Below are 72,089 nucleotides of genomic sequence, written 5' to 3' on the forward strand. Positions count from 1 at the left end.
CTATCATGTAATTCAGTCACTCTTCCCCTGCTAAACAATTAGTCCTCAGCCATCTTGAGGTTTCTCCCTTTACACTGCCCCCTAACTCTGGCCTCTGCTTCATGGATTTGGTTCATTGTTTCAGGTATTACCCAGTGCCATGTTTGGGACCTAAGGAGATCTTGGGACCCTAAGGGATCTTTGGGACCTAAGGAGATCTTGCTGATGGGACATCTGTCTCTAAGCCGAGACATCCTATGCCTTTGTCCTCATGATTCTTTCAAGTGTTGGGACACTGTTGCTTCCTGAATATGCTGGGACTGTGAAAAGCTTTGTGAGTCCAGGGTAGGGCATCCTGCACCCACAGCGCTTTTAAGCATGTTGCTTCCACCTGGGCTATAATGCCAGGAGGTGGAAGTCTGGGTCCCTGCTGCATTAGCACACAGCTCTCTCTTTCACTCATCTTGAATTTTAGAGAGTCCTTTTCCAGTCTGGGGAGAGTCTCCCTCCATGTTTTTTTTGGGGGGGGGTTGTTGTTTTATTCTTTTATGTTTTTGCTACATATTTCTGACACCTCGTCTCTACTCTTCTACTTTCCTTCCTACTTCTTCTGGGAACTTGTGGAATTCTCCAAGGATAATGTATTTTTTGAACCACATACCTTCGTTGGGCTGTTGAGCAGAGCTCTGCTACTAGCTTGAATAAAGGGAAGAGGGACTATGTTAGGAATTCTCTATACTCATTGATTAATATATCTAAAGATTTTCTAATAGTATGAACAAAATTAAATGCAACACACTGCAACTTAATGTGAATCAGTTCTATCACTGCCAGTCAGTTTCTGGACAAGTCAGTTTGCTATTCTGTGCCTTAGTTTCCTCATTTGCAAATAGTACTCCAGCACCCTAAGCTCAAGGCACTGTTATGAGGATGAATGGATTAAGAGATATAAAATGTTTTGAGGAAAAAAATGCTACTACAGATATCTGAAATTAGTAAATGAAACCCTCAGGACTGAGATGAATGCTGGAATATTTTGCATTGGCTGTAGTATTTTGATGTTGAATTTGTGAAAAATATAATCACTGAGGAAAGGACAAGGAAAGTGAAGAATGAAAACAAAACCTTATACGAAAAGATAATAATGATGTTTCTCATCTCCGTATCATCTCCAAATTGCCCGTTTTCCTCCCATCAAACAATTGATGGGCAATGAGTTTGTGCTTATTTGCAGTTAAAGCTATTGCAATGTTGACAATTAAATGTACATGCGGAACAGAATAACGGAGCAGTCCCATTTTATCACCAGTGTTAACCATTTTCTCCACAGGGCACAAAGAGCATGTGGGAGAGCACTGAGCTCTGCATGATTTGCATATAAAATGTGTCCTCTTTGTAGCCTGGATGTGCTTCAGTGGGGTCAGAAGTTTGTGTTGGGTCACAGTGGGTCTCCTGGTCATTACAGTCACTCACTGATAATTGCTCTGGCCTTGCTTCACTCCTCTCCTCCTCATTTCTTTGATTCGATGAAGAAATTACTGACCTGGAAGAGTCCTTCATGACTGCCATCAGCCTCAGGGTGAGGGAGTTTTCCACCTTTATAGCCACTGGATTCAGACATTTTTCCACCAATGACCTTGAGACTATAGCCTTTCGGTTTGGAGACTAATAATGGCCACAAACACAGGAACAATAATGAAGAGAAAGTATAGCAGACACTATTGGTGCCCTGCCCCAAGCCCTCAGCTTACCTGGGTTCATCAGCTGCTGTGGGACGCAGTGGCTTCTTACTTATAGCACCTGTTTCTCTTTTGCTGTGCCTGCAAACTTGCTTTGGTGCTGCTTAAATTTGCTTCACCTCTGTAGGTGAACCTGGAAATATGTGTGTGATAGTTTCATTCTCAAACAATGGGGCATCTTAATCAATAGGGGACAAGTCAGTGGCTTGATGCCCCCCACTTCTAGCATCCCATCTTTTAGTGCAGTGGTTCTCAGAGTGTGGCTCCTGGACCAGCAATATCAGTATCATCTGGGAACTTGTTCGAAATACAAGTTCTAAACCTACTCAATGGGAAAATCTGAGAATGGAGCTCAGCAATCTGTGTTAACAAGCCCTCCAGGAGATTTTTATGTGTCCTCAAGTCTGAGAACTGCAGCTTTAATGGGATGATTCTGAGGTGGCTTTCACACATTTTCTCAGTCTATGTTTTTTTAAAGAAAGATTTTATTTATTTGAGAGAAAGAGAATGAGAATGAGTTGGGGGAGAGGCAGAGGGAGAAGTGGACTCTCCGCTGAGCAGGGAGCTCTATGTGGGCCTTGATCCCAAGACGTTGGGATCATGACCTGAGCCAAAGGCAGAGGCTTAACCATCTGAGCCACCCAGGCACCCTTCTCAGATATTCTAGATGGGCTTGAGCCACTAATCCATCCTTTATTGACCCTCTCTTTTCTCTGTCTTGCTTTGCCCACCTCCTTATTTGTACTTATGAGGATCACCTCTGAAATAAAATCCTGCATCCAAACCCTGTTCTCAGAGTTTGTTTTAGGGACTTACAAATTCAGGATAAAAACCACCATCTGTTAAACATCTACCATGTTACAAAGCACCATGTGTTACCTGCTTTATATGTATGTATGTGTGTGTGTGTATACACACAAAAATGTGAGTATATATGCATATATATGTATATAAAAAATCTCTATTAATCCTCACAGATGAGGAAGCCAAGACCCAGCAAAACGAGTTCAGTTGTCTAGAGTCATTGCTTGTGTGTGCTAGTCATCGACTTGTTTACATCTCTGTCAGTCTGACTGCAAAGCACACACACACACTGAGGACGGCAAAGCCAAACAAGTCATATATATACTGAACTGAAAGCACGAGATTTGGAGTCAAATTTTTGTGTGTTTAAAAGCCAGTGTACCAAAATAAAAGTCAATCTACCATATCATAGTTATGTGGCCTTAGTGACTTTTCTCCTGTGCAGAGGCAGTCATGGCCACCTCATGATAGTGCTCACCATAGCATTCATAGCATTGTGTACACAGGACACAGTGCTGGCTGAATCTGGTTTCATTTAATCCATACCCCATCTTGAGATAGGTGTCCTTTTCCTCTTCTATTTTATTTTATTATTTTTTTGGAAGATTTTATGTATTTCAGAGAGAGAGAGAGAGAGAGAGTTGGGAGTGGGGAGAGGTGGAGTGAGAGTGAGAAGCAGACTTCCCACTGAGCAGGGAGCTTCACCCTAACACGGGGCTGGATCCCAGGACGCTGAGATCATGACTTGAGCCTAAGGCAGATGCTTAACTGACTGAGGCACTCAGGTGCTCCTTTGTTTTATTTTATTTTACTTATTCTTTTTTTTTTTTTTAAAGATTTTATTTATTTATTTGACAGACAGAGACCACAAGTAGGCAGAGAGGCAGGCAGAGAGAGAGAGAGAGGAGGAAGCAGGCTGTCCGCAGAGCAGAGAGCCCGATGCGGGGCTCGATCCCAGAACCCTGGGATCATGACCTGAGCCGAAGGCAGAGGCTTTAACCCACTGAGCCACCCAGGCGCCCCTTTATTTTACTTATTCTTAAAAAAATTTTATTTTTTTAATTTTGAGAATGAGAATGAGCATCATGTAAAATAAAAAATTTTATTCATTTTTTTTTAAAGATTTTATTTATTCATTTGACAGAGACAGAGATCACAAGTAGGCAGAGAGGCAGGCAGAGAGAGAGGAAGAGAAGCAGGCTCCCTGCAGAGCAGAGAGCCCGATGCGGGGCTCGATCCCAGGACCCTGAGATCATGACCTGAGCCGAAGGCAGCGGCTTAATCCACTGAGCCACCCAGGCGCCCCTATTCATTTTTTTATTTTGAGAATGAGCGAGTGAGGGGAGGAGCAGAGGGAGGGGACAAGCAGAATCTCTGCTGAGCACAGAGCCTGATATGGGGCTAACTCCATCTCACCACCCTGAGATCATGACCTGAGCTGAAACCAAGAGTCAGATGCTTAACTGACGGAGCCTCCTAGGCACCCCTCATCATTTTAAAGAGAAGGAAAGTGAGTAAGCCTACATTTGCTTTCCCAGCTCTCTTCTAGTGGATCCCTAAAAACCTCAAACAGTTCTTGCTCAGTACAAATGTTATTGTGTAGAAACTTATTTTTACATTTCTTCAAGAATATTCTGGTGAGATGAGCATTGCTTTCTTGCCACCAAGAGAAAGATCAGTACTTAGGAGCATCATGTAAATTTAACAGGCAGTAGGCAGGAGCACCCTTAGCACTGTTGTTTATATCAGCAGAACCATGAGCCCAGACCAGAGAGACAGGAGCTTGGAGCTGGATGGAACCTTTAAGATAACCTAGTCTAACTGCCTGATTTTACTGATGAGGAAGATGTAGACAAATTAAGGAATTTGTCCAAGGTGATGTTCCAGTTTATTCTGGCTCAGAGCAAGTCCCAGCCAAACTAATGGGAAGGTACACCAGGACCTCTTTTTCTGACCTCTTTTTCCTGGCTGGTATCTAGGTCCTGAGACCTATCTCTGCCGTGTTAGTGACAGCTGCAGAAAATACCAACACATCAAAAAAGTGTATCTTTGTGCTGCAAAACCATTTACTACACTCATTCCCACCTCCAAAAATCATCCCATTCGGAAGGGCCAAAGAACCTCATCTCTGTGAGCCTCAGTCCCTCCTGATATAAATAACATACCCTGATATGGATTCCTTCCCTGGGTGCCCAGAAGTCCTTTCCCTCAAAAACCCATGAGGATTTGGCTTCCAGTTGCCTTTTCCCAGCTTACTCAAGGACTTGGTTAGTTCTCTAGGATGTTCCCAAATTGAAGAGAAGAAAGTGACCTCAAGTACAGCAGAATCCTTTCTCCCATCGTTCTGCTCAGAGACTTTGGAACCGATATCCGATGTCCAGGTCTGGCTGAAGAGTGCTGGTTCCCATAAGTGCCACACTGCACATTGACGGTGATCCCTGGAGTGGTAAGAGCAGACCTGTGCTGGTTTCCTGCCAAGACTGGCCACATATGTCCCCTCTTTCAGGCTGGCTGGATCATAGAATAGAGAGGCACCCACGGCTACAGGAGACACATGAGACTTAACCTATTCGGCCATGCAAAGTGTCAGTCCAGCTTAATCCAACTCTAATTACCTTCCTTACTCCCTTTTGGGCCTTGAACAATCAGAAAGTTTCCAAAATGTTCCTGAGGCCACATTTACTTCAGTTGCTGGGTTGTCAAAGCATAATTAATTTGTTCTAAAGCAGGGTATTCATTGGACTACAGTGTTGTAATTATTAATTTAGTTACGTGTTGTGAGTGTTACAAAATATGCTGAAAATGTGAAGGCTATTAAAACATCTACATTTGAGCAACATTACTGAAATCTGAAATGTATTTCTACCAACAAAGAGTAAACATAGAGTATTTCTGTATATAGATCAATATATATCATATTATGTCTAACATCAGAAATCTCACTGGAGAGAGAGGCAAGGAGCTGTAAGGATGCACTTTAGGATAGCAGGTAAGGAGTGGGGTTGATCACAGGATAAAATATTATTAAACGCAAACAAAATAAGAGCCATTGATGGCTTCACCACTTATAAATTTGACCGATTCTTTTAAAATCCATTTCTACTTCCTGCCTGCACCTCCTCCTGGGGGTAATGAATTCTGCAAATTTATTACCTGCTGTGTGAAGCAATACTTCCATCAAGCACACTGGGAACCCGGCTCTTCCAGCCAAGGAAGGTGAGTGAACTCTCTGCCAGTTATTTCAGCTTATTAAGTGTGGCAGGGCCATTTGTGAGGCAGAGGGATTTTCTGACAAATTGTGTCATTGAGATGCATCATTTTCTTAAATTATGTTACTATGCAGATTTAGGAAGCCCAAGCAATTGGCATAGTTTTATCTTACGGACACCAATTGTATTTCCATCTCTGAAGTGACTGCTGGAGGGCGCGGGTAAAATCGATGGCACCACTGGTGCTGGTGGGTAGGCCTTCCTAGTATGCATTTTGGTTTCTTTACATTTAAGACCCGAGTTTGTGTCTTTCTTTCCTTTGTCTTTTCCTTTCTGATCTGCATTGAATCATGTTATCTTGCTATTTGTGAGATAAACCCTTTTTGAACAGGAGGTCAATTGACAAGGCAGAGCCAGGCAGAAGTAGACAGACATACACAGACAGAAGGAAGCAGGGACATGGAGAAGAGACCAGGAAAAGACACTGAGACAGGGTCAGAGAGGAATGCAGGGCACGAGGCTTGAGTAATACAGGGACTCACACAGTTCCTGTCAGTACTCACCTCATAAATGCAGCGTTCTTTGTTGACCATTCCAAAGTTTCGTGTTTCAGGAAATCGATCTCTGAATAATGGCTAGCAAGCGATAAAATACATCAATTACTCAACCAAATGACAAAGCCCATCGATAGTCCTGTAGAAGCAGAATACATGCCCCATATTCTGCTGCATTTTTCCCCCTTAAGTCAGACTTACCTAGGTAGTGATTAAAAAGAGATTTTTAAAATTTTAAATTAAAATTTTTTTTTTAGTTTAGCTGTTAGCAAATGACACCTCACCCAAAAACTTTGGAGCTGTTGACTTTCAATGAGCAGTTCCAGGAAGAAAAGGAACTATGGACACATAAGATACAAGGTAGGAGATGGGATTCTAAAGAGTGAGCCTGTTTATTTTTTTATTTATTATTTTAAAAAATATTTTATTTATTTGACATGGTGGGGGCCAAGCAGAGGGAGAGGGAGAAGCAGGCTCCCAACTGAGCAGGGAGCCCGATGTGAAACTTGATCCCAGGACCCTGAGATGCTTAAATGACTGAGCCACCCGGGAGCCTCAAGAGTAAGGCTGTTTCAAATAAGCTTTTACCATTTCATTCTCCTTTGCCTTTCCTCCTGTTGGTCACTGGAGCAACAATTTTTTCAGTTTTTTCCCTGATCTCTTCCTTTCATGGGTTCCTCAGCCCTACTACTCAGACCCCTCTCTCCTTCAAGATTACATCCCAGGCCACCTCTCCTTGGGTGCCCCAAGAAACTCAATTCTTTCCACTTTATTCAGAGCCAGCTGGCTCTCAGCATGCCCTACTAGACTTTAGTCTTTCTCGTCTGTATTCAAAGATTCATTGATGTGCAACAAAGCTCATTTTACCTGTCATGAGTCTTGGGTTTAAACAACAGAAAACAACTCTGGCTAATCTGAGCAGAAAAGGAATTTATTAGAAGGTCATAACAACTCTCAGAATCAGAGAAGAGGTCATAGAACCAGCCTCAGAAAATGGGTAGGAGCCAAAGAAAGCTCAGCAGGCAGGAATGCACCAGGGTTACAAGCAAGAGCAGTCTGGTTGGGTTGCTACTATGGCATCCCTGAAGATGGACAGCTTGCCCTTGGTGGGGATGCTGCCACCATATATAATGTGACAGCCGCAGCATCCTTGATTCCATCATTGCAGATCATTTCCATAATAAAAAAATGCAGACCAGAATGGCCTAGCCTGGGTCATGTAATTGTTCTGCTAGTTAGAGATTGGGGACAGGGAACAGTCCCTCTTTCACTGCCATAGGCCCTACCTCCTCTGAGAACCGTACTGTGCAGAGGATTTCCCCTAGCTGGGAAGGCTGTACAGATACTGGGGAGCCAAAAGAGGAAGAAATGTCTTGTGGAGCCTTCTGTTCTGGTCCTCACCATTTAAATAGCTTGGGGCTATTTGGCAATTACAAGATACAAATTACAAGATTTGGCAATTACTCTGAATGATGTCAGAAGTCATTGGAAGGTTTAGAAGAGACAAGGGCATGATCTAGTTTGTGTTTAATAGAATTACCTGGATTCTGTGTTGAAAGTAGATTGTGGGAACACGGGGGCGAAAGCAGGGAGGCCAGTTGGGTCTTTCTTCAAATTTTTTTGGGGGGTGGGTGTCCTGTTTTTTTGTTGAAATTTCTAATAGCAGCATAGCCCTCTGTACTCCTACTTTCCTTCTCTGATTTTTTTCCCTTAGCCTTCAAAAATGACGTGCCTCATTTACAAATAGCCATTTTGATTCTGCTCTCCTTTAATTTTGATAATTTCCCTGCATTTTGGCTGGGCCTTAGGAGTTAGTCTTAGACAATCAGTTAGGCCTGCCATTTTGGATACTGACCAAATGCGTGAAACAGATCCTTAACATCAAGGTAGTTAAGAAGCAGATCATCCTCTCACATTAACATGAAGGATGACCATTTTGGAGACATGCAGTCTCCCTCCACCCCAGACTCCCACTTACACGTTTACGAACTTATTATATAGAATTCCTAGCTTAGCAATGGATTTGAGAAACTTCTAGTTCAGACATTTTGAAATAGCCCAAAACTTGTGAATTATTGTCTGCATAATGTTCAACTCAGAGTATACATTTTAACCTTGAATCCCTTGGTTGTCTTCCCATCTGCTAGTCTTCATCCATGCATTAATTGAATAAATGGAAATTGACTTGACTTCTCACACACTCTGTCCTAATCTCCTAGTGCTGGCTCTGCTTATTCTCTTCATCGTGTTATCCTACCCATGTACTGAATGTGCCTGTTCTATGGTTAGTAAGAAACGTGACTTTCCTAAGAAGGTCATTTGCTTTCACATTAGCCTAGTCTTCCCTAAGTTTATATATGCAACAAATGTTAATTCTCTTGAGTTTGTTGTTGGTTGGTTGGCTTGTTTGTTTTTAGGTAGGCTTCATACCCAGCATGGGGCTTGAACTCACAACCCTGAGATTAAGAGTCAAATGCTCCACTGACTGAGCCAGCCAGGTGCCCCAATTCTCTTGAGTTTTTATCTTGAAAGTGGTCTGGAGGGGCGCCTGGATGTTTCAGTCAGTTAAGCATCTGCCTTTGGCTCAGATCATGATCTTGGTGTCCTGGAATTGAGCCCCACATCTGGCTCCCTGCTTGGTGGGAAGTCTGCTTGTCCCTCTCCCTCTGCCTGTCTGCCTCTCCACCTCCACTGATGCTCTCTTTCTCTCTCAAATAAATAAATAAAACCTCTCTCTCTCTCTCTCTCTCTCTTTTTTTAAAGAAAGCCATCCGAGAGAAGTGCACAAGGAGCCAGTAGCCCCTAAATTTGGGTGGTTTCTCTTATTTTCCTTTATTTTTCTCTGACTGTACCTTTTCCCCAGTCTATTTAAGTACCTGTTTACTTCCTTAGGTGGTCCAAACCACATGTACTTTACTTTTAGTTGGGATAAAATAACGAAGTTTGGAAGTGGAGTATATAGAGAAGGGAGTTCAAGTATTAGTTATTTGATAAATAAATGCTGATTTGATTTGATTATTTTTCTTGCACTTGCCATGTTTTTGTCATACTATTCTTAGAGGGACCCTACATTTTTAGTGACAAGAGATATTATGAGAGAGAAAGCTTCAATTATTTGGGAGCAGAGGAAAGAGGATACTAAACAATGACTCTAAAACCTCTGCTGTGTGACTCTGATCCCAGGAAAAGTAAACAGAGCTCATAAGCAGACCCCACTTTTGCTAGAATGGGTTTCTAAAAACTGTCATGAAGGAAATTTCATTTCCCTTTTCAGGGCGACAATTCTTGACTAAAAGTGTAACATATAAAACAGTCATGCATACGGTCATCAATATTTACAAAGGAAAATAGTATAAAATCAATCCAATCATTTAAAACAAAATTACATTGTAATTTCCATAAGATATTCATAAATATACTGCATATATTTACAACAGAAAGGCCCACAAAGTACCACAAAACACACATCACCTATCAAATATGAATCTATTGTTTTCGAAGTGACCTAAAACATGTCAGTTAATTCTTTCATGATTATTATAGTTAATTCCTATTTTGTATGCAAGTTTTACTATTTAGAGGATTTATCAATATAAGTTTGATTACTTAAAAAACAGTGGTTTCAGGCACATGTATCACGGAAAAAAGAAGTTATCTGTGCACCTATCCTGGGAGGAAGTCATTTCTACCAAGCCCAGAGCTCTAGCCTCTGTAGGCTCCCAGGAAATCACTGCTTTGTGCTGTGAGCAGTAGTGATTGTGTGTCTCCCGGGGAAAACCAAAGCCATGTTTACAAATAAAGGCCTCTCTCTCTTTCAGGTTACATTAGGGAGATAATTCACCTTCTCTTAACCTTTAATGCTTCAGCCAGCTCTACCCTGTTGCGGAGTCCACTGGATTTTCTCCACAGGTAACTCTCTAGTCCATTGATTCCTTGTATGTCCACCGCCACCCCCTCGTGCCAGCCACTGCTATCTCTATCCTGGACGCCGGCCATCACCTCCTAATTATCTTCCTGTTTCTCCTCTTGCTTACCCTTCAGTCCATTAGTCAGAGTAATCTTAAAACATGTAGATTAGATAACGTTTAAAGCCCTCCAATGGCTTTCCATTTAACACAGAATGAAATTGAAATTTTCTGCTGCAGCCCATCAGCCTCACGGAATCTGATCTTCCCTCTCTCCTCTTCCTGTGCTGTTCGCTGTTCGGGGCTGGCTCACTCTGCTCAGCTCAGGAACCCTCTTTCAAGTGCTAAGATTCACCAAACTCCTTTCCATCTCAGGGACTCTCCCTGCCAGGAATTTTATACTCCCAGCTATTTGTGTGGCTGGCTCCTTCCCTTTTTAGCACTTACCATGACTCATAATTATTTTGCTCATTGGTCTCTTTATTTTATTGTTTATCTCCCACTAGATTATAATAATAGTAGATAACTTTTATAGAGGACTTGTTATGTGACACGCAGTGCTGTAGAACATGAATTAACTTGTTCCTTATAACAACCTTATACAATAGGTACTATATTTTCACCCCTTTACAAGTGGGGGAACTGAGGCACCCAGAGGTTAAAATATTAGGCTGAAGGTCACAGAAGCTAGAAGATGGCTGGGCTAGCACGTACACTGAGGCCGTAAGGCTCCAGCAGCCTGCCTCTCACCTCTGTGCTATTGCCTCTGTGATGGCATGTCTGCCTGGTTGACCATCTGGCCCCAGTGCCAGCATGGTGTCTGGAGTGAGGACTGGAGTCCATCTTGGGTATAGATGAGAATCATTCATAGCCAGTGCCCTACAGGGGCAGGGCAGATGAACTTCCTCTGTAAGAATGCTGTAATTTTTGGAAAGGAAAAGTGACCGAGTCAGCCTCGTGTCCAATACTCATATTTCTCTCAGACAAAATCCCTACTGGTCTACCTGTGGCCCCAGGCAGAGCAGGGGAGACACAGATTAGTGATAAGAAGATCACACTCACTGGTATGTCATAAATTATAGCACAAACTGTTTGGGGGCACCTTTGGTGAAGGGAGGTCGGCTTCCTCTGTTTACTTCCACCTCTTCTTCTTTGCCACGGACCACCCAAGGAATTAGGGCACTGTAGAGGTGCCAGAAAGGGGGCATCTGTGACTGCTGGAGACCATGGTGAGGTCAGGTGGGACAGGGAGCCTCTGGCAGGTAGAAGGAATCACATGCCAGCCCTCCTGGAGCGCTTTGCCCTGTGTGCACAGATGTGTGTATGTGTATATATTTGTAGGCTGTCAGTGAAAAGCTGGGGCCTGACTTCACTGGACTTTGAGTTAGTACTGTTACCGTGACTTCTCTGGCACCATAGTTGGTGAGGCCGGGGAAGGGTTTGTAGTGCTTTTACTCTACCAACATTGAATTGACATACACTTATTGAATACCTACTATGTTTTCCGCACTGTGATGGGTACTGTTGGTACTGAATATTAATGGCCCCTGGCCTTGGCGAGCTTACAATATAGCTTAAAACATAGGGCAGATGGCTATGTAGATATCAGTTACAAGTGCGTGTTAAGTTATATTGCAGAGGGAAGTACAGAGTGCTTTAGGTTTCCCTGGCAAGCAGCACCTGTTTCAGACTGTGGATGTGAGGGAAAAGGACAGAGAAATATTCTGGAGTTGATGACAGTTGATCTGAGTCTGGAAATGAGAACCCACCTGGACAGAAAGGAAGAGGTAAAGAAGATCTGAGAGGAGGTACCAGTGTGTACAGTCGTGGAGGCATGGGAGGGCAGGGGAAACCACAGACACTGAGTATAAGTAGGACAGTGGGTGTCAAGACATGATTGTGGGCAGGTTGGTGGGAGCCAGATCACTGACACTTTGATGGATTTGGATTTTATACTGGGGCAGTGAGAGCTACTGAATTTTTTTAGACAGAGAAATGCTGTTATTAGATCATGTTTTAGAAAGGCCGGTGTGGAGAATGGCTTGACAGGGACCTAAAATGGACATGAGAGGCCAGTGAAGAGGCTGCTGCCGTAATTCTGATGAGGAAGGATGAAGTGTGAATGGAAGCCAGCCAGGAGACTGGAGACACTGGGAGAGAGTCTAGAGAATTTAGAAGGTGGAATCCACAGGACCTGGTGATTCTTAGGATGTGGGGTAGGTAAAAAGCAATTTTAACATTATTACTAGTTTCTTACTTGACTGAGTTGGCGGATGGGTGTCATTTACTTAAACAGGAAGGAGAGAATGAAGAGTAATTGTGTGTGTGTGTGTGTGTGTGTGTGTGTGTGTCCTTCCAATGGAGAGGTCCAGTGAGGAGGATTATAGAACAGGTATATAGTAGGAACCCATTATGTATTTGTCAAATGAATGGAAATGGTAAAGCTTTTGTGGAAGTTAATAGAGTCACCCAATCAGAGTATAAAACCAAGAGTTGAAGACTAAAAATGGTCCTAATTTAAGGCATTGAGGGGGTAGGATCCTTAAAAGGAGACATAAGAAGTAGTTAGAGGTAGGACAAACACCAGGAGAGAGAAGAGATCTGGCAGTAAATAAGGGAAATTTCAGAAGGGGAGGCATCACTGATGTAGAAAAGTCAAGTCAAAGAAGAACTGGAAAGCTCCCATCTAGTTTACAGACTAGGGTGAGACTGGCCAGAGAAGTTTGCAATTGAGCTTCACCCTATGCCAGGCACCCTATGAGGCACTACACATACCCTCACACAAATCTACTTCAGTTAAGGCTTAGGTAAGTGGTGGAGAGTGAACACAGATTGCACTCAGTTGATGAAAGGGTAGTTCGTGAGAGAATGGAGACTCAAGTAGTGAGCACACACTTTTTTTTTTTTTTTTTTTTAGGATTTTATTTATTTATGTGAGAGAGAGAGAGAGAACAAGCAGGAAGAGTGACAGGCAGAGGCAGAGGGAGAAGCAGGTTCCCCACAAAGCAGAGAGTCTCACATAGGGCTTGATCCCAGTACCCAGTGATGATGACCTGAGGTGAAGGCAGATGTCTAGCTGACTGAGCCAACAAGGGGCCCCAAATAAGTAAATCTTTTTTTTTTTTAAAGATTATTTATTTGTGGGGGGGAGGGAGGAAGAGAGAGAGAAAGCATGAGCAGGGGGAGGGGCAGGGGGAGAAGCAGGCTCCCTACTGAGAATGGAGCCCAATGCTGGGCTTGGTTAGGACCCTGGGATTATGACCTGAGCCGAAGGCAGATGCTTAACTGACTGAGCCACCCAGGTGCCCTGAGAGCACACTCTTAAGGGTAGCTGGTCTGTGTGGGAAGCAAAGAGATTGAGTGAAAATCAGAGGCATGTTGTCTTTAGGAAGTTTTTCCTTCCTTTCCTTTCCCTTCCCTTCCCTTCCTTTCACTTCCCTTCCCTTCCTTACCCTTTGTAGTCTGTTTCTTTTCTTTTCACCTCCATCTCCATTTGCTTGCTTGCTTTCTTCCTTTTCTCCTTTTTCCTTTCTTTCTGTCTTCCTCCCTTTCTTTCTTGTCTCTGAGAAAGGGGGAAATGTTGGAATGGAAGCTCAGGTGGAAAGACTAGTCCTGAAGGAGAGGAGGGACATCTGACTGGGGACGGAGGTGTGGTTAGGAGTGGAGGCAAAGATGTGGAAATGGGAGAGCAAGAAATGAAAGGAGTTCATTCCTCATGTTGCCATTTTTCTCTCTGTGCAGAAGGAGGAGAGATGGTGAGACAAGGAGACTTAGGAAGGGAGATAAAGTTTAGAAATTGTGAATGTGAGAAATGAGACTGGAACACAGAGAAGGATTGCTAAGCACCACAGAAAGTGGAAGGCTTTCTATTTCATGCTTCCCCATCACACAAAATTGTGTGTGTGTGTGTGTGTGTGTGTGTGTGTGAGAGAGAGAGAGAGAGAGAGAGAGAGAGAGAGAGAGAGAGAGAAAGACTCTCTGTAACGGTCCTGATATGAAATGTGAAGGTGGTCAGCAGCACCAAGCCAAACGGGGGATTTGCTGCATATGTGTGACTCTTGAAAGTCTAATCGTTGGTAGAAGTACCAAAGATGATTTAACAAAAGTTGCTTGCAGGCTGCCAGTCCATAGTACTAAAACTTTGCTGAAATAATAGAGAGCATTTCACTCTGTTGGAAATCCATAAAACCCAGCTACTATGTCGTTGCACTCTAAGACAGCCAGATGGTGGAATTCAACACAGATGGCTGGAAATCCAACAAATGAATGAGTGAAAGTACGAGTGGTGAGGTGACTCCTGCCTGGGCAGGAAGAATGAAATACAAAGCAATTAAAGGTGTGGAATGTGGCATTCTTATAATTACTTACTATATACATTAACTTTTTTTGTGGAGGTATGGAGATATTTTTTTCTAAACCTGAGTTTTCAGTTCTATAATAAGGAGGATATAATGAGAGAAGTAACACAGCCAGGGAAATGTCATAGACCCAAGGGCACAGCTGTTGAAGAAGAAACTCCTCCAGCCTTTTGGGTGATAGCGCAGGAATTCATGCAGTAGTAATAAAGGCTGAGGGCACTCTCTTTTCCACCCCCCAGCTTTACTGAGGTATCACTGACAAATAAAATTGCAATACATTTCAAGTGTGCAACACGATGATTTGGTGTCTGTACACACTGTACAGACTTAGCATAACTAAGTTAACACATCTGTCACCTCCCATTGTTAGTTTTTTTTTTTTTCCTTTTGGTGGAAATGCTGAAAAGATGCTCTCTTAGCCAATGTCAAGTATACAACATACTGTTATTGACTGTAATCACCATGCTGTACATTAGTTCTCCAGCACTTATTTACCTCATGACTGAAAGTTGGTACCCTTTGACCAACTTTACCCTACCCATCCCCTCTCCCCACCTCTCAGCCAATCATTCTGCTCCCTATTTCTAGGAATTTATCTTTTTTTTTTTGGTGAAGAGTCCACACATAAGTGATGCCATACAATATTTATCTTTTTCTGTCTGACTTACTTCACTTGGCATCATGCTTTCCAGGTTCATCTGTGTTGGCACAAATGGCAGGATTTCCTTTTTTAAAGGCTGAATAATATTCCATTGTATATAGACACACCATATTTTAAATCCATCCCTCTGTCGACAGACACTGTTTTCCTATCTTGCCTCTTGTGAATAATGCTGCATGAATAGAGCAGAGCAGATATTTCCTTGAGATAGTGATTTCACTTCCTTTGGATATGTATGCAGAAGTGAGATTGCTGGATCATATGCTCGTTCTATTTTTAATTTTTTTGAGGAATCTCCATACTGTTTTCCATAGTGGCTGCCCCCATTTGCATTCCCAGCCGCAGCACACAAGGGTTTCCTTCCCTGTACGTCCTTGCCTGCATTTGTTATCTTTTGTTTTCTTGATAATAGACACTCTAGCAGGTGTGAGGTGATATCGCATTGTGGTTTTGATTTGCATTTCAGGGAGCGCTGGTTTTGATGCAGCTCTGAGCTGTGTTTTATCACATAGTTTAATGTGGGTGTAAGTTGCCATAGAATTTTGGAGCTGGAAGGAATATATGTGCATTTGCATGCCAATCAGTGTTTGACTCATAGCCCAAAGACAGCTGCATTTGCATTTCATCTCGGAAGAGACTGACTGCTAGTCCCTTGTGAAGCTCTCTGTCAATGGTTGGTGGAATCTTCTGTGAGCCTATATGACCCACCAAGTCCCATTGTTTGCTGTTCTCTAAGCTGAAGCCTGTTTATTCTGCCTCACTTGAGATGTACAAAAGCCTACTTTTTGCAGAAAATAGGATGACCACAGGTGATCGGCATGCCTCCTCCTGTCTCCTTCACCTGCACGTGAATTTCTATTACAGATAAAGGACAAAAGTAGGATTTAGGTATTCCCTCCAGGGGTGCAGGCAGGGGTGTCAGGAAGAAGTGGTTCCTGTTAAGAACCAAAAGGCTTCTAGCTGGCTCTACTAGCTCTTGTGTCCTTCCGCAGTCTTCACCAGACAGTTGTGCTGCTGATGTCATTTCTCATATAAACTCCGAGAAGTTGACACTTGTATCTGACTGCCTAGTAAAATGACTTCTATCAATCATTATCCTTGCCATCAGCACTACGATGTTAAGAACAAATAGTTCTCGCCAAAGACTTGGGATTTTTCATATAGTAAAGTGTTACTCTGGGGCCAAGATTCCGTTTCCTCCAACCCCCAGCTGAAATCTTGTGAATTCTCATGAGTTAGTCTGAGCTGCAACAAAACCAGTAGGCTGGAGAGGAAAAGCACACAGAGAACCGTTAGGCTGAACAATGTTCAGTAGATGGCGCTCTTCCCTCTAAATCCAGCCTAGCAGACTGCAGTTGGAGCCAGGATGTGTCCCTTTCCAGGTAGCAACATTCGCACGCAAGAGGACCTGCTTGCTAATCCATCAAAAGCCAGATGTCACCCCAAGCCTCAACATATGGATATTTGGGTTTCAAGCAATGATTAGCTATGGGGGTAGATTAATAACAAAATCTAGCAAGCGTTATACATTATAACGCCAAGCTTAAGTTTGGGCCAAAGTGAAGGTTCACCTATTTCTTGAAGCATTCTAGATAGTCAGAGATGAGATTTCACTGTTGTCTTTTTAAACATGGCATTGCCTCAGTTTTCATAGGACTTCTTGTTACCTTTCCCAGGCCTCCACAACCTGGCCCTGTCTTACTTGGGAGATTATGTTTGAGCTTAAGCAAGTCTCTAAATAACCCTATGTATACACATTCACCATTTACAAAACCATTGTTCAATACCTGGTTTGAATCCTGCCTCTTTTTTTTTTCTTCTTCTTTTTTTTCCCCCCAGTTGCATTATTTGTGTCTGTAGCTCTGATATCCAGCAGGGAGTCTGGGTTAGGCATGTCAGTCTAGTGGGGAGTGAGTTGATTAAGAATCTTTATTTTCTATAGACTTTAAGCATTATTAAAAGATTGATGTTTTGCATCATTGTATTCCATGTTCACTGTAGAAAAATGAGAAAATATAGCAAGTAAAACAAACAAACAAACAAACACATCACTAAAATGGTAGCATTTTGGTATATTTACCTGTAGGCTTTCTCTGTATTTCTCTCCCTTCTCTCTCTTTTCCACTTATAATGCACACACACTACCTGCCTACCTGTAAAGGATGTCAGGGTTCTAGCAGTAGCATACTGCCCTGGGGCTCTTTACAAAAGGGGCAGGGGTTAGGAAAACTGATTAAGTACCCTGGGGCTACAGTGAGGAGAGATGTTACTAGCCTTACTTGAAGACCCTGAACAGAGAAGGTTAATGGATGGATTACATCTTCTCTTGCCCTTTTGCTTCTAGTAGAGGTCCATTAGTGTGATGCACCAGTAGAGGCTCCAAGGGCCAGGGAGAGTGAGGTTGGTGTGTTTATTCCGTAGGCTCCCCGCATGCCAGTTTACTGGGGGTCAGCTGCATCTGTCCACTGAAGGGATAGCTACTGTTCTGGGCAACCTTCTTAATTGCTGCTTTCTTTGAGATCTGGTCACCTTGCCCTTGCAAACTCCTTGCTCTAACTAGCTTCTGAGTGTTCTGCCACTCCTTGTTTATTTCCCTGAACCTCTGCTCTCACTCTTGTGAGCAGTTGCTTTATTTTATTTTTTTATTTTTAAAGATTTTATTTATTTAATTGACATAGATAGCGAGAAAAGGAACACAAGCCAGGTTAGTGGGAGGGAGAAGCAGGCTTCCTGCTGAGCAGGGAGCCTGATGCGGGGCTCGATCCTAGGACCCTGGGATCATGACCTGAGCCGAAGGCAGACGCTTCACGACTGAGCCACCCAGGCACCCCTCTCCTGGAATTCTAATGAGATAGATTTTTTACTTTCTCATCTCTCTTAATTGCTCTCTCATATTTTCCATCTCTTTATCTTTCGTTGCTGTATTTTGGGTGTTTTCTTCCCATCTGTGTTCTCATCAGCCGTCTCCAACCTGCTCTTTTACCTGTTGAATTTTATATTTGCGCTTCTAGAAGTTTTGTTTGGTCATTTTCAGACCTGCCCTTTTTTTTTTTACACAATGCCTGTTCTTTCCTTAAGGTTTTGAGTCTTTTTATTTTATCAGTTGAAACATAATTATTGAAACAGTGGCTTTCAGTTTGTCATATTATTGACCACCCAGATCTTTCTGTTTGCGGTGACTGTTGACTCTTCCTCATGGTGACCCTTTTCTCCTGTTCTTTGGAATTTTAAATTTTGAGCTCATTTTCAGCCCAGCTGTATTTATTTGTATGTGTTTGTGTGCCTTAGAATGTTCTGTATGTCTTAGGGTTTAGAAGGCTCGTTTCTAAATATTTATTTATTTATTTCAGAGAGAGTGAGAGAGAGTGAGTGGGAGAGAAAGCTTGTGCACAAGCAGGAGGAGGGGTAGAGGGAGAAGCAGACTCCCCACTGAACAGGGGGCCCGATGTGGGGCTCCATTCCAGGACTCAGGGATCATGACCTGAGCCAAAGGCAGATGCTTAAGGTTTGTTTCTAAGCAGCTTTGTGTTTGCTTTTGCTTGAAGTCCCAGGGTTTTCACCTATGTGGGGCCCATATTTACATTAATTTCTTGACTGGAGATTCTCATACTGCTTGGTTTTTATAAATTCAGGCCTCACATACATGTGTGGAACAGACCTGGGCCTGCTGTTTCTAATGGGGGCTCTTTTTCCCATATACAGTGCACGGACCAGCTTTCTTCAACCTCCCTTAGGGGGCGAGTGGAGTTTATGTCTCGTCAGACTTTACTGAGGGATGGCGCTTCATGAGTCCTGTCTTTAAAGGGGGGTTTCAGTTCTGACTCCCTGGTTGTACATTCTGAGACTAAGCCTCTTGCTCCTCCATGGATGTTAATCCCCTGCCCTTACTCATCCACTTACTGCTCTGGTTTTTTGTTCCTTCTTTTCTGGCTACTGGGGATTTTCCTTTCTTTTGAGCTCAGCTTGGTACTTATTTCTTATAATTCATTACCCAGCCTTTCCATGAACTTTTACTAACCATGAGGTTCCATTCCTGCTTACCGAGGTATCCCTGTATATGGTTCTGTGACTTTCTTTTCTACATAATCACATTTTGATGTGGAAAGATGGCTACTCCAGGTAGCTGTTATCTTTAATGAGCGTGTGGCAGAAAGAGTCTGAAATAGAGGTTATAAAGGGCTGTCTATAGAATCACATTTCCTGGGTTAACATTTACTATTAAAATATTGATTAGTTCTGGAACTTGTACAAGTTATTTGAACTCTTTATGCCTCTATTGCCCTATCTAGAAAGTGGAGATGATAGTACCCTTACTCTGCAGGTTTCCTGAGGTTGTAACGAATTATCACACATTTGGGGATTTAAAGCAGCAGAAATGTGTTCTCTCACAGATCTGGAGGCTGGAAGTCTGAGTTCAGGGTGTGGGCAGGGCCATGTTCCCTTTGGAAGTTCTAGGGGAGAATCTGTTCTTGTCTTTTCTGGCTTATGTGGCTGTAGGCAATCCTTGGCCTGCAGCTGCATTGCTCATCTCTACCTTCATCTCCACTTTGCCTTCTCCGCTGTGTGACCATCTGGAACTCCCTGTGTCTATCTCTTATTGTGTGTCTTGATTCCCATATAAAGTATACTTGAGGCTAGGCCCAAGTGAATAGCCCTTACATGTGACTACGGGTGTATGTCTCAAGCAGGCACCGGTCCTTGATTACCAACAACATCATACATGTACTCATTTGTTCACTCCTCCAACACATTTAACAAAACTTCACAATTGGTGTGCCAATAACTGTACAAAAACCAAAGGTATTAAAAGAGTTCAGGGAGGCACCTGGGTGGCTCAGTCAGTTAGGCATCTGGCTCTTGATTTTGGCTCAGGTCACGATCTCAGGGTCCTGGGATCGAGCCCTGTGTTGGGCTCCCTGCTCAGTGGGGAGTCTGCTTGAGGATTCTCACCCCTTTCCCTCTCTGCCTCTCCTCCTGCTCGCTTGCTCTCTTTCTTTCTAAAATAAATAAATTTTAAAAGAAAAGAGTTCAAGATTTGTTTGTAATGCTTGTCATCAATCAATCTTACCCAAGTCTAAGGACTTACAAATGATGGGATTATGTCCTGATAAACCCATTATAAGTTGAAAATGTGTGAAATACACCTAACTTATCAAACATTATAGCTTAGCCTAACCTATTTTAAACGTTCTCAGAACACTTACATTAGCCTACAGTTGGGCAAAATCATCGTTCACAAAGCCTATTTTATTTTATTTTTTTGCATGTATCTAGGCTCCACACCCAGAATGGAGGCCAATGCAGGGCTTGAACTCATGACCTGAGATCAAGACCTGAGCTGAGATGAGTCAGTCAGTTAACCAACCCAAGCCACCCAGTGCCCCTATAAAGTGCTTTTATAATAAAATGGCAATGTCTTATGTAACTAAATACTGCACTGAAAGTGAAAAACTGAATGATTGCACAGATACACAATGGTTGTAGGTTTACGTCTGTCTGTGATCACGGGGCTGACTGAGAGCTGAGGCTCCTTGGCCCTGTCCAGCGTCATGAGAGAGTATTGTACTGCATATTGCTATCCCAGGAAAAAAATCAAAATTCAAAATTTGAAGTACAGTTTCTACTGAATACATTTTTCTTCTACACCATTGTAAAGTTGAAAAATCGCCAGCTGAACGATCATAAGTTGGGGGACCATCTGTACAGTCAAATACTATGCTCACAAGTTACTTGGATTAATTCTTCATTTCATTTTTATCTTCTTCACTGTGGTTATAGAATTCACTTGAAATACAGTTTTTTTCTTAGTTTGGTTTAGGTTTTTCTTTCCTCTGTCACTGTTGGTTTAATTTAATTTAATTTATTTTTTAAGATTTAATTTATTTATTTGTCAGAGAAAGAGAGAACAAGTGGGGGAGCGGTGGGCAGAGGGAGAAGCAGGCTCCTTGCTACACAAGGAGCCTGATGTGGGACTCGATCTAGGACCCTGGGATCATGACCTGAGTTAAAGGCAGATGCTTAACTGACTCAGCCACCTAGGAGTCCCTTATTTTATTTTTTGAATATGCAGAATGTTATCATGCTCCTGTAAATCAGAATTATACCAAAAGGTATACTTGGAGAGCTGTCATTCCCTCTTACATCCCTTCTACCCTGTTCTCTTCCCTCACACCTTCTAAGTAACCAGATTGTTTTTGTTTTATCTGTCCTGTGTTTCTTCTTTTGTGAATATAAACACATAAATATATATGTGTGTGTGTATGTGTGTGTGTGTATATATATATGTGTGTGTGTATATATATATATATATATATATATTCACTTTCTATTTCTCTTCCTCACACAAAATACGGTCTTTTGCATTTTGGGAAGCTTTTCTTAATGGGAGAGGCAAGAAAGAAAGGATGAGACAACACCTTCACTATTTTCAGATTTCTTTAAAGATTTTATTTTTGTATTTGAGAGACGGGGTGGTGGCAGGGGAGGGAGTGAGGGAGGGAGCGTGAGTGTGGGAGGGGCCGAGGGAGAGGGACAAGCAGACTCTCTGCGGAGCAGGGAGCCCAACACAGGCTCGATTTCAGGACCCTGAGATCATGACTTGAGCCAAAATCAGACACTTACATGACTAAGCCACCCAGGCACCCCATTTTTTAAAAAATTTAAGTTCTCCCTTTTGGCCTCTCTCAATACATTTGATGGATCAAGACTCATCACCTGAGCTGGGGTGAATTTTAATGTACATGAAAATCCCCAGGGCAGACATAGTAGGTGGGGCTCAGATTCTGTGTTTCTGCTAGGCTGCCAGCCACACCTTAGTAGCTGGCCCCCAGACAATATGTGGGTGTGACTGCATGATGGCAGTTTCCTTTGACACTCAGTGACTTCAGACCCTAGTTCCTGAAGTGGCTTTCTGGACCCAATACGTATACTTGTCTAAACTGGTCCGTTTAGCTCAGAAAGGGAGCTAGTTCCGTATAACCAATGCTTCATTTTTGTTGGGGGGAGGGGATAGTATGCTGGGGGAGATAAACATGAAATGTGACTTCATATATTGATGAAGTGTAAAATATCTTTCTTATTTTCTCTTCCTGTTTCCCTGATCCCTTTTTTCTCCTCTATCCAGTGGCTTAATAATCTGCTGGTTTGTTTTGTTTTTATAGAGATTCAAGTGCTTTGGTCAGGGATGTTAATTACTGAGCAATACGCCAGCTTTGCTCTAAAAGGATAAAGGTAGGGCATGACCCATGTTGTGCTGTCCTATGACAGAGGGAATGCTGTTTAAACCCAGGTCTGCAGGGTAGTTTGTATCCTCCAGCTCCTAGTCTTTGGGAACAGATATGGTAGTATTTTAAAAGGCACATTTTTCAGACATTACACTTCTACCTTCTCATACAGGCATTTAGTTCCTCCTCATTTTGGGGAGTCCTTGGGAGTGCCCATCTTAATTGTATTAGTTTCAAGTCTGTTCTTGCTCGTCTGTTCCATTTCCTTGAGGTTTGACACCTGTGTCCTTTCCATCACTCTTCTCTCTCCTGGTCATCCTCCTATAAACCCCACCCTCCTACTTTATACAGGCAAAACAAAACAGAAAATCATGCACATCAGTAAATAAATATCAGGATCAGGTCAGCAGCCCACTAGTTTTCGAAAGAGTCAAAGTCCAGATGCCAGTTTGGGCTAATTATACTCTAATTTGCTATTATGACATTGAGAAATTGGACATTTCATTTATTCCTAGCTTTAAATTGGGGGTAGAGTTGCATCCGGAAAGGTACCTACTGAGCGTGGCTATGTTTCATTCTGGGAAAGAATGGCAATGGCTGTTCTGGGTTTATAGCTTCTAATTAGTGAAACTACTGTGGTACTTACCACCTCCCTCGACAAACAGAAAGTCCAATTTATAATAAGAGCCTGTGCCTTTTTCCTCTCGAATGAAGCGTATGAAGGTAACCAAACTGAGTCCCCTCTCACTGCATGGGGCTCTTCAGTTCTTACTGGACAATAGTCATAATCTACAATCTATTACATGTAATTTCAACATCATTTAGCACAGCTGTCAATCTGTCAAGGCAGAGCCCACATGCTGAGCTTCCATGGAGACCAAATCGTCTTCCTTCTAAACAGGTCATCTGCACAGTCGGCTGGAGGTCACTCGGAAGAGAGCACAGGGGAGCTTTGGTTTGTGTCCCTTTGTTCCCGGCTACTTACCTTCTCATAAAACTAGGTATTCAATTGACAGACATATCAGCATAAGCTCCTGCAGCAAGTGCAAATATTTACTTGGGAGAGGAAAACAAAATAATGTTTGAACCGGGGCTTTCATTTTCTGTTCGACTTTGATGTTACTTTTTCATTTGAAGTCCACAGAGAATAATAAATTGAATTCGTTTTGTAAAAGGGAGGCATGGGAAAGGTTGGATTAAAATTCAACTCAGTTTATAAATTAGTTGAGGAGAAAAATGTAACTATCCCCTAGTAGAATGTGTATGGTCTATACATTGCTTTTCAAGCATCATCTTTTAAGAATTTTTTTTTTTTTTTTTTGGCAGGGTATGGGGGTTAAGAATTTTATGTATGCATGACTGAGTTGCTGATTGACAGAGCTCATGGATGGCTTTTTTGAAGTGAGAGCAATCTAATCCTGGAGCCACAGAGCCATTCATAGATGTCATACTAGATCTCAGCTGTCAATGTGCCGCCTTGCCATTTTCTTTTGCTCCTGGCTGTCATCAGCCGTTGTTCTTCAAACAGCTGGACCAAGCTGTAGCATGTTGTGAACACATTTTTTCTTTGGGCACAACCGAGGACTGATGTTGGATATCCGTGAAGGTTACTTTTAGGGAAATTTGTCATTTAAGAATATACCTGGAAAACCTTTATGTGTACTGGAGTTACTCATACCACGTGCATCTTGGAGGGAAGGTCATTTGGAGGTTAAGTACCTCTATTAACCAAAAACCCATTTTTCTTTAAAGTGAGATGTTGTGGGCACCTGGGTGGCTCAGTCTGTTAAGCATCTGCCTTGGGCTCAGGTCATGATCCCAGGGTTCTGGGATGGAGCCCCACATCAGACTCCCTCAGTGGAGAGTCTGCTTCTCCCTCTGCCCCTCCTCCCATCCATTCTCTCAATCTCTCTCTCTCTTTCACTCTCTCAAGTAAATAAATAATTTTTTTTTTTTAATGTGAATTGTTATGAGGGAATGCCAGGAAAAAAAGCTATTTTGAATGGCTGATGAGATTTCATTTTGTAGCTATAGGAAAAAAAAAAAAAAAAAAACCCTTGGGAGTTTTTCATGCCAAACTGTTTGCATCCGTGGGACTCTAAGCCCCAATGCACATAAGCGCTGGTGTATAGAAGGTATCAAAGAGTTGCTGTGATGGGGAGAGATGGCGTGGGCTGAGGCTGTGAGCGCTGCTGGTGTGCGGGCCTGCCTGGGCATGTCCGGAGCACCGCGGAGGTGGGCTGCAAGCTGCTGGCTCCATTTGAGTTTATTTGCATGAGGGTGTGTATTTTTGTCTGAAGGAGGAAGGAGGTCATTCTGTGTGAGCTGTGTTGTTATTGGTGGTGGTGGTGGAGGGTAGGGAGAGAGAGGACGAGGGAGATAGGAGATTCAACCCTTGCACAGAGCTGAAGCTGAGGGAGCTGCCTTTCCTGACTGAGCCTCTGGGTCTGAAAAAGCACTGCTAGTGGCCTCTCAGCCCCAATTATGACCTGGGGGAAAGAAGTATCTTGCCATTTCTGGGTGAACCGTGACATGGCCCTGGCACCAGGACAGTGGAAAGCAATGTGTCATTTTGGCATCTGGAGGCTTTGGCAGGGTTGGGAGCAAGTGTGGTCTCAGTGTGACGGTGGCAGCAGAGGGGGCAGGAAAGAGCTGCTTGGGAAAGGCTATACAGCAGGCGTTCTCATTCAGGAGAGGAAGAACATGGCGACCATAGCTGACAGATCCATCTCTCTGTGTCAAGCACCCTCAGCAGGCCTGGAGAAATAGCTGGGGGAAACTTGCAAACAGTAGGCGAACTGGAGGTAGACGCTAGAGCTAGTTAGAAGCTAGAAGGTCCGAGCCATTGAAATTTGGGTGTTTATCATGACTCTGTACCCACAGCCTGGGGAAGCTTGGGGAAATTCTAGCTGTACCACGTAACACTTTCTTTTTGCTAACAGCTTAACAGTGACTAATGCTAGGATGAGTGAGACATCTCCAAGATGGATAGAACTCATAAATGGCTAATAAGAATCATCCCAACACGTGTGTCAGATCCTTCTTGTGGGCCGCATCCCATCCTCTTAGCTCACCTTTTACTCTAATTGTTGTTGTGGCAACCAGCTCTGCTCAGGTGTGATCTGACTGCACCTTGCCTCAACTGCACCATTTATCACTTGCTTTCTGTCCTGGGACATCTCTGCTATCATCACCTGGGCCTCCTGGAGACATTTGTTCAGTCATTGGGACATAGCCACACACTCAAAAGTATGAGGTAGGTAAGATCCCATAGGTAATCCTTGATCAATGGGTAATTGGAGCCTCTGGATATATTCTCCCATCTTCTTGGCCTTGGGGGTGTGCAATTTTGAGGTACTTTCTCCACAGCTCTTCAGAGTGCCCCCAGTGGAACTTCCACTCCCCGGTCACCCAAGAGGGGACTAGGTTGATAACAACACTTATTTTGACTTTTCCTCCTTCCCTTTTTCATTCTTCCTGCTCCCTCCATACCTACTTCTGTTCCCAGAAGTCCTTGCCTCAGGTTCCACTTTCTGTGGGAACCCAGGCCTATGATGGTGTGAAAATCAGCTCTACCTGCATTGGAGGTTCCCTTACTTTCCCACCAATGGCATATCTGGAAAAACAATGAGAGTGAGGTGGGGGAAGGGAGGCTCTCCTTTTCCAATTGATAGCAGGAGTCTGTCATTGTCAAGTTCACTGAACATTTAATATTCTTCCACTACCGTCTAGGGACCATTTTTATTCAGAAATCACTAGGACAGATCCTGCCATTAGCAAGCTCACACATCATTTAGGGGAGGCAGACATGGTCATATCTTAGAAAGTAAAAAATGCTAAAGAAAGGATTAGCATTCCTTAAGAGTGTAGAGAAAGGAACCGTTAATTTTGACCAGGAATGGGAGGGGTTGGGGTCAGAGAGGCCTTGACCAAAGAAAAGGCATTTGATATGGACCTTGAGAGATGAAAAGACTATTGAAGATAGTGAATTGAAGGGTTGGAAAAGCTTAAAAAGAGTCTTACTAAAATGGAATTGGGGTGAGATTTACTGTCTTCCTAGCTTAAGGGGCAGCCCTTAAGCTAGGAACCCTCCTTGGCCCTAATTCCTCTCCGTTTTTTCCCCCTAAATAGTGTTGTGATGGTTCTCACAACCTCCCTTCTCAGAGAAATCCTGCATTATCTTTTCCCTTTGTATAGGAGAGAGAGCTGTAGTTCTCTACCTCTCCTGTGTTTGCTGTGGAGGCCTTATCTCTGGATGCTGGACACTGGCGGGGAGGCTTAATGGTTCTGAGGGGTCTGTGTCCTACTAAGAACTAAGATCACCTTAGTCCACATGGGGATTTTCAGGTATGATTTCCCATCAGTGCAGGTGAATCAGTGTATGATTCACAAATTGCTGGATGCCATATTCAAGAGCAGCACCTTTACCTTGAGGGTGGAGAGTTCACATTTGCAGGTTCACCTTTCTTGTCCTGATTCAGTGTGCATTGCTGATCATGAAATATTGGTCCTTAGATGACTGAAGCTTGGTGAACAGGGATCTTTTAGTCTGTCCTTCCTTCTTTCCTCCTTTCATCTTTCTTTTTCTTCCTCCTTCCCTCCCTCCCTTCCTTTCTTTCTTTTTTCTCTCTCTTTCTTTCCCTCCCTTCCTCCCTCCCTCCCTCTCTCTCCTTCCTTCCTTCCTTCTTTCTTCCTCTCTCTCTCTTTCTGTCCCTTTCTTTCTTTCTCTCTCTTTTTTTGGAATAAGGATCAGAGGTGCACCTTTTTCTTCAAATGTACAACTTGGCCTCAGAAAGGGCAGGCTGGTGAGAAAGGCAGGTGACTAGCAGGGCAGGACCCCATTGTCCTCCTCAGTCAGATTCTCTGCTGATAACCTGACCCTGGCGCCCTCTCTGTCTGTACCTCTCCATCTCATTGGCCTCTGGATGATGAATTTTTGAGTTAATTTTCCATCAAGGGAAGCAGAATAGTATAGGACATCTTGTGCCATCAGGTCAAATTAGAGATTGTTAATGGTAGGACTTAATTCTGCTCAGTCAGTTCACACTGCTGTGCAGAGACAGATCTGGATCACTGGTGGGCAGTTTAAGATAGATGGAGAAGTAGGTGTGGTAGACATCTGTATTGCTATCTCTGGCCACCGGACACATATCCTTCTTCTTAGATGTACAAGAAACTCCTGCCTGGCATATTCTGTCTTATGTGTGTCTCTGCAGATGCTCACTTCACTTCCAACATAGAGGCAACCCAAAGGCATAGTCTGTCAGTCAGGGTTCCAAGGGAAGTGGGTGATCTTTTCAAAGTAATATAGTTTGATAGTGTTCATTTACAAAGGGGCTATTTATAATAGTGTAGGTGAGGAGAACCATCAAGGATAGTGCTGTACCCTAGAGCTTGTAACATTGAAGCGTTACCATCTTTTGTTTTAAAGGGATGGGAAGAGGGAATGGTTTTTGAGACCTAAAGGAATAAGGATCACATAAGAGTCATCTGCTCTGAGAGGATCAATGACTTCATATTAAGGGACCTTAGCTAGCCTGAAGCAGCCCTGCAGAGAGATCCAGGGAGATAATGACCTTGCTCTCGCTGTTTTCTCACACATATCTCCTTTTGGGACTCTCCATTGGCCAAATCAACCAGAGCAAGGGGGCACACAACCCTGTTTATATACTGGATAGAGGTCAGCTTCTAGGGTGGAGGAGGGTGCAGAGTAGGTGTGGAGGGGAAATTAATGCACATGCACACTGACACACACACTGTGACTATATTAAAAGATGTCTCAAGGTCAGCGTAAGAGTGTTCATCACTCTCTCCACCTACAATCTGCCATTGCTGTCCATTCCGTCTGGTTTCATTGTCACCCCACCTAGTTGTTGTTATCCACAGTTCTGCCACCTCTGGATTAAAACAAGGTGCGACAAGGCCTCACATGCTTAAGTGAGTGATTGTCACACCTCATTACAGATGCTGTTAATCAATCATAGCTCTTTTTCACAAAGCTTGGACCTAGCATCAACATCCCTCTTAATACAGTGTTCCTGGCAGCCAACCCCAAATAAGTGGCAGTGATTTAAGAGGAAAAAATTAGCCATTCCTTGTCTATTCAGTGTATCTAGCACCTACTTACTTCATATACAATAGTAGAGGAAAAAACAAAATATGGTTAATATAATTAATATGAAATAACATATCTCAGTTTTCAAAAAGGAAAAAGAAAAAATAAAAAGACACCTTTTCAGTCTTCTTATATTCTGGCAAGATATACAAATGGTGACCATTCTTGCTTCTGGAATTAGTCATGCAGCCACAGCTGGATTGAAGACTTTCTCCATTGGTACTGTTGCTAAACTGTGATTATTTAATATCTACAGTGCCCTAGGCACTATGTTAAGTACAAAATTATCTCATTTAATCCTTATAGCAATCCTCTTAGGAAGTTACTTATTTCCTCCATTTTATAGATAAGGAAGCTGAAGCTTAGTAAGTTAAGGAACTTGTGCCAAGTGATGTGTGACCACACTCAGATTCATACTCAGATTTCTCTGCCCCTAAAGCCCATGCTCTCCAACCTGTAGGTAATAAAACATATCTTTCAATGATTCTCTTGTCTTTGACCAACAATTCTGCTCCCTGGAAAACCAGTGAGGTTACCGCCCCTCCCTCCCTCACTCCACTTAATAATAAGTTGTTCACCCCTGCCTGGCTCTTCAGGAAGAATAAACACTACTGTGTTTATGCCTCTAATCCTTATATCTTTGATACACATGTGTGAAGGGTCTGGGGAAACTCATACTATAGCCTACTTCCACCGTCCTGCTCCCACTCAAAAACATGTGGAATTCTTTAGAGGGGCAAGGGCTGGTATCATCTTATCCCATAGGATGGAGAGTGGCCACAACATAGATAGATACAGTATTATGTAAAGAAAGCCAAGACTTTTTCTGGTTAGGGTTTATTAAACAGAGATCCAGCAAATTCTGTGTGTTGAACACTACGCTAGATACTGGGAATATTAACATGAATAAGGCATTCTTGCTGTCACGAAGATACTTAAAGACATTGGAATAGTCCAGAGTTCCACAGTGCACATTTTCCAAGGTCATTTGGACAATGACAAATTAGGTTCATTCAGGAACACATTCAGTACCTTTGGGCTCAAGTGATCAGTTTCCCTATTGCCCTTCTCATCAGTGGTTTTGGCTGGGATCTGTTTTGAGTGAACTGCTCTAGCCACCTCTGTATCAAAGTATTTACCTGGGTCCTGCTAATGTTTATCATGTCCTGCTTGGCTGCTTCCTCTGTGGTGTGATGGTCTTCAGCACCTCTTCCAGGCAGTAAATCTACTGAATGGTCTACAGGCTAGGGAGTCAAGTGCTCTGAGTTTAGATCTCTGTCCTGCTGTTTACTCTCTGGGATATTCTGGGCAAGTCACTTTCACTCTCTGGGCTTTACACCTTTAGGTGACAATACCTTCTACAACCTTGCAGTTATCACAGACACTCATAAATTTTTCTGGAACCAGGCTATGTCAGATGTTTTAGCAACATCTGTTTTCCTTGACAGGGAAAGACTTTCTGTATTTGCTTTGTCTATTTACAGTTTTATTGCCTCCAGATGGGCTGGCCAATGTCAGAGTTTATTTAGGTCCTTACTATTCCAAGTGTTGTCTGTGGAACTGTAGCACTGACATCACCTGAGAGCTTATTAACAATGTAGAATCTCAGATCCTAGCCAGACCTGCTGAGTCAGAACCTTCATTTTTAAAAGCGCCCCAGGTGGTTGCTCCTTACAGTGAAATTTGAGAAGCATGAAGCCCAGTGCACATGGGAATCATGTTGATTCCAAGAGCAATTAAATCAGAATTGCAGTGGTTGAGTTCTGGGCACTCAGGTGCCCAGGTGAATTTTAGCTTGCCTCTGGAGTTGAGAACCTCCGAATTGCCTCAAACAGAGTGGAAACTTTTTGTGTAAAATGGGAAACAGAAGATGGCCTCTAACTCAGCCAAGGGAAGGATCAGGATGGAGAAAGCCCTCTGAAGGCTGTGCTTGAGCTGCGTGGAGAACATGAAAGGTGAGCTAGGCAGAGAGGAGCTGAAGTCCTCTCCTGGTGCACTAACCACAGCGGAGGGAGCTGCCAGTTAGCATGGCTGGAGTGGGGGAGGGTAACCCTGCAGGAGATGGGGCAGGGGTGCCTTTGCCATATTAAGGGATTTGTACTTCATCTCAGGGACAGCGGGTAAGGCGGCGTGGGGTGGGCTGGGGTGATGGCTAAAAAGGTGATTTTAAGCAGAGCCTGATGTGATTAGATTTGCATTTTAGGAAGCTCTCTTTCAGCAGATGTGGCAGATTGTTTGAAGGTAGAGGAAAATGAAAGCAGAGAGAACACTCTGGGGACTATTTCAAATAAGAAGCAACGTGAGTGTCAGGAAGAATGGAAAGGAAGAAAGAAATCGAGAAATACTTGGTTGGTGGCTAATGCAATGAAAGAATATAATGAGGGAGTGGTTTAGAATAATCTCAAGGTTTCTGGTGTGGTGTGGGGGAGGGTGGACTGTTCACCAAGAAAAGATCTAAAAACCAGGAGACCCAACAGGCTTGAGGTGGAGGTGAAGAAAATGTAAAAGGAGCAGAAAGTGACCAAGGCTCTTACAGGTGTTAAGTTGCCTGTAAGATGAATCAATGTAGACATCAATGCTCAGAAGAATGGCATGACCTAGATTTGAGAATTATTAGTAAATTAAAAAATAGTCAAATATATGTAGCATTTTGTCTATTAGTGATCTGAATTATCCTCCATTTTTAACATGTTTATTTATGACTCCAGGAGCTCAGCTATCTGTTCTCTTGGTGCTGCTCTGTTTTTCTTGAGGACGTTGCTTAGAATTGCAATACTGTCGTGTTGAAGCCAAAGGCCACTGGGGACATACCTGGAGTAAAACCAAAAAGTTAAGTTTATTGAGCCTGCCACAGCAAGGGAAAATGTGCTGGAGAGGAACTGGGACAGTCCCTTTTATGGGATTTGGGTTTATGTTGGATGATTTGAGGGAAGATTCAGGAGAGCAGGGACTGGTTCTAGAGTGCATGATATCAAGAAGTAGGGGCGTTTAGTGACTAGGTATCTTGTTTAAAAAAAAAATTTTTTTTTAAATTTAAATTCAGTTAGCCAACTTACAGTACATTATTAGTTTCAGATGTAGTTATCTTCTTCATACATTTTATCAAAGGGACTGGTTGATTGCAGGTGGGCTAGGAGTTCTTATTGGAAGAGAAACTGCAATCTCATGTTAATCAGCAGAAGGGGTGTTTTGTCATTGTTAAGACTGTGGGGTGGCCTTGTTTCTGTCTTGTTCCAAACACAGCAGCAGTGTGGCCTTGTCTGAGCACTGTTTATATTCATTGTTTATGTTCAGCTAGGAATAGCACTGTCTGGCTGCTGGCAGGGCCATTTTTCACGTTTTTGGTAGCTTCCTCATTTGTAAAATGAGAGGATTGCATAAGATTAGTGGTTTCTGAAAGAACATGGAGGACATGGGGAGATGGAGAGGAGAAGGGAGTTGATGGAAATTGGAAGGGGAGATGAACCATGAGAGACTATGGTCTCTGAAAAACAACCTGAGGGTTTTGAAGGGGCGGGGGGTGGGAGGTTGGGGAGGTGGAGGGTAATAGAGAGGGCACGTATTGCATGGAGCACTGGGTGTTGTGCAAAAACAATGAGTACTGTTACGCTGAAAATAAATAAATTAATTAAAAAAAAAAGATTAGTGGTTTCTGGCTGTCCTCGCCAAAGATCTGGGGTTCTGGGGAAGACACTTGGGGACAAAAATGGGTGCCTTGGGAAGGCTGAATGGGCAGGACTCCTGGTGTCCTGACTTCTCTTTAACAAAGCAGCTAAACTTCTTCAGTTGTACATTTGGGGGTTGCATGTTAAGCCACATTTTAAACAAAAAATTTCTTTGCTAAAGGAGAGCTTGAAAACCAGGACTTGATAAGTTGAAGGCCTCTCGGTTGCTTCATGGCATGGGGAAGTAAAACAATTTGTCCCAAATTTATAGAGCTAATTAGACTCTGGCCTAGGTTTCAACCTCAGTCCTGCCACTGACTTCAGGATTTTGCTTATTTGATTTATATTTTCCCCACTTTGTTAAGATTTCAGTATTCCATGTCTAAATAGCTGGTCGGAAAGACACACTGGACATTTATTTGCCTGAGAATCTCAAAAATCTCAGGAAGAAGATTGCATTAAAGAAAATGAGACTCTCGTAAGTTTGGCTAAACAGTGTAGGAGGACAAGAATGAGATTAAATTAGTAATGGAGCTCATTTTTACCATCTCGGAGGTGAGGTCTGGGGAATTGTGGGCTTCACATTATTCCATGATTGATCAACTGTGCAATAGGACAAATTTGGCACAGATTAAACTAGGTTCTTACATAGTTCTTTTGGGATAAGTATGCTTCCATTAATTTTATGAGACTCATATATTTATATTATTAGCTACTTGCTTATTAGATGTTTATTTTCCATTTTATCTCTCCTGTGACACTGTGGCTGCTGGAATTTCCCCTTTATCCTATAGGTACAGTCTTAGCACATTTTGACTCTGTTTGCATATTAGATGTTTGAGATCCTTGAGTTTTGTGGTTATAATTTATGTCTTTATAATCACCACAAATCAGACTAGCAGTTGATTCAACTCATAGCTTGTCTTCATTTGGACTCCCTTTGAGTTGACAATGATGTATTAGAATTTACAGTAAGGATGTTGAGTGATTCTGCCTTGTCTGGGGATTTAATAGCTGCTGTTGACTTTCATATTACACTCTTTGCTCCTTTAATATGAGATCTGGAACTTTGAATGGTTATGTAAACTTAGGGGAACAAAGGACAATTTATTTATTTTTTTTTTCCATTTTATTTATTTTTTCAGCGTAACAGTATTCATTCTTTTTGCACAACACCCAGTGCTCCATGCAAAACGTGCCCTCCCCATTACCCACCACCTGTTCCCCCAACCTCCCACCCCTGATCCTTCAAAACCCTCAGGTTGTTTTTCAGAGTCCATAGTCTCTTATGGTTCACCTCCCCTCCCCAATGTCCATAGCCCGCTCCCCCTCTCCCAATCCCACCTCCCCCCAGCAACCCCCAGTTTGTTTTGTGAGATTAAGAGTCATTTATGGTTTGTCTCCCTCCCAATCCCATCTTGTTTCATTTATTCTTCTCCTATCCCCCTACCCCCCCATGTTGCTTCTCCATGTCCTCATATCAGGGAGATCATATGATAGTTGTCTTTCTCCGATTGACTTATTTCACTAAGCATGATACGCTCTAGTTCCATCCACGTCGTCGCAAATGGCAAGATTTCATTTCTTTTGATGGCTGCATAGTATTCCATTGTGTATATATACCACATCTTCTTTATCCATTCATCTGTTGATGGACATCTAGGTTCTTTCCATAGTCTGGCTATTGTAGACATTGCTGCTATAAACATTCGGGTACACGTGCCCCTTCGGATCACTATGTTTGTATCTTTAGGGTAAATACCCAGTAGTGCAATTGCTGGGTCATAGGGTAGTTCTATTTTCAACATTTTGAGGAACCTCCATGCTGTTTTCCAGAGTGGTTGGACCAGCTTGCATTCCCACCAACAGTGGAGGAGGGTTCCCCTTTCTCCACATCCTCTCCAGCATCTGTCATTTCCTGACTTGTTAATTTTAGCCATTCTGACTGGTGTGAGGTGATATCTCATTGTGGTTTTGATTTGTATTTCCCTGATGCCGAGTGACGTGGAGCACTTTTTCATGTGTCTGTTGGCCATCTGGATGTCTTCTTTGCAGAAATGTCTGTTCATGTCCTCTGCCCATTTCTTGATTGGATTGTTTGTTCTTTGGGTGTTGAGTTTGCTAAGTTCCTTATAGATTTTGGATACTAGCCCTTTATCTGATATGTCGTTTGCAAATATCTTCTCCCATTCTGTCAGCTGTCTTTTGGTTTTGTTAACTGTTTCCTTTGCTGTGCAAAAGCTTTTGATCTTGATGAAATCCCAATAGTTCATTTTTGCCCTTGCTTCCCTTGCCTTTGCTGTTGTTCCTAGGAAGATGTTGCTGCGGCTGAGGTCGAAGAGGTTGCTGCCTGCATTCTCCTCAAGGATTTTGATGGATTCCTTTCTCACATTGAGGTCCTTCATCCATTTGGAGTCTATTTTCGTGTGTGGTGTAAGGAAGTGGTCCAATTTCATTTTTCTGCATGTGGCTGTCCAATTTTCCCAGCACCATTTATTGAAGAGGCTGTCTTTTTTCCATTGGACATTCTTTCCTGCTTTGTCGAAGATTAGTTGACCATAGAGTTGAGGGTCGATTTCTGGGCTCTCTATTCTGTTCCACTGATCTATGTGTCTGTTTTTGTGCCAGTACCATGCTGTCTTGATGATGACAGCTTTGTAATAGAGCTTGAAGTCCGGAATTGTGATGCCACCAACTTTGGCTTTGTTCTTCAATATTCCTTTGGCTATTCGAGGTCTTTTCTGGTTCCATATAAATTTTAGGATTATTTGTTCCATTTCTTTGAAAAAAATGGATGGTATTTTGATAGGGATTGCATTAAATGTGTAGATTGCTTTAGGTAGCATAGACATTTTCACAATATTTATTCTTCCAATCCAGGAGCATGGAACATTTTTCCATTTTTCCATTTTTTTGTGTCTTCCTCAATTTCTTTCATGAGTACTTTATAATTTTCTGTGTATAGATTCTTAGTCTCTTTGGTTAGGTTTATTCCTAGGTATCTTATAGTTTTGGGTACAATTGTGAATGGGATTGACTCTTAATTTCTCTTTCTTCAGTCTTGTTGTTGGTGTACAGAAATGCAACTAATTTCTGTGCATTGATTTTATATCCTGACACTTTACTGAATTCCTGTACAAGTTCTAGCAGTTTTGGAGTGGAGTCTTTTGGGTTTTCCACATATAGTATCATATCATCTGCGAAGAGTGATAGTTTGACTTCTTCTTTACCAATTTGGATGCCTTTAATTTCCTAGCTGAGGCTAGGACTTCTAATACTATGTTGAATAGCAGTGGTGATAATGGACATCCCTGCCGTGTTCCTGACCTTAACGGAAAAGCTTTCAGTTTTTCTCCATTGAGAATGATATTTGCGGTGGGTTTTTCATAGATGGCTTTGATAATATTGAGGTATGTGCCCTCTATCCCTACACTTTGAAGAGTTTTGATCAGGAAGGGATGCTGTACTTTGTCAAATGCTTTTTCAGCATCTATTGAGAGTATCATATGGTTCTTGTTCTTTCTTTTATTAATGTGTTCTATCACATTGATTGATTTGCGGATGTTGAACCAACCCTGCAGCCCTGGAATAAATCCCACTTGATCGTGGTGAATAATCCTTTTAATGTACTGTTGAATCCTATTGGCTAGTATTTTGGCGAGAATTTTTGCGTCTGTGTTCATCAAAGATATTGGTCTGTAGTTCTCTTTTTTGGTGGGATCCTTGTCTGGTTTTGGGATCAAGGTGATGCTGGCCTCATAGAATGAGTTTGGAAGTTTTCCTTCCATTTCTATTTTTTGGAACAGTTTCAGGAGAATAGGAATGAGTTCTTCTTTAAATGTTTGGTAGAATTCCCCTGGGAAGCCATCTGGCCCTGGGCTTTTGTTTGTTTGGAGATTTTTGATGACTGTTTCAATCTCCTTACTGGTTATGGGCCTGTTCAGGTTTTCTATTTCTTCCTGGTTCAGTTGTGGTAGTTTATATGTCTCTAGGAATGCATCCATTTCTTCCAGATTGTCCAATTTGTTGGCGTAGAGTTGCTCATAGTATGTTCTTATAATTGTCTGTATTTCTTTGGTGTTAGTTGTGATCTCTCCTCTTTCATTCATGATTTTATTGATTTGGGTCCTTTCTCTTTTCTTTTTGATGAGTCTGGCCAGGGGTTTATCAATCCTATTGATTCTTTCAAAGAACCAGCTCCTAGTTTCATTGATTTTTTCTATTGTTTTTTTGGTTTCTATTTCATTGATTTCTGCTCTGATCTTTATGATTTCTCTTCTCCTGCTGGGTTTAGGGTTTCTTTCTTGTTCTTTCTCCAGCTCCTTTACGTGTAGGGTTAGGTTGTGTACTTGAGACCTTTCTTGTTTCTTGAGAAAGGCTTGTACCGCTATATATTTTCCTCTCAGGACTGCCTTTCCTGTGTCCCACAGATTTTGAACTGTTGTGTTTTCATTATCATTTGTTTCCATGAATTTTTTCAATTCTTCTTTAATTTCCTGGTTAGCCCATTCATTCTTTAGAAGGATGCTGTTTAGTCTCCATGTATTTGGGTTCTTTCCAGCTTTCGTCTTGTGATTGAGTTCTAGCATCAGAGCATTGTGGTCTGAAAATATGTAGGGAATAATCCTAATCTTTTGATACCGGTTGAGACCTGATTTGTGACCCAGGATGTGATCTATTCTGGAGAAGGTTCCATGTGCACTAGAGAAGAATGTGTATTCTGTTGCTTTGGGATGAAATGTTCTGAATATATCTGTGATGTCCATCTGGTCCAGTGTGTCATTTAAGGCCTTTATTTCCTTGTTGATCTTTTGCTTGGATGATCTGTCCATTTCAGTGAGGGGAGTATTCAAGTCCCCTACTATTATTGTATTATTATTGATGTGTTTCTTTGATTTTGTTATTAATTGGTTGATATAGTTGGCTGCTCCCACGTTAGGGGCATAGATATTTAAAATTGTTAGATCTTCTTGTTGGACAGACCCTTTGAGTAGGATATAGTGTCCTTCCTCATCTCTTATTATAGTCTTTGGCTTAAAATCTAATTGATCTGATATAAAGATTGCCACCCCAGCTTTCTTCTGATGCCCATTAGCATGGTAAATTGTTTTCCACCCCCTCACTTTCAATCTGGAGGTGTCTTCGCGTCTAAAATGAGTTTCTTGTAGGCAACATACTGATGGGTTTTGTTTTTTTATCCATTCTGATACCCTGTGTCTTTTGATTGGGGCATTTAGCCCATTAACATTCAGGGTAACTATTGAGAGATATGAATTTAGTGCCATTAGTAGCCTGTAAGGTGACTGTTACTGTATATTGTCTCTGTACCTTTCTGATCTACTACTTTTAGGCTCTCTCTTTGCTTAGAGGACCCCTTTCAATATTTCCTGGAGACCTGGTTTGGTGTTTGCAAATTCTTTCAGTTTTTGTTTGTCCTGGAAGATTTTGATCTCTCCTTCTATTTTCAATGATAGCCTAGCTGGATAGAGTATTCTTGGCTGCATGTTTTTCTCGTTGAGTGCTCTGAATATATCATGCCAGCTCTTCCTGGCCTGCCAGGTCTCTGTGGATAAGTCTGCTGCCAATCTAATATTTTTACCATTGTATGTTACAGACTTCTTTTCTCGGGCTGCTTTCAGGATTTTCTCTTTGTCACTAAGACTTGTAAATTTTACTATTAGGTGACGGGGTGTGGACCTATTCTTGTTGACTTTGAGGGGGGTTCTCTGCATCTCCTGGATTTTGATGCTTGTTCCCTTTGCCATATTAGGGAAATTCTCTCCAATGATTCTCTCCAATAGACCTTCTGCTCCCCTCTCTGTTTCTTCTTCTTCTGGAATCCCAATTATTCTAATGTTGTTTCGTCTTATGATGTGACTTATCTCTCGAATTCTCCCCTCATGGTCCAGTAGCTGTTTGTCCCTCTTTTGCTCGGCTTCCTTATTCTCTGTCATTTGGTCTTCTATATCACTAATTCTTTCTTCTGCCTCATTTATCCTCCATTTTTTATTGCACCTCATTAATAGCTTTTTTGATTTCAACTTGGTTAGATTTTAGTTCTTTAATTTCTCCAGAAAGGGCTTTAATATCTCCAGAGAGGGTTTCTCTAATATCTTCCATGCCTTTTTCGAGCCCGGCTAGAATGTTCAGAATCGTCATTCTGAACTCTTGATCTGACATAGTACCAATGTCTGTTTTGATTAGGTCCCTAGCCTTCGGTACTGTCTCTTGTTCTTTTGTTTGTGGTGATTTTTTCCGCCTTGTCATTTTGTCCAGATAAGAGGATATGAAGGAGCAAATAAACTACTAATAGGGTGGCAAAGACCCCGGAAAAATGAGCTGTAACCAAATCAGAAGAGACCCCAAATTGTGGGGGGGAGAAAGGGGATAAAAAACAGGTTCTGAAAAAAAAAGAAAAAAAAAAGAAAAGAAAAAAATTTAAAAAATAAAACAAATAAAAAAATATAAAAAAGAAAGAAAAAATATATATATTTAGATGAACTAGTCAAAAAACGTTAAAAAAGAAAAGGGTAAAAGTTTTAAAAAAATTTAGCAGAAGAAGAAAAAAGAAAAAAGAAAAAAAAATTGAAAAAAGAAAAAAAAATTGAAAAAAGAAAAAAAAAAAATTGAAGTAGCCGCAAGACTAAAGAATCATGGGGAGAAAGCCATGAGTTCCGTGCTTTGCTTTCTCCTCCTCTGGAATTGCTCTGCTGTCTTAGGAATTGAATCTGCTTTCTCCTTGATAGATGAACTTCGTCCTGGCTGGATATTTTGTTGATCTTCTGGGGGAGGGGCCTGTTGTAGTGATTCTCAAGTGTCTTTGCCCGAGGCGGGATTGCACCGCCCTTACCGGCGGCCGGACTAAGTAATCGGCTCGGGTTCGCTTTTGGGAGCTTCTGTTCCCTGAACGCTTTCCGTAGAGTTCCGGAGGACGGGAATGAAAATGGCGGCCTCCCAGTCTCCGGCCCGGAGGAGCAGAGAGCCTGGGGCCCCACTCCTCAGTGCGCCCCCAGAGGACAGCACCCAATCACTCCCGTATCCCCAGCCTCTAGCCGTGCTCCGAGCTCACCCAGCCCGCGACCAGTTCAAGGTAACCCCGAGCTGAGAGTTCAGTCCTCGGCTCTGTCTTTGCAGCCGGTTTCTCCGTTCTAATACCTGCAAGCTCTCCGACACTCTGACACCCCCGATCCTTCTGTGACCTTGCGGGGCCTGGGGCCACGCTGGCCCCGCGTGAGCTTCACCCCGGTTTAGCCCCTGGAGCAATGTCCCTCAGTGGAACAGACTTTTAAAAGTCCTGATTTTGTGCTCCGTTCCTCCGCCGCTTGCCGGGAGCCGGCCCCTCCCCCCGCGGTCTATCTTCCCGTCGTTTTAGATTCACTTCTCCGCCAGTCCTACCTTTCAGAAAGTGGTTGATTTTCTGTTTCTAGAGTTGCTGTTCTTCTTCTCTTCGCTCTCCCGTTGGATTTGTAGGTGTTTGCAATGTTTAGATAAGCTATCGAGCTGATCTCCTGTTACCTGATGTAGTCTCAGGCTGCCACTTCTCCGCCATCTTGACTCCCACCCCAAAGGACAATTTATAAGAATAACTCAGATCTGGAAACCAACTTATTAATGCATCAGGAAAGAAAGCTCTGCTCCTAGAATCCCTTCTTTGGTTCTCTGATTGAACCACTTCACCAGAAGGAAGTACCATGTACAAACTGATTAGTCAGCAGATTAGGAGAAGGTTGCACAGTAAACAGAGCAAGGAGAATTGGACATGATGATGATGATGATTTTTTTTTGAGAGTTGAGCATTATTAAGCTGTGTTTCTCAGTGAGGCACTTTGAGAATCACTTCAATTATCAGAAATGTTAGTCTGTTTCAGGGGTGGGCAATCTATGGCACATGGGCCAAATCCAACCTGTTGCCTGTTTGTATGTCCTCTGAGCTAGGAATAGTTTTTAGATTTTTAAATCATTGACCCCATTGATAAAAATAAAAAGAAGCATAACATGTCATGATATATTAAAATGATATAAAATTCAACTTCCAATGTCTATAAATAAAGTTTTATTAGAACACAGGCACACCCATTCATTTTTGTATCATCTGTGGCTGTTTTGCGCTACAATGACAAAGTTGAGTAGTCAGAAAGAAGCCCTATGACCTGCAAAGGCTTAAAATATTTATTATCTGGCCCTTTATAAAAATGGTTTGCTGACCCTTGGTCTATGTGATAGTGTTACATGAAGAAAACGTTAAGAACTGCTCTTAATAAATAACCTCATTGAATTATGACTGCTTGCTGGTGAACACTTATTCTAATTTTTTGATGGGGTATTTTTTGGAATCAGCATATTTTGTTATATATAGGCCTTGAGAGGGCTTTTAATCTCTTTCTCGCCACATCTTTTTTGTTTAGAGGCACATTTTCCAATCATGGCATTGGTCTTCACTGTTTTTATAGAAGAAAGTCACATTTTGTATCCTAGTTATTTTTCTCCATGTTTCTGCTTATGGATGTTTTGTACATCACCAGATATATGTATATTAACTTAGCTCATAAGTACTGGGGAGATAAATGTGCCTAGGTTTTTAAAAAAAGTATTTATTTGAGAAAGAGAGAGAACACAAGCCGGGAGGAGGGACACAGGGAGAGGAAGAAGCAGACCCCCTGCTGAGCGGGGAACCTGCCACAGGGCTCTATCCCAGGACCCTGGGGTCATGACCTGAGTTGAAGACAAATGCTGAACCAACTGAGCTACCCAGGCACCCCAGGTATGCTTAAGTTTAAAGATACTGGTGTCCAAGTGAGGACTGTATGGAAGACATGGAGATTCAACCCAAGAATTCAAATTCTAAGGGGTAGGGGAGAGAAGATAGAAGTCCTTAATAGAGTCATGGTGATAATTTGTCAGCAAGTGCAGACCAGCAAAATGCTATTTGCAATATCAGGGAGCTGCTTGGGTTGCAGTTGATATTATACTGTGGATAGAATCTGGAGTAACTGGGCAGAAAATGCCCATCCCCCCCCCCCCCCCCCCCCCCGATCTCAAGTCACTGAAGGATAGAATGAATTAATCTTTGGTTCAGGGTAGATGCAGAGAAAAGAATCTGAGTTCTTAAGGAACAAGTCTAATGTGTGAGTGTAGTTTGTTATGAGCCACCAAGAGTTCACAAGAAGACAACTAAATTTCCAGATGAGAACCCATCCCCAGGGACAAAGAATTCTAAATCGAGGGGTGTATTTTGCATTTGCAGGCTCATTCCATCTGTCTTTCCTAATCATGCTTGTTACTTACTGTGAAATATGGGTTGTTATGGTGATATGCAGACAGAAACCATCTGCCTCGAGGAAACTTAGAAAACTTTATAGCCCCCATAATGTTGGCAAAAAGGGGAGGACAGGATGTGACGTCTGAAAACCAGCTCAAGTATGTAAACTTTCACTAAAGTTTATGTAAGTCATATTCTTCTCTTCATAGCGTAACTTTTCACCATAGTATCCTAGTTCTACCCTCACATGTCACCTCTAAAAACCTCTAAAAACTCCACCTTATAAGTAAGAGACTTCTGCCCCATATGCCCAATGGCCAGTATACTGACACCATTCCTTGACTACCACCTTCTTAAGTCCTCCCAAATCTGGTAATTTTGAACATCTGGTAGTCAAGTGAATATGATATCCTGTATGTCATCAGATTGTGGTAAGTAGACCGTATATTTTCAGTACAATTGCTGAGGGAATTTATTAGCATTTGCCTCTCCACTTAGAGGAATACAGATTTTCCCACTAGCTGGTTCACCTTCACAAAAGAGGAGACTTAAATCAAGAAAGTTGTGAGAATCTTTGCCACATTCTCTTCTAGTGGTGTGTGGTAATCACAGGCATGAAGACATTGTGACCCATGCTATGTTTAGTCAGTTTCCTGATTTCCTGGTTATTAACATGGCTTTCTTGTTACTAGAAATTTCTAAGAAAAAGAAAGTATAAAATGAGTTCAGAGAAATAGAATAAGCTATAGGACAATCTGTCTTATCACAGAATAAGGAAGGACTTGCTGAACACAAATGCAAACGGGAAACCATAAAAAAATCTGGCTTGTTCTAGAGTAGGGTTTCTCAACTTCAATACTGTTTACATTTGGGTCAGATAATTCTTTGTTATGGGAGGCTGACCATTATAGGATATTAAGCAGCGTCCCTGGTCTGTACTCATTAGATGTTAGTAGTATCCCTTCAGTCATGATAATAAAAATGTCCCTGGATGTTGCCAAATGTTCCCTATGGGTTAAAAATCACCACTGGTTGGTGGTGAGGAACCACTTATTCCTCAAAAGGAAGAAATGGCCTTACAAAGAAAGTCTTGGGGGGTCTTATCATATGCCAACATGAGACCTTGTCTTAGAAATGTAGAATGTCAAGAAAACAAAGCAGATAAAGGGACTAGCTCTGGTCTCTCTATCCCCCTGGTAGGTTTGGGGGTGGTTTTCTTTCAGGCCAGCACCTCCTCTGCTCTCCTCCTTCTCTTTTGTCCTCTCTGTCTTCACTGGCTTCTTTTGTTTATTCTGTTTCTGATCCTGTCTCCCTTCTGCCTGTATGTTCCTTTAGCTTTCCAATTATTTTTCTGGAATCTGTACTTTCCAGATCCTGTTCTGCTGTTTTCCTTGAGAAATAAAAATTTATTTTTATTTAATCACATCTCTGCCATTATGTCAGACTGCTTTACAGGCAGAAGTTGCTGGTCAACCTACAGAGACGGTTGCCTACAGAGAAGGTTGGATCAGGTGCCTAATTCTCACCCCCCAGCTGGGACTGGGAAGAAAGGGATAACTTGGAATAAAGCATGGGTGCCAGGCAATAGAATAGGATCCATGGGCTGCTGAGTCATTCAAAAGGAGGTATAGACAGGTAGGTGCTGATTGCGATCTCTAAAGAGAAATTTAAAAAATTTCCGTCTATTGAAAAAAGGAAAAAGTCCATAAACATAATGAATTTATATGAGATAAACTGGGTAGAAAGTTTAATATGTTACATGGGATTACTATAAAAATGATTTTACAAATCAGCATGTAAAAATGATGATGCACAAAGGGCAAGAACAGGCAAAAATCACAAAATGAGAATGACAATGGCCATAGATATTTGAAATAATATTCACACAAAATATAAAAAAGTACAGATTATTCCAAGGCAAATATAAAGTTAGTCTTTCAGATTAATCAAAAATTGAAAATAAGAAGGTTTCATCCAATATTGGTGAAAGATTAACAAAATTGTGATTCTGGCACCAAAAGCAAAATTGCTGATGTTAGTGAAAATCAGCTCAGCAAGTTTTTGGGCATAATCTAGCAATATATATCAAAGCACCAAAATTGTTCATACCTCTTGAGTAGTCAGTATTTTTTTCTTTTATGAATTTCCCTAAGTAAATATTCAGAGATGTGAAGATGAAATGTTCATCAGAGCATGCCTTATTTTAACAAAATACTGGAATTAACTTAAATATCCAAAAGGGATTGAGTAAAGGTATTTTCAAAACATATTTAATGATATGAGAAATGCTTAAAATATTATGTTTAGTGAAATTAATGAGTTACAAAGTGATTTATAGTAGCATTTAAATTTTGAATGCATGTTTAGAGATACAACACAGAACTGAAGCTAGGAGGAAGGATTTCACGTATTTTTTTTTCTCTTTTTAAAGATTTTATTTATTTATTTGACAGAGAGAAATCACAAGTAGACAGAGAGGCAGGCAGAGAGAGAGAGAGGGAAGCAGGCTCGCTGCTGAGCAGAGAGCCCGATGCGGGACTCGATCCCAGGACCCTGAGATCATGACCTGAGCCGAAGGCAGCGGCTTAACCCACTGAGCCACCCAGGCGCCCCAGATTTCACGTATTTAACAATAGCTATCTTTGGTTCTTGGGATGAGTGATTTTTGTCTTCTTTCAACTTCTCTATGTTTTCAACTTTCTACAACAGGAATCCATTACTTATATAGTCAAACAAATGTTATGGTTAAGAAAATGCACCCTTTGCAAATGGTAAACTGTCTTTCAAGAAGCCTGCCAAAGTGAGAATTCACTGTAGTCCAGGGTTCAGTCTTCCAAGCTGAAAAATCCTTTTTTTTTTTTTTTTTTGCTTACTAAATATAGTAAAATTTCTCAGGGGCAGATTCACATTAACTAAGCTTATAGAGACTGATATCTAAAACCAGTATGCTGGGGTGCCTGGGTGGCTCAGTGGGTTAAAGCCACTGCCTTCAGCTCAGGTCATGATCCCGGAGTCCTGGGATCGAGCCCCACGTCGGGCTCTCTGCTATGCGGGGAGCCTGCTTCCTCCTCTCTCTCTGCCTGCCTCTCTGCCTACTTGTGATCTCTGTCTGTCAAATAAATAAATAAAATCTTTAAAAAAAAATAAATAAAACCAGTATGCCAATGAATTAAGTTGGGATAAGAAAGAACTGCGGAGAAAACTTGACATCGGTTTTCCCTCTGTCACTCATTGTGAGGGAAACTCAATTATGAGCATAATATTATCTTGCATGGAGGAGATCAGAACTAGGGGTGTTAGTAACATGTGCATCAAGTTTAATTGTACGACAAACTCTGGTACACAGCAGGGGTGGGTGTGCCACGAGGACCAGAGAAGTTGAGTCCCCCTATGTAGATGGAGATTGCACGGGTTTTGCTGAATTTTGCTTTGTCCTTTTTAAAATCATGGTCACCTTCTTTCTTTAATTATGTGCAGTGATTTGGGTAGGCATTGTGTTGGCACACACACACCTGTATATAGTCTAAAAATTCAGGTCTCAATTTATTTAATAAAGGATACAGAACTTAGGTGAAGGGAGGGGTCACATAGAACCAGAACACACATTCCATGAATCAACCCAACTTCCCAAGGCCTCAGAGCTCCAAACCCCCAGTAAGAGGGTACAAAGCTAACAGTGCTGTTGTTCACATAAACTGGGTCTTGCCAAATCTTAGAGGCTTAATTTTGAATTGCAACCATGTCCCCTTTATACCTGAGGCTTATAGATCACCAGTCTTTATGTGTGTATGTGTGTGTGTACATATAAACACACATTCTGTTTAGGTCTCACTATTCATGATATATAACATTTAAAAGCATATTTTTGCACAGAAGGCTCTGTTGGTCCTTTATCTCTGCTCAGTCACTCCTAGCTGAGACAATCCCTATGGGAAGATGAAGCAGGTGAGCCCCAGGTGTCTTGACTTCAACTTTCCAGTGCTCCAGTCCTGTGAGGTCAATAAATGTTATGAAATGGGATGGAAACTAACAACTCAGTTGTGTCTCAGCCTTCCCTTTCCCTGCCCTGCCGAAAAGGTTTCTAGGTTGGTCCATTTGGTCTGTTCCCCTGCCTGCCCTTGTGAGTGTGGTCCTGTGTCTACAGTTAAACACTTGGGAGCTTTATTTGGCAGAATTTGGAGAAAAGAGAAATGTGTTAAAGATAGAAGATGCAGGAGTCTTGGCTTGGAGGTAAAGTTTATAAGGATTTTGGAGAGAAAGGGAGAGAAACGTTCTGGAACAGCATTGGTATGAAGGGAAGTGGAACAGAGAAACAGGCTTCATGGTGTTCAAGAGATGTAAGTAAAACACTTGACTTTTTCCGAAATAACTTTTTTTGTCTGCTGACTGTTTCTTTGGAGATGAGACTGACTGTTCTGAGAACTAGACTATGTGAATCATCGTTTTATTTTTATTTACATTTTATTAATTTCTGATTAACATATGTGCCCATAGTAAAAATTCATATAGAACAAAATGAAAACTAAGCCTCCCTCTTCTCTCTGACCATGAGTCTGCTAGTTCTTATTCCTTGATACAACCATGTTATCAGTTTATACTTCCAGGGAGAATCTAAACATAGAGATACGTATGTGTGTAAGTAAGTGCTTGCCTTAAAAAAATAAAATATTCACTGCTCAGGACCCTATTTTTAAATTTAGCAATATATCTAAAAGTGCTCCATATATATGTGCATGTCTATATATCTATCTATATCTATACATCTATCTATATCTATATCTCTCTATAAATATATCTGCCTCATTTGAAAATAGTGATCATGCCTTTATAAGCATCACAGTTGAATGAATGAAAAAGGACTGCATCATTATTGTAAGCAGTGGCCACGTTTCAATGTGGTGTCTTACTAGAGATTTCTGCCAGGTGATCCCTGCCTGCTCACTGACTGTTCTGGGGTCCTCACTGTTTCTGCTCATTGTAGATAGACACAGTTCAGTGGGTGGGCAAAGGCAGTGAGGGAAGCGAGATAGGCTCTGTTTGGAGAAATGAAACAGGTGGAAGAAAGAAGAGAGCTACCATTATCTCAGAGGTCTCTGCTAATTTAAAGTTTCCTGGATTTTTACCACAATCTCGTATTAGGTCTCTCCCAGACCACAAAGCCCAGAGAGTCTCTGGATTACATACAGCTCTCCACTGTCAAGAAGCCCAGAGCACATTATCACAAGTACAAGTTTTTTGTATTACCTCAGTAACCCTCAGAATAGCTATTTTACTTTCAAGTACCCTATCTTGGACTTGTTCATACACTATACACATAAAGGAGGGCTGAGAAAGCTGTTTTTCTTATTCTTCCAGGTAAAGTGAAAATAGTTTTCTCAAGTGGGTCTAAATAACATGGAGATGAAACTCAGTTTTCACTGTTCCCAATCTCCTCACTGGACACTGCCCGTTATGCAACTGCTGTTGGAACTTCAAGCCTATGAGACCCACATAACAAAAACCAGCAATGTTTCTTTTAATATCCACAGTTGGACTTGGGCATTTTATTTTCAATTATAGTTGGGGTGGTGGTGGAGGGGGTGTGGAGAAAATTGCAAGACCAGAGAGATGAAACAGATTCCCCATAAGAGACTTTTATTTATTTATTCAGGCTTTTTCATCTCCTTTCTCAGTCTGGATCTCCCTCCTTCCCGCCACTTCAGCTGAGGAAGTAATTATAGACAACACCAAAGAGCATACAAACACCTCCAAAGCCAATTCCTGTTATAAATGATTCTTTAGGAAGCAAAGAGTTTTGCAGCAGCCTTAACAATCTCTGAACCTGGCTGGAATGTCAGGACGAAGTATTTGATCCATAAAAATTTCCTAAACAGCTCCACAGAAATTGTAACCATATGTTTACAGCTTTAAAATGCATACTTGAATTGAGATAAACCTGGCATCTGATGCACATGCCGTTGATGCAAATAAAGCATTTTCTCACAAATACAATTTACTTAAACAAGGAAGCAAGTTAGATACGGTGGGATCTCGATGTTTCATTTTAGCAAATTGCCTCGAAGTGATCCTAAGCTTTTAAATTATGCTTGTAACACATTCTGCACTAGGTTTCCATGGGGTGGCTGTCTCGGTGACTGTCACCCCTAGGATGACTTTCCCTCTTGGGGCTTGACTGTACTGATTCTTCTGATTACAAGGAGATGGATACCTTAGGACACATAGGGTCAGGTATTAGCCAGTGGGTTTTATTTATCTTTTTGTTTCCTAGCAAATAACATGTCACATTATCTTTGGATGTTATTTGTTCGTCAGATAATGCCTCCTACCACCAGTCCCTCTGAACTCAGAACATGGTTGAAGTACTTCTTTGCTGGGGGTTTTGTCTGTAGCCCATTGTGAGGACATAAACCCTTGTGAGGTTGGTGAGGGCTATTCCAATAAAAAGTAGAAGAACATTCTAACCTCATTTATTACCTTCCTTAGGCCTATCATGCACACAGATGTAACTTTCCTTTGCCTTATGTAGGATACCAGAGAATAAGTTTTTCATTGATCTTTGTAGACATTTCTACCTATCCATGTAAATTTGAAGCAAGCAGAATTTCTGGTCAAAATACGCCTAGCAGGAGATTTTCAGGTTTTAATATTTTCTTTTCTCATAATAGAGAGGTATCCTATATATGGTTGCATATCTTATATCTTTATAGATTTTAAATATGTACAGTCACCTTGGCCATGCTATGTTTTAGGATGGGGCTCCCTCCTAGTCCTGTGCGAAGGAAACATCATTACAAGGTGGGGTCAAGCATCAGAGATGTCATTTAGGCCTCTCCTCATACACAGATAATTCTTTGAGATTCGACCCAGTAATGGTAGAAAGCAAGGAAGTCTTTGGAGAGGAATTGAAATGAGTACAGAGCAAGCAGTCTTGGTCTGATTCATAGGAGTGTATTTGCTGTGTATGGCATGGTGGTGTATATTAGAATATAGTATATTAATAGAAAACTTGCAGTATACTAAGACCACCTGGTCAAGAGTTGAAAGACATTGGAAATGACAGTTCCAAGAGGAAGGGGCTTGTCCTATTATAGGAAGACGCATGGGGAGGCGCAGGGGCTGGCGAGGTAGCAGAGAAAGGAAAAACTACGGGCAAGAGCTTTTATTGTAGTTTCTATGGAAGGAGCAGGTGAAGCAGGGTATTGGCTAGTTTGAATACTTCTGGTGGCTCTAGAGCATGGAGGTTGTCCCTAGTTGTCTGCTCTCTGGCCATAGGGTAATTAGGAAGGTGGATAGCAACCTGGAGTGTGGGAGCCTGATAGAGGGCGTGGTTGGGGACTTCTGAGCTCTGTACTGGCTGATTTGTATTGACAAAGCATGCTTCTAGGAGGAGGAGGACTCCTGAGGAAGGGGGTGTCAGGTGGCAAGGAGTGGGCAGGAAGCCAAGGCAAGGTGACTCAAGCATGTTGTTGTATTGCTCAGAACAAGGCTTGTGTGACATATGCCTGTAGGGTTAGAGCATGTTAAAGCATCACGTTTATAGAAGCTAGAAACATGGTTAATACAAATGTTTCAAAGCACGGATTTCAGAATCAGACTGCTTAAATGTGAATCTTGGCTCCCCACTGTATTTTGGCCATATGGCACTGAGAACATTTCATAACTCACTTAATTTTTGTAACTCAAGTGTACAGGTACTATTATTAACCCCATAGGCTCAGAGAGAGAAAGACAGATACATGAAAATGCTTGGAATAGTCCCCCCCCCATAAGTGCCAAATAAGTATTCACTACTATTATTAGTCCCATTATCATTATTGGTATTTCCTGAAGAACTAAGCCAGCTGTGGCCAGTCTGCTCACACAGATTCGATGGGTAGAGTTGGTGGTACTGCAATCTGGAAGATTATGACCACTGAGTCAAGTTAGTAATTTATTTGTGGCCTGGGGTGTCCTACTGTACAACAAAGAACCACCAGACCTTTCTCTGGACCAAGTTAATGGCATAGGAGATAGACCTGTCTGAAACCTACAGATGCAGAAGATGACTGGTTCACTGGCCCTGGCTTTTCTAGCCCATGATATTAATTCATTGCGTGAGGCTCTTCTGAGAGGTTCTTCTCAGTGGCCTTGACCTGGGAACTGAGTGTACTTCCCTTTACCTTACCTCCAAGGCAAGTCTTTTTTTTTTTTTTTTAAAGATTTTATTTATTTATTTGACACACACAGAGAGAGAGAGATAGAGACAGTGAGAGAGGAAACACAAGCAGGGGGAGAGGGAAAAGGAAAAGCAGGTTCCCTGCTGAGCAGGGAGCCGATGTGGGGCTCGATCCCAGGACCCTGGGATCATGACCTGACCTGAAAGCAGATGCTTCATGACTGAGTCACCCAGGTGCCCCCAAAGGCAAGTCTTAACTAAAGGAATAGCTTCGTATCAAGTCAGGTTTCTAGAGGATGATAAAATCTGCTGAACTGTGGACATGAGGTGTAAGGGATGCAGCAGATGGGCTTCCACAGTGATGTGGGGGATGAGCTGTGCACTGAGACAGGTATGTTTCAAGCACATACAGAATCTAAGTGTAGAATTTTGGACATGGATCTTAATTCTGCATGCTGGACCTAGCCTATCCTTGGCCTTTGTTCTTATCTGGCTCCTTAGGAAGTCATGGAAACATTTTCATTCAAGTTCCAAGTTCTGAGATTGTTTCTCCTTGTTTCAGCTGAGATTCACATAAAGAATCTTGGGCTACTCAGGAAACAGCCTTTTTGAACCACCCATGACTTCTTAATAATTTTTTTCCTCCTCCAGTCACCCTCTGTGTTACTATTTGGGAGGGGATAGAGAGGGTGAAGGATACCTTTATGTTTCCTGGGCATATTGTTTGCTTCTCTAACCAAACATGTATATATCAGCCTGACTTCATGGCCAATGATACTGCCTTTAACTATCGTTCCACAGGACTGTTGGGTTTGATGGGAGGAGAAAGGGGGTGTGAAGACGACATCTTTTGCAGGAATGGCTGAAGTAATTTGGAAAACTTGCATTCCTCTGTTTAAACAGTACAGGCTAAATTCTCCTCTACAGAAAACAGATATCTGTGAGTGCCCCTGTAGGGACTGCTCTGGGATAACAATGTTTCACTGATCTGATTACAAGGAATTCTTGACAATGAATAATCAGGACAATAGATATGGTTTCCAGCAACTGCTGATGTGGTAATCACTCTTCTTGATGAAAATACCAGATTGTTCTGCAAACCAGTGAGCTGGATCTGTGGAAATAGAACATACATTTATTTCGGAGAAACAAAAGCTTGGAGCCGTCTATAAAACCCCCAATTTCAATTCCTCCATAGCAGTGTTTTAAACTAGAGTCCCCTGCTCCTAGTTCCTCAGGAGGAGTTCTTCAGAAGGCGTAAAAAGAAGCAATGAGCCACAAATAGACCCACTATCCTCTCTTTAGGGAGAGCAGAAATTGGTCATTTTACCTAACATATTAATTTATTGTTGACTCATGAGGCCATTAGTTTTGGGACTTAATGTGTTAAGATTCCGTAGGGCATAGTAAGGATGCCTTCTTGTTTTGCTGGAGCTGAAACATTTGAAACCCTTCCCAAGACTTCAGGTCAAATCTCTTTTTAGATTTACAAAGCCGGGTTGAAGTCTAAGTTCTACGACAGCTAGACTGGATAGACTTTAATAAATCATTGAATTTCTCTGGAGGTTCACCTCCTTCTTCAGTATCAATTTAACCTAAAGTTAAAAAAAATTCATCATGTTGATTGTAGAAAAATCAAGAATGTCAAGGAATAAAAAGAAGGAACTGAAAGGTTATCAGTCTCACTACTCAGAAAAACTACTCTTAGAAACTGGTGAATATGTTTTCATTCTTTTCTTCCTCCCTCCTTTGTTCCCTTTCTCCCTTCCTTTTATTTGACAGTCTGTCTATCCATCCTTCGGTCTGTCCACCCACCCACACACCCACTCACGCATTCATTGGAATCATATTATGCAGAGGGTTGTATAATCTGCTTTATCTTCTCAACAGTGTTTGTGAATGTCTGTCTTTGTCACTATTGTTGGTTACCTTTTTGTTGTCTTTAGGAAGGAAGATCTGAACAATCTGGTATCACAGAGTTATCAGCCAATTTTTTAGAAAAGATTTTATCTATTTATTTGAGAGAGAGCGAGAGAGAGGGAGGGTGCAGGAGAGAGAATCTGAAGCAGATTCCACATGTAGCACAGAGCCCAGTGTGGGGCTTGATCCCACAACCCATGAGATGATGACATGAGCTGAAACCAGGAGTAGGATGCTTAACTGACTAAGCCACGCAGGTGCTCCATCAACCAATTTTTAGTCCAATTTTTAATTTAATTTTAATCCAATTTTTTAATCCAATTTTAATCCCACAGGCCAAATCCAGTATTTTTTGCATTATCAAAATGGGTTTTGAAGAGATTATTGTTTGATTTCCTGGTTTCCCCAAACAATTGCAAGCAGGATGGTCTTTAGCTTCCAAGGGTTTGGATTTCTTCCAAATTTTTTCTTGTGATTGAGTTCCAGTTTCAAAGCACTGTGGCCTAGGAACATGCAGAGAATAATCTCAACCTTTTAGAATCAGTTGAGACCTGATTTGTGACCCCATATGTGGTCTATTCTGGAGAAAGTTCCATGTGCATTCAAGAAGAATGAGTATTCTGTTGTTTTAGGGTAGAGTGTTCTGTATATATCTGTGAAGTCCATCTGGTCCAGGGTGTCATTCAAAACTCTTGTTTCTTTGTCAATTTTCTGCTTCGATGATCTATTGCTGAGAGTGGAGTATTGAGGTCTCTTACTATTAATATAGTTATCAGTATGTCTCTTTATTTTGGTTAACAGTTGGCTTATGTAGTTGGCTGCTCCCATGTTGGGGGCATAGATATTTACACTTGTTAGATCCTTTTGTTGGATAGACCCTTTAAGAATGATATAGTGTCCTTCTGCATCTCTAACTACAGTCTTTAACTTAAAATTTAATTTGTCTGATATGAGAATTGCTATCCCAGCTTTCTTTTGAGGTCTGTTGGCATGAAAGATGGTTCTCCATCCCTTCACTATCAGTCTGGATATATCTTTTTTTAAAACAATTTTTTTAAAAGATTTTTTAAATTTATTTGACAGTGAGAGAGGGAACACAAGCAGGGGGAGTGGGAGAGAAAGAAGCAGGTTTCCTGCTGAGCAGGGAACTTGATGTGGGGCTCGATCCCAGGACCCTGGGATCATGACCTGAGTTGAAGGCAGACGCTTAACTACTGAGCCACCCAGGCGCCTCCAGTCTGGATGTATCTTTAGGTTCAAAATGAGTTTCCTGTAGACAGCACATGGATAGGTCCTGTCTTTTTATCCAGTCTTCAACCCTGTGCCATTTTATGAGAACATTAAGGCCGTTCATTTTGAGAATGATTATTGAAAGATATGATTTTATTTTCATCATGTTGACTGTGAAATCCTTGTTTCTATAGATTGTCTCTGTAAATTTCTCTTCTATATCACTTTTGGGGTCTTTCTCCTTTTATAGAACCCTTGTTAATATTTCTTTTAGGGCCGGCTTAGTGGTCACATATTCTTTCAGTTTCTGCCAGTCCTGGAAGCTCTTTATCTCTCCATCTGTTCTGAATGACAGCCTTGCTAGGTAAAATATTCTTGGCTGCATGTTCTTCTCATTTAGTATCCTGAATATGTCTTGCCGGCCCTTTCTAACTTGCCAGGTCTCTGTGGACATGTATGACGTTATTCTGATGTTCCTCCCTCAGTATGTAAGGAATTTCTTCCCACTAACTGCCCTTAAGATGGTTTTCTTGGTTCCAAGATTTGTAAGTTTTACTGTTACATGTTGGCACGTTGGTCTGTTCTCCTTGATCTTGGGTGGGGTCTTCTCTGCTACATACAAAAGAATGAAGATTGACTATTCGCTTACATCATACACAAAGATAAACTCTCAAAATGGATGAAAGACCTCAATGTGAGACAGAAATCCATCAGAGTCCTAGAGGAGAACATAGGCAGTACTCTCTTCAACACTGGCCATAGCAGCTTCTTTCCAGACACATCTCCAAAGGTGAGGGAAACAAAAGCGAAAATGCACTTTTGTGACTTTGTCAAGATAAAAAGCTTTGCACGGCAATGGAAACAGTCAACAAAACAAAGAGGCAGCCCACAGAATGGGAAAAGATATTTGCAAATAACATTATAGATAAAGGGCTAATATCCAGGATCTATAAAGAACTTCCCTAACTCAACGCAAAAAACAAATAATCAAGTCAAAAAATGGGGAGAAGACATGAACAGACATTCATCCAAAGAAGACATACAAATGGCTAACAGACACATGAAAAAATCTTCAACATCATTAGTGATCAGGGAAATTCAAATCAAAACCACATTGAGATACTGCTATACACCAGTTAGAATGGCAAAAATCGACAAGGCAAGAAACAACAAATGTTGCAGAGGTTGTGGAGAATGTTTTACACTGTTGGTGGGAATGCAAGTTGGTACAGCCACCTTGGGAAACAGTGTGGAGATTCTCAAAAAGTTAAAAATAGAGCTACTCCAATGACCTGGCAATTGCACTATTGGTTATTTACCCCAAAGATACAGATGTAGTGAAAAGAAGGGCCACATGCACCCCAATGTTCATAGCAGCAAGGTCCACAATAGCTAAACTGTGGAAGGAGCTGAGATATCCTTCAGCAGATGAATGGGTAAAGAAGATGTGGTCCCTATATACAATGGAATATTACTCAGCCATCAGTAAGGATGAATACTCAACTTTTGCATCAACATGGATGGAACTGGAGAAGATTTTGCTGAGTAAAATAAGTCAAGCAGAGAGAATCAATTATCATATGGTTTCATTTACTTGTGGAACATAAGGAATAGCATGGAGGGCATTAGGAGAAGAAAGGGAAAAATGAAGGGGGGGGAAGCAGAGGGGGAGATGAACCATGAGAGACTATGGATTACAGGAGACAAACTGAGGGTTTTATTATTATTATTATTTAATTTTAATTTTTAATTTAATTTAATTTAATTTTTTAAAGATTTTATTTATTTAGTTGACAGATGGAGATCACAAGTAGACAAAGAAGTAGGCAGAGAGAGAGGAGGAAGCAGGCTCCCCACTGAGCAGAAAGCCCGATGCAGGGCTTGATCCCAGGATACTGGGATTAGGACCTGAGCCGAAGGCAGAGGCTTTAACCCTCTGAGCCACCCAGGTGCCCCCAAACTGAGGGTTTTAGAAGGTGGGGGGTTGAGAGGGTGGGTGAGGCCTGGTGGTGGGTATTAAGGAGGGCAGGTGTTGCATGGAGCACTGGGTGTTATACACAAACAATCATGTATCACTACCTCAAAAACTAATGATGTACTGTATGGTGACTAACTTAACATAATAAAAAATATTAAAAAGTAAAGAGATTATTGTGATATATTTTAATAAATTATATATATCCCCCTTTTCTTATAAAGTGATACATATTTTTTGAGGAATATTTAGAAAATACCAAAAAGAAGAAAATACAGAGATAAACCCATTTCTTTGTGCAATTATTCTCCATGTACAGTTATTTATCCTAAGGTCTTTGCAAATCCCCATTCTGTAAGTACCTCCAAGTTGAGAATCAAAGCACAAAAAAGTCTTTGCTATATCTTTATCTATATCTATCTATCTATCTATCTATCTATATTTGGTAATCTTATTATGAGGGTTTTAACTTGAAAAGGAAAAAGCTTATGAATATATTGGCCTGATAATTTGTGGTCATTGAACATAACCCAGAGTTGGCAATAAACCTGTCTTTTATGTTCAAAAGAAAATAGTCTACTCTCCTTTTTCTTCAAATTTCAAAAACCATGCACTATAAATTTCCTCAAGAACCAGGCTACCTCTGAGGCCTACAATACAATATTTGAAATTAGGGCTGAAATGGAAAATTATAGCAATTGCTCCAAAAGTTTCAGGTTACTAATATTATTCCTGTAAACTGTCCTCAGACAGTTCAGCCAGTGTTGGGTCTTGTCTCTGTCTTTATTTGAGCTCATAAAATGTGACATTATAAATTCAGAAATTAAACAGCATTGCTAATACAGAACTACTTTTGGAGGTGGTACATGAATGCTAATTATCATCCTTAAAATAATTCCCCAGACACCAAACATATTCTGAAATAGCTCTGTTATAATAAATGCCTCTGCAAATCATCCTTTATGGCCCGGATTCATATGTGCACGCATTTCCAGCTGAGTGATAAGAGGTAGGGGGTAAGAACAATCATTTGCACCCTTCCTTAAACCTTTCTGGTCACCAGAAAGGACTCAGGTATTCCTGGTGAATGTAGAATGCCTTGTATCTTTGGCTTTTTATTATAGTGGTGGATTTGTGGTTTAGTGACTCTTTCTCTAAGACGTACAAGGTCGTAGTCTGAACACATTTTTAACTAGATGTTGGGCTTGTCTTGGGCACAGGTGGAATTGGGGTCTTTCACATAACTCCATTTGAAGCTGCTAGAGGGCCTATTTTATCCATCTCTTTGAAAAGGAATTCTACAATTAGGGATACATTCCTTGGATAAAGGAACTACTCACACAGGTGTCTTTCTTAAAAAATGGATTTACTGTTCAGGATAAGATTTACAATACAGGTATCTTGGGATACAGATATCTAGATAAGTGAAAACTGTATGGGTTACTACATTAACCTATTGGACAGTGACATCTTTATATAAATAAGTTTACAAAGCTTAGAACAAATGAATCATTGATTAGCAATGACTCAGCCTCGATTCTGTTGCTTTGAGGATTCTGGGGTGGAAGGAGACCTCAGTGGCAAGGAGCTCTGCATTCAACTAACAATTTCTGCCATGGGTTTAGAGGGAGAAACTGTGGAATTCAGGCTGATTTTTGGTTATGCAAGGCCCAGATGCTTTGGTGGTAGATGAATAGTCTAATTTTTAATAAAAATTGAGATAAAAAATATGGCAAGAGGAATTTTATACTATTTCTGGGTACAAGAGGGTATAAGTTAGATTTGAACATAATGGAATTTCTAGTGTATTTTTTTGATATATGGGAAATACCAAATATTTAAAATGAAGGCTATCCTGGAAAGCCCGTGGTTAACAAAGTACGCTGATGAGCTAGACGTGTAGCGTTGAAGATGTATGCGTGCTGCCAGAGGGGTGCTGAGAGGGAGGGAAGGAAAGGGAGTTTCAGAAGCTGTGAGAGGGCTGGGGAAGCTCCAGCTTGGACAGGAAATGCTTATGTTGAAATACATCCCAGTATAGCTCCTAAGGAGAGTGTTCATAAGCTGACATCTCTCCCTCTGTGGGCAAAATTTCTGCTACTCAGGCCTTGAAGATAGGTGTCTTCTCCAGACTACCTTGGCCTTTGAAAGAGCACAAGTGATTTTTACATGGTTTCCCCTTCCCCATCTGCTCCCTGGGTCTGAAATCTCCACCTCTCTCTCACTCTCCAACAACTTTTTTTTTTTTAAAGACTTATTTATTGGGGCGCCTGGGTGGCTCAGTGGATTAAGCCACTGCCTTTGGCTCAGGTCATGATCTCAGGGTCCTGGGATCGAGCCCCACATCGGGCTCTCTGCTCCGCAGGGAGCCTGCTTCCTCCTCTCTCTCTGCCTGCCTCTCTGCCTACTTGTGATCTCTCTCTCTGTCAAATAAATAAATAAAATCTTTTAAAAAATAAGACTTATTTATTTTAGAGAGAGTGAATACACAGGGTTGGGGGCGGGGCAGAGGGAAAGAGAAAGAATCTCAAGCAGGCTCCATGCTGAGTGTGGAGCCCTGTATCTCACGACCCTGAGATCACGACCTGAGCGGAAACCAAGAGTCAGACACTTAACCGACTGTGCCACCCAGGCGCCCCGCACTCCCCAGCTTCTTATGTCTGTTTCCCTAAGTCACTAATGAAAGTCCTACCATATTGGTCTCAGAATAGTTTAAAATTCTTGAATTATTTTTCAGTTTGAAAGAGTAGGAGAACTTCTAGGACTCACTCTGTAGACTTTGTTCAGCTTGTTCCAGGCTCCCATGCCACTGTGGAGTTCTCTCTGGCTCCTCTAAGTCATTAGACCTCTCCTTTAGTATTGTCTGAACCTCAGGGCTGCCCTCATTGGCCAGTTAATGTCTCCTCTTTCCAGGGTCTGGGTTGTAGATTATGCCGTAACTCAGGTATGACGTGAGGACAGTATTCCCATTAAGCACAGTATCACTTGAGAAAGGAAGAATGGAAGAAGGTGATAAGATACCTCTGCTGGAGTGGGGAGAAGAGGAAGAAGAATATAGAAATGTACATGGAAGAAGAGAAATTTTCCTGTTTTACTACTTTTTTTTTTTTTTTAAATTTCTAACACTTGACATTTTCAAGTCTGTTACTTTTTTTTTTTCCATTTTATTTATTTTTTCAGCGTAACAGTATTCATTCTTTTTGCACAACACCCAGTGCTCCATGCAAAACGTGCCCTCCCCATTACCTACCACCTGTTCCCCCAACCTCCCACCCCTGACCCTTCAAAACCCTCAGGTTGTTTTTCAGAGTCCATAGTCTCTTATGGTTCCCCTCCCCTCCCCAATGTCCATAGCCCGCTCCCCCTCTCCCAATCCCACCTCCCCCCAGCAACCCCCAGTTTGTTTTGTGAGATTAAGAGTCATTTATGGTTTGTCTTAGTTTTTCTTAGACAATAAGTAGGTTCATGCAAGAAGTTCATTTGAAATCATACTACCTTTGTTCAAATTTTGAATTATTACTACTGTGTGTGGGTGAATTAACTTCTCTGGCTTCTGGTTTTTCATCTGTAAAACAAGGATAATGATAATATCTACTTTTTGGGTGATCATGAGCATGGTGTGCTGGCTCATCAGGACAGTAGCTCCTTACCTGGGTGCCCTAGGCTCTCTAATGCAAGGGGGCAGTTCAGGGCACAGGAATACTGGATTGAATCAAGAACTCTCAGGTTCAGAGAACTGAAGTTTTTTCCACGTGGAGATGTGATGGGAATGAAAACTATAATGTACTGTTCAAACATTAGTGGGAGACATTATCTGCCCCACTGGTGGAGGGACCAGTTACCTGTGGGTGTCGGTGCAAGTGTTCCTGTGTGCTCATGCAGAAAAGGGATTCCCTTCAAGCACATGGACATTGTTACTACTGCTTCATCTTTGAATCTTTTAAGAAAAAGAGTTTGCAAAATAATATTTTGCTTCCAGCCAAATTTTTGTTTCCTGGAGGCAATCACTGTCAGCTTGGTGTTAGTCTGGATACTTCAGAAAACAGATGCCAACCTGGGATGGGACATACCAAAATTAACTGGGGAAGACACCTATGATGGACACTGAAGAGTGAGTCAGACTGCAATGCAGGAAGGAAGGAAGCAAGGTCTCAAATTGTAATACTTTTCCAAGAAAGTTTAGGCCTGGCAAGTGGGGGGTCTTTGAGACCGTCTTCTGTCAGGACTCATGCATCTTCCAGAAATGGACCTGCTTTAGTGTCTTTGCTGAGTTGCTGAGTTTAGTCATTGGCTGGGGAATGCAGCTTTGGTGCAAACACAGTGATGGATTCAGAGCACAGCCTCTGGGATCCATTGGTCAACTGTACTCCCTACAGGAGACAATCTAAGAGGTACATTCTCCTGGCCGCTGTAGGCTTTTGTCTTACAGCCTTTTTCCTATGCCTGTGTAAGCTCCTATACTATTACACACACGTATATATGCATGAATGTGTATGCATATCTACACAAATATTTACAGTTTTGTGAATGGGGTCATACATTTTGTTTTACAACTTGTATTTTTCATTGAATAATAATTTCATGTGAGTATCATATCAGCACAAATAGATCTTCTTCATTCTTCTTCATGCCTGAGTGGAATTTCACTGTTTGGCTCTCCTTCATTTTACTCAGCCAGTTCTCAGTTGATTAGCATTTAAGTTCTTTCTAGTTTTTCACCATCACAAATAAGGCCATAAAACCTACTATCACTTGTATATATTTATGTATATACAGCTTTTGCAATGGGATAAATTCTTAAAGTTGAAATTGCTGAGGCAAAGGATATGAAGGTATATGTTGGGACATACTGCCAAATTGACATTCAAAGCATTACCAGTTTGCTCTTCCATGAACGGTATATTATCATGCATCTTTGCCCACTGCTATACCAACCCTGGGTATTGTCATTCTTTTAAATTTTGCCAATTTGATGATTGAAAAATGAGCATGCACCCTTTAAAGATTTTTTTTTCCCATTTATTTGCGAGAGAGAACACAAGCAGGGGGAGCAGCAGGCAGAACAGGCAGAGGGAGAAGCAGGTTGCCTGCTAAACAAGGAGCCAGATGAGGGGCTCAAACCCAGGACCTTGGGATCATGACCTGAGCTGAAGGCGGCTGCTTAATGAACTGAGCCACCCAGGCGTCCCAATAAGTCAGTTTAAAAGGTCCCCCACCTCCTCCCCTTTCTGTCCCTTGTCCATGATTGCCACTGGTGGATCTGCGTTAGGACCATCCTCTGTTAGGAGCCTGGTGTTGGACTTAGCTCGGCTTAGAGCTCTCAGCTCAGAAGCAGAAAAGCAAAGTATTCATGGTCCCTTGCACCAGACTTCAGTCACAAACCCTGAAAAGGTGTCCAAAATGACACCATTAGAGACTCGTTCCCTTTGAAATCTGAGAAACCTGCAAAACCCTGGGCCCTCTATTAAAGTGAAGACACTCTATTTGACCCTCAGATATAATCCAATATCTATATTTTACAGATGGGAAAGCTAAATTCTTTCCCGGAGGGTGTTCCAACCAGGGTCACAGAGCTCAGACTAAAACCAAATTTTCTGACTTCCAGTCTAGTACTACACCGTGAGAATACAAATAGCAGTTATTTTATCATAATTACAGTTGGAAATGCTGGTGTTAGCAAACTTCCTGAAAATTATCAAGGTACTTAAGTAAAATAGAATGAAAACTAAAAGCACTGAATGTTCCATATTGGAAGATTCATGATTTATATATTCATGTCCCTGTGTAGTATGTATGGAATAAAATACTGTGGCTACAATAATTTAGAAAATAAAAATGTCTGCTATCATGTTTTAGGGAAAATGCCTATGATGCTCTAGCACTCTGACAAGTATTCTTTACACATAGTTACTAGGCATATATAAATACGTATTAACAGGAAACTTGGTGGCATAGATAGTTTAAGTGGCTGTCAGAAGACCTTCATAATTTCCAATTGAACCTAATTATGTGGAATCTAAACAAAGCAGTGAAAACTTCTCTCCATAATTTCTTGGAGGTGGCTGGGAGCATTCCTTTGATCACATAATTTTTTCTTTCTTTTTTATTTTTTTTTAAAGATTTTATTTTATTATTTATTTGACAGAGAGAGACACAGTGAGAGAGAGAAGCAGGGGGAGTGGGAGAGGGAGAAGCAGGCTTCCCACCAAGCAGGGAGCAGCTCCATCCCAGGACCCTGGGATTATGACCTGAGCCAAAGGCAGACACCCAACAACTGAGCCACCCAGGCGCCCCAATTCTTTCTCTTTTAAAAAAGATTTTATTTATTTATTAGAGAGCATGAGCAGGGGGTGAGGGGCAGAGGGAGGGGCAGAGGCAGAGGGTGAGGGAGAAGTAGACTCCCCAATGAGCAAGGAGCCTGACATGGGACTCTATCCCAGGACCCTGGGATCATGACCTGAGCTGAAGGAAGACATTTAACCAACTGAGCCACCCAAGTGTCCCTGAACACTAATCCTTATATGCTAGGATGTGATTTATTTTAATCTGGAAATCTGAATTCTTAGGGAATAACTAGGGTCTCTGAGGGTTTGTTTTGTTTTTTTGTTTTTGTTTTTATTTTTTTTTTAAAGATTTTATTTATTTATTTGACAGACAGAGATCAGAGGCAGGCAGAGAGAGAGGAGGAAGCAGGCTCCCTGCTGAGCAGAGAGCCCGATGCAGGGCTCGATCCCAGGACTCTGGGATCATGACCTGAGCTGAAGGCAGAGGCTTAACCCACTGAGCCACCCAGGTGCCCCTGTTTGTTTTTTTTTTTAAATCAATCTTGGACTTTGGACCAAAAAGACAAGAACAGTTCTTGTGAAAAGGAACTGAAGATCCCACTTGTTAATTGGAGATAGAAGTTCTGGCCTCTCCTTTCTGCCATCTTTTTTTTTTTTTTTTTTTTTAAGATTTTTTAAGATTTTATTTATGTATTTGACAGACAGAGACCACAAGTAGGCAGAGAGGCAGGCAGAGAGAGAGGAGGAAGCAGGCTCCCTGCTGAGCAGAGAGCCCGACGCGGGGCTCGATCCCAGGACCCTGAGATCATGACCTGAGCTGAAGGCAGAGGCTCTACCCACTGAGCCACCCAGGCGTCCCATCCTTTCTGCCATCTTGAGAACCTGTTAACATTAATCTTTTTGCCATGGGTGGGAAGCTGCTTTTTCTTGTGTACCTTTTTGCTTTGACCTTATTCTGCACTATCTTGAGGAATTTTACTCCTTCTTTAGGATTTATCATTTAGCCCCCAGTTTTCAACTTTTATATAACTTCTCAGTAATGAGGTCTGAGATCATGCTGCCTTTTTTCTTGACCTTTTATTGTAGAAAACACAGATAAGAAAGACACATAAAGTGAGCCTGTGGCTTAATGAGTTACTATGAGGCAAGCACTCATGTAACTATCACCCAGGCTAAAAAACAGAACTGCACCACCCAGCCTGAAACTTTTCCACACGCCCTGCTAGAATTTCCATCTTCTCCCTCCCTTCAAGGTGCCACTCACCAGGCTTTTATAGTAATCCCTTCTAGACAGTACTTTAATCTTGCCCATTTTTATCTGTTCTTAATTTTTTTTAAAATTTTCAGTGTCTCTCCAACCCTTTATTTTCCTTTTAAGTGATCTGTTGAAGGACCCTGGGGGCTTTTGACCTGTAGCATTACCCACAGTCTGGATTTTTGTCAATTGCATGTTTCTGGTGCAGTTCACTATGTGCCTTTGTCCTGTGAATTTCCTTAAGTTAGCAGCCAATGCAAAGTATCAGATTTACCATCAATGCCTTTGGCAAGATGACACCTTCAGTCCTGCACAGACCTCAAATTCCTCCAGCATCTGGCTGCTGGTACATTGTGCTCTATGTGGGCCCTGAGGCTTTGGCAGGATTTTACTCAGAATTCTGGTCTATTCTCAACCTCCACTGGGCATTGTAGGCCTGTGCCACTGAGGGGTTTCTCTTCATGCTCTGGACCCTTCTTAGGGGAAGACTGCTACTGGCTGTTTCTTAGGCTTGGGATAGAGACAGGGTTCAGGGTTTTTTGTTTGCTTGCTTTTTTTTGTTTTTATACTTGACCATTCTCTTACACCATACACAAAGATAAACTCGAAATGGATAAAAGACCTCAACGTGAGGCAGGAATCTATCAAAATCCTGGAGGAGAACATAGGCAGTAACCTCTTCGACATTGGCCACAGCAGCTTCTTTCAAGACATGTCTCCAAAGGCAAAGGAAATAAAGCCGACAATAAACTTTTGGGACTTCATCAAGATCAAAAGCTTCTGCACAGCAAAGGAAATAGTCAACAAAACCAAGAGGCAACCCACTTGTGAGAAGATATTCACAAGTGATAATACAGACAAAGGGCTGATATCCAGGATCTATAAAGAACTCCTCAGACTCAACACTCAAAACCAGATAATCATGTTGAAAAATGGGCAGAAGACATGAACAGACACTTGTCCAAAGAAGACCTACAAATGGCTAACAGACACATGAAAAAATGTTCATCATCATTAGCTATCGCGGACATTCAAGTCAAAACCACAAACCTTACACCAGTTAGAATGGCTAAAATTAACAAGACAGTAAACAAGATGTGTTGCAGAGGATGTGGAGAAAAGGGAACACTTTTACACTGTTGGTGGGAACAGAAGTTGGTGCAGCCACTTTGGGAAACAGTGTGGAGATTCCTTAAGAAATTAAAAATAGAGGGGCGTCTGGGCGGCTCAGTGGGTTAAAGCCTCTGCCTTCAGCTCAGGTCGTGATCCCAGGGTCCTGGGATCGAGCCCCGCATCAGGCTCTCTGCTCCGCGGGGAGCCTGCTTCCTCCTCTCTCTCTCTCTGTCTGCCTCTCTGCCTACTTGTGACCTCTGTCTGTTGGATAAATAAATAAAATCTTTAAAAAAAAAAGAAATTAAAAATAGAGCCTACCCTATGACCCTGCAAATACAACCACTACTGGGTATTTATCCCAAAGATACAGATGCAGTGAAAAGAAGGGCCATATATACCCCAATATTCATGGCAGCAATGCCCACAATCACCAAACTGTGGAAAGAGCCAAGATGCCCTTCTAAAGACGAATGGATAAAGAAGATATGGTCTATATAGACAGTGGAGTATTATGCCTCCATCAGAAAGGATGAATACCCAACTTTCGTATCAACATGGATGGGATTGGAGGAGATTGTGCTGAGTGAAATAAGTGAAGCAGAGAGTCAATTATCATATGGTTTCACTTACTTGTGGAGCATAAGGAATAACATGAAGGACATTAGGAGAAGGAAAGAAAAAGTGAGTTGGGGGAAATTGGAGGACAAGACAAACCATGAGAGACTGTGGACTCTGAGAAACAAACAGGGTTTTGGAGGGGAGGGAGGTGGGGGCGATGGGTGATCCTAGTGGTGGGTATTAAGGAGGACATGTATTGCATGGAGCACTGGGTGTGGTGCATAAACAATGAATCTTGGAACACTGAAAAAGTAAAATAAAATAAAAAAGATCTTACTGTTTTAGAACTCTTAATGGAAAAATTTTTTAATTTAAATTCAATTAGCCAACATACAGTATATCATTAGTTTCAGATGTTGAGTTCAGTAATTCATCAGTGGCATATAACACCTAGTGCTCATCATATCACATGATGCCCATTGCCCAGTTACACCATCCCCTCATCCACCACCCCTCCAGCAAACCTCAGTTTGCTTCCTATAGTTAAGAGTCTCTCATTGGTTTGTTTCCCCTTCAGTTTTTCCTCCCTTCCCCTATGGTCTTCTGCGCTGTTTCTTATATTCCACATATGAGTGAAACCATATGATAATTGTCTTTCTCTGACTGACTTATTTCACTCAGCATAATACTCTCCAGTTCCATCTGCATTGATGTAAATGGTAAGTATTCATCCTTTCTGCTGGCTGAGTAATATTCCATTGTATGTATATACCACATCTTCTTTATCCATTCATCTGTTGATGGACATCTGGGCTCTTTCCACAGTTTGGCTATTGTGGGCATTGTTGCTATGCACATTGGGGCGAAGGAGCCTCTTTGGATCACTACATTTATATCTTTGGGGTAATTACCTAGTAGTACAGTTACTGGGTCATAGGTAGTTCTACTTTTAAGGTCTTGAGAAATATCCTTACTGTTTTCCAGAGTGGCTGTACCAGCTTGCATTCCCAGCAAAATGTAAGAGGGTTCTCCTTTCTCTACATCCTTGCCAACATTTGTTGTTTCCTGTCTTGTTAATTTTAGCCTTTCTGGCTGGTGTAAAGTGGTATCTCATTGTGGTTTTGATTTGTATTTCCCAGATGTCGAGTGATGTGGAGCATTTTTTTTTTTTTATTTGACAGAGAGAGATCACAAGTAGACAGAGAGGCAGGCAGAGAGAGAGAGAGAGAGGGAAGCAGGCTCGCTGCTGAGCAGAGAGCCCGATGCGGGACTCGATCCCAGGACCCTGAGATCATGACCTGAGCCGAAGGCAGCGGCTTAACCCACTGAGCCACCCAGGCGCCCCGATGTGGAGCATTTTTAAATGTATCTGTTGGCCATTTATATGTCTTCTTCAGAGAAATGTCTGCTCATGTCTTCTGCCCATTTCTTGACTGTATTCTTTGTTTTTTGGATGTTGAGTTTGATAAGTTTATAGATCTTGGATACTAGCCTTAATATGTCATTTGCAAGTATCTTCTCCCATTCTGTAGGTTGCCATTTAGTTTTATTGATCGTTTCCTTTACTGTGCAGAAGCTTTTTATCTCGATGAAGTTCCAGTAGTTCATTTTTACCTGTTTCACTTGCCTTTGGAGACATGTCTAGCAAGAAATTGCTGTGGCCAAGGTCACACATGTTGCTGCCTGTGTTCTCCTGTAGGACTTGATAGATTCCTGCCTCACATTGAGGTCTTTTATCCATTTTTGAGTTTATCTTTGTGTATTCTGTAAGAAAATGGTCCAGTTTCATTCTTCTGCTTGTGGCTGTCCAATTTCCCCAACACCATTTGTTAAAGAAACTGTCCTTTTTCCTTTGGATATTCTTTCCTGCTTTGGAAATTTAGAATGGTAGAATTTTCTTTCTGAGAATCTGTAATCTTGGAAGAGTATCTTCCTTTTTAAATGGTGTAGCTCTGGGATTTCATTTACGTTCAGGAAGTGTTGTCTAGGTTACATGCCCAGTGATAGACACTATTCCCATCATTTGTTATGACACATAAAATGGTTGCTTCTATTACAACTGTTTCATGGACTACTACTTTTTTATTGATCAAAATATGGAGTATCAGTTTCTTTAACTTTTTGAAAGATGAGATAAATAGTGGGACAAGTCACACACTAGATTCTTCCAATTCTTTTTGGAGATATGCAGTTTAAATAGCAAATGGGGTCAGAAATTTTTTGGAAGTTCTGCTTTTCGTAGAAACTGGGACTGGAGGAGATTATGCTGAGTGAAATGAGTCAAGCAGAGAGAGTCAGTTATCATATGGTTTCACTTGTGGAGCGTAAGGAATAACACGGAGGACAATGGGAGAAAGAGAGAAGTGAGTTGGGGGGAAATCAGAGGGGGAGACGAACATGAGAGACTGTGGACTCTGAGAAACAAACTGAAGGTTTTGGAGGGGAGGGGAGTTGAGAGATAGGTGAGCCTGGCGGTGGGTATTAAGGAGGGCACGTATTGCAAGGAGCACTGGATATGGTGCATGAACAATGAATCTTGGAACACTGAAAAAAATCAAATCAAATTTAAAAAAATGGCTTCTGAGGGCAGTCAGCTTTGATGATGTCAATCAGGCTGGGTTTAAAATCTTATGTTACTTTCAGCAATTTAATTACTCTATCCAAATCTCAGTTTTAGCACCTGAGAAATGGAGACAATTATATTTATTAGGGCTTTGCAGCAAATATTTATTGAGTGCTTTTTAAGTTGCAGGATTTGTTTTAAGTTCTGGGTACAGCAATGAGGAGACAAAAACTCAGCCCTCAGGGAGCTTATATTCTACACTCTGAGGGTTTCTGAAGATTCGATGAGACCTAATGTCACTTTCCTGGTTCAGAGCTTGCATATGGTAGATGCTTTATAAATGTCAGCTCCCTTCTGCCTCCTTCTGATAGATGTTTCCTATCACTTCTAAAATTGATACTTTTAATTTGTTTAGCTCTTTGGTATTATTATTTCAGTAGTCAGTGGTTTCCCAAGCAACAACAGCCTAGGCAATATAATTAAGGCATAAATCAATGTTACATTTTTGTCTGACTTGCCGCAGTACTCTCAAAGTCTCTGCTGTCTTTGTTCCCAAATTCCTCCAGAATCATCTCAAGAGTCACTGTGAGTGTCCCTAAATGCCTGTTTCCTCTAGCTCATTCATGGCATTCCTGCCACCTGTGGCTCCCTTTCCATGGCTGGGTGCCATTCTTCCCTACCCTAACTACTTCTCCCTTGATATTACCCATAGTGGGATGGCAGGAGCATTGCTTTATTTGTGGTCAAACGCAGAGGGTATGGCATACTCTCCCTACACCTTTCTTAGGTCGTCTTTGAAGCTAGGGTGTGGGATGCCTTATATTTTCAGTTCCCTTCAATGACTTCAGCATTTTACTTTGTGTGAACTGTTTTTTCTTTCTTTCTTTCTTTCTTTTTTTTTTTTTTTTTTTGTCTGAAAAGTACAACTACTGGGGGGTTTTTTGACCTGCAATTCCTTCCCTCTTCTCAGATATGTGGCTCTCTTTGATGAAACTTGGAAGATTTGGGGTTCTTGAGCAAATGGCCGAAAAAGAATTCTTGAGATGTTTTTGGTGCAAAAAGGTGATTTTATTGTAGCACAGGGACAGGACACCTATGGGCAGAGAGGGCTGCCCTGGGATTGTGAGAAGTGACTGATTATATATTTTTTAATTAGTGGAGGTTAGGGCTAGTGTAAGTCTCTAAGGAACTGGGAAGCAGGGGCTTCAGGACCTTGCAGGCCTAGCTGCTATTAAGATAAGGTTACGTTTATTCTTTAATAAAACCTAAAGATTAAGGTGCTAAGGCGGCCATGAGTTCCTTGAGGAAGGTCACACACTGCATGTTTCAGGTATCTTTCAGTGGCCTGCAAACTGTAAGGAGATTTAATTTAAGCTACATTTCTCTTGCTTTTTTCCCTCATCATCTTCCTTTGGAAATGCCTCTTTTCATTATTTTTTAAAAATATTTATTTGAGAGAGAAAGAGAGAGAGAGAGAATGAGAGAACACACAGAGGGAGAGGGTGGTGGAGAAGCATACTCCCCATTGAGCAGGGAGCCTGATGAGGGGCTTGATCCTAGGACCCCCAGATCATAACCTGAGCCAAAGGCAGATACTTAAGTGACTGAGTTACCCAGATGCCCTCTGGCACTGCCTATTTTTCTATTCCCGTAATTCTTATCTCTGTGTTTGGAGCTGCCATGTTTTTACATGTTACAGTTTCCTGGGCTCCAAATGATCTAGGGTGGCTACCTTGTATTTTATTTAATTAATTTATGTATTTTTGTAATTACTACTTTTATTATGTTAGTCACCATACAGTATGTCACTCGTTTTTGATGCAGAGCTCCAAGATTCATCTTGGGTACGACCTTGGGTGCCATCTTAGGGTGGCTACCTTTTAAATCACAGTATTGTACTGTACTTCCCTGGTCACGGTTACTAAGTCCAGGTATGGCTTTTTAATTCAAGAGTTCTGAGATTTAAGATCCTTGGTAAGACCTCTAAGATTTTTCCAGGTGACACTGACAAAGGAGATTTAAGTTCCTTGACAATAGTGAGTGGAGCTGTGGGATTGTTTGGAAGCCTTCCCTTCTCTTATCAATGCATTACTTAAAGAGTTAATTGGTCTGTATTTTTTTCCCCATTGCTTGGGAGGTCTTAAACTTTGTCTTAGTCAGTTTGGGCTCCTAACAAATTACTGTGAATTGAGTGGTTTACACACAAAAGAAACTTATTTCTCACAGTTCTGGAGGCTGGAAGTCTGAGATCAGGGTGCGGGTGTGATCAGGTTCTGGTGAGAGTCCTTTTTAAGGCTGAAGACTACTGTTCTCTCATTTATCCTCCCATGACAGAGAGGGCTAGCTAGCTCTCTGGCCTCTTCTTGTAAGGGCACTAATTCCATTCGTGAGGGCTCCACCCTCATGACCCAGCTACCTCCAAAAGGCACCTCCAAACACCATCACTTTGATATTAGGGTTTCAACATATGAATTTGGAGGAACACAAACATTCAGTCCATTGCATCCCCTGAAATACAGGTTTTTTCCAACATGCATAGAAAAACATTTCTGGATCTCTGATTCATTGTAGCTCTGCAGCTTAGTCTCTTGCTACATGTTATTTATTCCTTTAAAACACCCTATGAGAAAATTAGGGGAGATATAATTTCATATAACTTCAGTCTCTCCCTTTCTCTCTCTCTCTCTCTTTCCTCTCTCAATGAGATTAAAAGTGGCAAATGTTTTGTCCAATATCACACAAGTAAATGTTGCAAAGCCAGAATTATAGCCCAAGTTTCCTGATGTTTAGTATTCTTTCCACTATACTATTCTTGCAACTTTTATAATCTTTGTTAGCAAAATATTATCCAAATATGTTGCTTGATGTTGCCTCAAAATTGTATCGTTTTTGTATCTCATCATTTTAAAAAACATTACTTAAGTATTTCCTTAAGGTTTTTCTTCCCCTGGCTTGTAGATTTCCCAACAGATTTCTTGATTCATTATGCTACTCCTCAATGGTCTCTCACCAATCCTTGGTGATTTCTTGGAGGTTCTATCTCTTATTTGTATTTATGTTACTGGTTCTTACTCACTGGAAACCTGAATATATAGGTGCCTGAGGTCTTCAGGTTATTTTTGGATTGCTTCAAGTTCTTGTTTCCCCACATCAGAGAATAACATTGGGGAAAAGAATCCACCACCTTGTGGAAGAGAAAACGTACAGAAAGAGGAATAGGAAAGATGACAAAGAAAACTCCCCCTACACAGGCATGCTTTTCTTTGCAGAAGGCTGTCTTCATGTGGCCCTAAGCAGCAGTCACTCCCTGCTCTTACTCTGCTAATTGGCTTTTTCTGCCCGGTCTGTGGCATTCATGAAGTCGGATTACAGGTATTATACCCATATATAACCATCTTCCCTTTGTTTCAGGGTCACAGGCACTTACCCTAACCCAAGACAGACCCAGGTTAGTTTAAGCAGAAAGAATGGCATCAATACTGAAAGGGGAAATGGCTTTTTAAACTCCTGGAATGTCAGGCAGCTCTTTCTTGTCTGCATTTGAGGGCTTTAGGATCCTTCTTGGGTCCAATGCTTTTTCTACTATTGCTTTTTTAATGCGCCTATGAATAATATTCTCATATGAGAATGTTTCTGAGTGAAAGAACACTTTGTATAAGTTCTGAGATGGTCAGTTTGGTGACTTTAAAATAGGCCTTAAAATTCTTAGCCATCTCTCGTCTCTCCCTCATTTCTATATGTGAACTTAATTATCCTTCCTTTGAATGGGAACTGGACTCAGTGGCTTGCTCCTTACAAATGTGATATGGCAGAATTGATGGTGTATGATTCTGAAATCAGGACCCCAAAGGCATTTCAGCTTCTTGTTCTCTCTTTTTTTTTTTTTGGATTATCTGCTTTGGGGAGAGGCTCTTTGCCTACTTACTCAAGCAGCCCTATGGAAAGACTCGTGTGGCTAAAAATTGAGGCCTCCTGCCTGCCACTATTCATGTGAGTGAGTCATCCGGAAGTGGACCATCTAGCTGCAGTCAGGCCTTCAGATGATCGCAGCCCCCACTGACATCTTGGCAGCAAACCCATGAGAGTTCCTGAGCCAGACCACCCAGTTAAGCTGCTCCTGAATTCCTGACCATACAAACTGTAGTAATGGTGAGAGGAAATGTTTATTGTTTTAATTCACTAAATTTTTGGTCAATTTGTGATGTAGCAATGGATAGATTTTTGGTCCTGCTCATTTGGACTTGATTCAGATGCCAGTGTCCTGGACTTTGAGTTGATGACATAAAAGGAGGGGGCTTTTGAGGGATCTTGGGAGGTGTGTCTGCTTTGCACGTGGGAGGAATGTAAATAATTTCTGACCAGAAGACAGCTGTGCAAGTTTTCAAACATGCCCCTCCCTTTTTTTGGATGCTACTTTCTTCAAAGGTAGGACATAATTCTCCTTCCCCAGCAGTAAATAACTAATACAACTAACTTCTTCAGGGATGGATTTATGGGTTTGCAACCTGTGCATTTGCAGGGGCCCCTTGCTCAGAAGGGTCTTGCACTCGGCTTCATGCTCAGTTGTTGCATTTTGAAATCCTTAATAATTTTTGCAAGGGGACCCACATTCTAATTTAATTATAATTGGGACCCACAAATTATGTTGCTATTCCTGAGTGGCTGCTTCTGCTCTGACCTTGAGGTCGCTGATTTTTCTTGATAATTGGCTTTATTTCTAAACTCAAAGCCCTTGTGAGTTCACTTTCCATGGTCTTGGGAGTATGGACAATGGCTATTCATTTCACTTTACCTATAGGAAGAAAACTGATTGTCTTCTGGTCCCTTGAGCCATCTGCCCCACTGGTGATTCTACAGTTCTGAAGTAAAGATAGTGAAATATCCATGGTCAGTGTCCTGTGGACCGATGTGATCCTTCCCGAGCTCAGGAGGCACTTCACCTAGCCATTCCTGATCCTCTCTATCTCTTCTCAGTCTCTGTTTCTCTGTGGGGCCACAGAGCATCCAAAAACTGGTTGTTTTACCCTTTCATATGGGCTGCCCACATGCCATCCAGAATGAGGGAGACCTGGAAACTTCAGTGCCACATGAGCTATGACCACGGCCAAATTGGCAAGTGCTGGAAGCCCCCAGGAGGCTGGGGATAATGCTGGTGGTCTGTATAACTGCAGGATCAACTTTGACAAATACTTTCCAGGTCACCAGAGCTACTACCTAACTCTCAACCTTGATATGCTGTGGACCTTACTCAGCGAGTAGACTCGAGTCAGTGCTGCCCCAAACAAGACTGAAGCTGCTCTATCATTGATGTGGTGTGATCGGGCTACTACAAAGTTTTAGGGAAAAGAAAGCTCCCCACCTCCTGTCATCCTGAAGGCCAAATTCTTCAAAGAGCTGAGAAGATTATTAAGGGTGTGTGTGGGCCTGGGGGTGGATGCATTCTTAAATCCATGACATTTCTCCTTGGGAGAAGAAGAGACTTGAGTTCTTACGGGCTTACAGTTCACTCTTTTTGAGACTATTCAGAGCTTCCCCACAATGTCAACACATGGGGTGGCTCCTGAAAAT

Source organism: Meles meles, chromosome 6, assembly GCF_922984935.1.
Source record: "Meles meles chromosome 6, mMelMel3.1 paternal haplotype, whole genome shotgun sequence".
Lineage (NCBI taxonomy): Eukaryota > Metazoa > Chordata > Mammalia > Carnivora > Mustelidae > Meles > Meles meles.